A 72089-nucleotide genomic window follows, 5' to 3' on the forward strand; every position below is an offset into this window, starting at 1 on the left:
AGGCTGATGTTTATCGAAGCCTTTAAATTATTCGAGGGCTGAATTTATTGAAGCCCTTTAAATTATTCGAGGGTTGAATTTATCGAAGCCCTTTATATTTTGCTTTTGCCGAGGGTAGCCTGATTTAACCGGTTTTTCAATGTTTGAAAGCCTTTAATTTATGGCGGAAGTCAGACGTCTCCGAGCCGCATTATTTTGGTCGTAGCCTTTATATGACTGTAGTCTTTATATGACCGTAGTCTTTAATATGGTTGTAGCCTTCGGGTATGACACTTGGACTTGTTTCCGGATAACTTTTCGAACTTGTTCGAAAAGTTAGTCCCCGAGTATATTGGCCTTGGCTTTTGTTTTGAGGGGGTGCCTCCTTGAGGTCTTATGAGTCTTATTTTCGATGACTCAGATGTACTGACTGTCGATGACAATCCCCGAGTATTTGGGGGTGCTTTTATGCTTTGGCTCTTAAGCCGTATCCTGTAGGATTATAAGGGTAGCGCTCATATAATAGTAGACTTCTTTGAGACATAAAGTATTTTTGATATTAACAGAATGCTTCTTCAAATAATTGATACATGCGTACATGCTTTCCCGTCGAGGATCGACTATTCTATATGGACACGGTTCATCTGATCGTTTGGCCCATTACAAAGTTTTCCTATCGAGGCCCTCTTAGGCGTGAAGTATTTTTCTTGAAAAGTAACCTTCGAGGGTGATTGAAAAGAAACCTTAGATACTGTTGAGTTCTCGTTAGGTAGCACATAATTGTTGCCTCGTTAAAAACCTTACCGGTAAAACCCATTTGGGACAAAATCCGATCTAACAGAAAAAGAGTGCAACGCATGCTTTAAAACCTAAGGCCTTCGTGTAAACAGGGTGTCTTCGAGATCGCGTGCCTTTGATAACTTCGATCGAAAATCTGTAATAAGTTAGTTTTAAACTCAAATGGACAAAAAGGATAAGGTCATACCTTAGCAATAGTATTGTTTGAGTAATGATATGTTCCAATTGTTTGGCAGTTGTTCACCTCCCATTGTGCTATGTTTGTAAGATCCTTTACCGACAACTCTGAGGACTAGGTACGGTCCTTCCCAATTCGGGCTTAGTTTCCCTTCATTAGGGTCTCAAGTATTAAGGGTGACCTTTCGTAGAACTAAGTCACCGATTCCAAAGTGTCGAAGGTTGGTCCTTCTATTGTAGTATCTTTCGATCCTTTGCTTCTACGTGGCCATCCTAACAAGTGTTGCTTCTCACTTTTCATCTAATAACTCGAGACTAGCATTCATGGCCTCGTGATTTAATTCCTCTGATGCATGTTGAAACCTGGCACTTGGTTCTCCAACCTCGACGAGGATGAAGGCCTCAGAGCCATATACTAGAGAAAATGGGGTGGCCCCCGTGCTAGACTTCGATGTCGTCCGATACGCCCAAAGGACCTCGGGTAAAACTTCTCTCCATTTCCCTTTCGCATCGTCCAATCTTTTCTTCAAGTTTTGAATGACAGTTTTATTTGTTGACTAGGCCTGTCCGTTTCCAGTTGGATGGTATGGTGTCGATAAGATCTTCTTGATATTGTGTGCCTCGAGGAACTCCGTCACCTTGCTCCCGATGAATTGTTTTCCATTGTCACATACAATCTCGGCAGGTATACCGAACCGGCATATGATGTGGTCCCAAATAAAGTCAATAACTTCTTTTTCTCTGACCTTCTCGAAGGCCTGTGCTTCCACCCACTTAGAAAAATAATCAATCATAAACACAATAAATTTAGCTTTACCTGGGGCTGCTGGTAGAGGGCCGACTATATCTATTCCCCACTTCATGAAAGGCCATGGGGATAGGACCGAATGGAGTTGTTCTCCGGGCTGATGGATCATCGGTGCAAATCGTTGACACTTATCACATTTTTGACAAATTCCTTAGTATCTTTTTCCATAATATCCCAGTAGTAACCTGCTCTAATAATTTTGTCGACTAAAGATTCGGCACCGGAATGGTTCCCACAAGTGCCTTCGTGAATTTCTCTTAGAACATAATCGGTGTCCCCTGGCCCCAAGAATACCGCCAATGGTCCATCGAATGTTCTTCGGTATAATGTTCCATCTTCATCTAACGTAAACCTAGCAGCCTTGCCTCGTAGGGCCCTCGACTCTTTGTAGTCCGATGGGAGTTTTTCATTTTTCAAATAGTCGATATACTTATTTCTCCAGTCCCACATTAAACTCGTTGAATTTATCTCGGCATGACCCTCTTCAACCACGGACCTCAATAATTGGACGAAAGTATCCGGGATGATGTCATCTTCTTCGATCGAGGATCCCAGATTAGCAAGTGCATCGGCCTCACTATTTTGTTTTCGAGGTACATGATCCAGATTCCACTCCTTGAAGCGGTGTAAAGTTATCTATAGCTTGTCCAAGTACTGTTGCATTCTATCCTCTCGAACCTTGAAACTTTTGTTTACTTGGTTTACCACCAATAGGGAATCGCACTTGGCCTCGATAACATCTGCTCCCAAGCTTTTAGCTAGCTCGAGACCTGCAATCATGGCCTTATACTCAGCCTCATTGTTAGTTAATCTTGGAGTTTTGATAGATTGCCTAATGGTATCACCCGTGGGTGGCTTCAAGACAATGCCAAGCCCGGACCCTTTCAGATTCGAGGCACCATCTGTGGAAAGGGTTCGTACCCCCAATGTTGTACCCGAGCTTAGCAGGATTTCTTTCTATACTTCGGGTACGAGGGTCGGCGTATAATTGTCCACGAAGTCAGCTAGTATTTGAGGTTTGATGGCCGTTCGGGGTTGATATTCGATATCGTACCCACTAAGTTCGACGGCCCATTTGGCCAATCGAACGATAACTCGGGCTTATACAAAACATTTCGAAGGGGGTAGGTGGTTAATATACATATAAGATGACATTAAAAATATGGTCTCAACTTTCGAGATGCACTTATCAATGCAAGTGCTAATTTTTCTAATTGAGGGTACCTAGTCAGCATCTCCTAGAGTTCGGCTTACATAATAAACAGTAAATTGTGTACCTTGCTCTTCTCGGACCAGTACCCCACTTACCACTATCTCGGATACTACCAAGTATAGGTAAAGTTTTTCATCTACCTATGGGGTGTGAATCAAAGGCGGGCTCGACAGATATCATTTTGATTCTTCTAGGGCTTGCTGAGATTCCGGAGTCCATGCGAAATCCTTTTTCTTTTTAAGCAAGGAAAAGAACCGGACTCCGATCCGACGACCTCGAAATGAATTGACCCAAGGCAGCTATTCTCCCTGTTAGCCTTTGCACGGCCTTCACACTATCAACGATCGTGATGCCCTCGATAGCCTTGATCTTATCGGGATTGATTTTGATACCCCGATTTGACACCATGAAGCCGAGAAACATACCAGAGCCAATTCCGAAGGCACATTTCTCCGGGTTAAGCTTCATGTTATATTGCCTCAAAATTTTGAATGTTTCCTGCAAATGAACTATATGGTGGGACTTAACCAACATAGCATCCATATAAACTTCCATTGTTTTGCCTATTTGTTCTTCGAACATTTTGTTAACTAGGCGTTGGTATGTAGCTCCTGCATTTTTAGCCCGAAGGGCATTACATTGTAACAATAAGTTCCAAACTTAGTAATAAGCGAAGTCTTTTCCTGGCCCTTCGGGTTCATTTGAATCTGATTGTACCTGGAGTAGGCATCGAAAAAAGTTAGGATCTCTTGGCCAGCCGTGGCATCGATCATACGATCGATATTTGGCAAGGGGAAAGACTCTTTTGGACATCCCTTGTTTAAGTCCTTATAATCTACGCACATTCTAAGTTTGTTTCCTTTTTTTAGGAACTACAACTACGTTGGCTAGCCACTCGGGATACTTTACCTCTCGAATAGATCCTATTTTAAGAAATTTGGTTACCTCGTCCTTTATGAAAGCATGCTTTACCTCGGACTGAGGCCTCTTTTTTTGCTTCACCAGTTTGAACCTGGGATCAGTGCTTAGCCGATGTGTGGTGATTTCCAGTGGAATCCCTGTCATATCTAAATGGGACCAAGCAAAGCAATCTGTATTGTCAATAAGAAATTGAATGAGTTTTTTCTTGAGTTCGGGGGTCAATCTCGTTCCTAGGTATACATTTCTCTCGGGCATGTACTCAATCAAAATGACCTATTCCAGCTCCTCGATAGTTGATTTGGTTTCATCAGATTCTTCGAGAACGACGAAGGTTCAAGGAGTAAGGAAATCCTCATCTTCGTCTTCGATTACCTGTTGCTCCGACTCCATCGAGGCTGGAGGCGGTGATTGTTATTTGGCCGCCTGCTTATCTTTAGTGCTCGACTTCTCCGAGGTCAAAGGCTCTGGAATCAGCACCACTTCCTCGATTGCAAACATCTCCTTTGCATCGTGTTGCTCCCCGTAGATCGTTTTTACTCCTTTCTCTGTTGGGAACTTCATCATCTGGTGAAGAGTTGAAGGCACTGCCCTTATGTTGTGTATCCACGGTCTCCCGAGGAGTGCGTTATACCTCATATCACCTTTGATGACATGGAACTTCATATTTTGTATGGTCCCGGCTACGTTTACTAGCAAGATAATTTCTCCCTTTGTTGTTTTGCTTGCCATATTGAAGTCATTCAGGACATTTTAGGCCTTTAACTACACCTAAAAAGTGTGGCCTTAACTATCAAAAACTGTGGCCTAATAAAAGGCCACACTTTTCGACCTAAGGCAACGTTTTTTGAGGGGTAGCCTAAACAAGCGTAACCTTTATCCTAAGGCACACTTTTCAAGTGTCGCTTTAGAAGCCACACGTGAAAAACCTGGCCTAAAATGTAACAAGTGTCACGCTCGTAATACCCTCTATGGCAACACTTTTAAGTACTGCAACAACCTATTAAAAGCGTGACCATTGTTACTCTTTAGGCTACACTTCTCAAGTGTGGCTCCGAAAAGCAACACTTGTAAAGTATAGGTTTTGCTACCATATAGGCCACAAATTTTGCTAATCCCTATTGCCATACTATTGCGGTCAGTGAATTATATTTTGTACATATCCTATAATCAAATTTAAGTATGAAGATCTCAAGCACCCAATGAACTAGTAGATAATAAAAGAATAATTCAAATGCATAAACTTGCAATGAACTTCAAACAAGGAGTAAATCTCGTGTAATACATCAACGAATAAAGAAACTTGTATCAAGGGGTATGCTAGCAATTAATTAACTTTATAAAAAGCAAATATATCACTACAGTATCAGGAATAACAAAAATCATAATTGCCTAAAGTCTTGATGATTACATTCCATTGGGTTAAATTGTCGCTTGGCCACCATTTCCAACTGCTCACCAAGACTTTCCTGCACATTTAAAATAAAATTAGTAATTAGATAGAAATCACTAATATGCAAGTGCAAACTTAGAGCAATGTAACAGAGTTGCCCCTTGAAAATTTAAATACCAAGCACTATTCTAAGAACAGATGTCTGTTTTAAGTATAAGACTTGAGCCTAACCTAAACTAGTAGGGGTAGACTGTAATACTTCTCAATATTTATCAGTTTTCTCATTAGTAGTTTTTTTTGTGCATTGGCATCAGCACTTTCTTTTGTATTTTGCATTATCATCGACACTTTCTTTTGTACTTCTGTGAAAAATACATATCAGAAAATAGAAGAAAAAAAGAAGATACGTTCAAATTTCAATCGGTTGTGTCCATTACCAGAACACAAGTATACATTCACTCGATCATGTCCAATATAGAAAGACATATCCAAATTAACAGCTGATAGGACGATGCTATTACAGATAAAGAAAGATCCAAAAAAATAATGGGTTTGACGAGTACGACTTTATAATCCAAAATTGATGATAATCAGATTTAAGAGTAAATTACATATACATAAACTTTCATATCTTCAATGAGAACGTAAAAAAAAGATACAACTCGTGAACTATGTATCATGCAATATGTAATGGATAAAAGAATCAATCAATTACTCTATCATTAACATTTACAAGTTTCAACTTACTCTCTGTTTCTACCAACTCAACCTTATCAATTTTACACTAGTTCAACATTAAAATCTTGTTCAAAAGCACCTCCAAATAGAATAGTGTACTAAAATTCCATAACATATCTCGCAGTACCAAAAAGAATATTAGCTTCATCTTTAAATAAAAACAATGTTGGCATAGGCTAACACGTTTACATGACATCTCAATACCTAATCACATAGTTAAAATATATATTAAGAACTATGTCCCTGTCATTTAAGTACTTTAAAATCTTTCATATTGGTTTCGTATTTTGATGCACATGGAAATTATTCCTTTCTAACATGTAATTGTGAATCTCATGACACATATATGTTTGGGTTATCAATTGTGCCTTTGATGTTGTACGTTCATCAAATCTATATGGAGCAGACCTCTAGCCAATTTTAAGATTACTAATTCTCTGAAAACCTTGTCCTCCTACAAATAGCCACAAGACATTAACTCTATAACTGACAAAATAAACTAGAAAGGAAAATCTTATAAATAAATATTCGAAAGACAATCAAAACTACCACAAAGAAAACAGTAGAGATGAAAATGCTAGGACATCATGTAGCAAATCCAAGTGAAACTACTATGCAATCATGTAAAAGACATCTGGAAACAAATTTATATCGATAAGACAACAGCATACCCCTTCCGCTACAATTCTACTTCCTTTGTTTGACTGATTGTCAAGGTATAATCACTGAGTTTGCACTAATTAATTGAAATGTGTACTCAAAAATTCTAAAAGACAATAAAATATTATGTATAATGGTGCAATTGATTTCTTGTGATCTGCTAAGTAAAGGACCATAAAAATGATTAAGCATGTGCAAATACATAAACCTGCACCTGCACCTGTAGATTTGACTAAACGCTTTTGCATGCTAATTAAGATAGAACTTTATGGTGTGCCTTATATAAAATTCACCGTCAAAACTCTAGTATATCCTCTAAAAATGCTCTCTTCAATAACATCGAGGCAGGCTGTATATGTATAATGTGCATACCTGGAGAAGTCTTCAAAACATGTTATCTAGTAGTTTCTAGAATAGCAGATGACTCATGTATATGTTCAATTTATCTATCCTTTGAAGACTATTAGTACGATCTTTACGTCCTTTTGCAATATATAATGCCAGATACAAGAAATTACTAAGAGGTCTTAAGAAGATACGACATCATAGATAATAGCCAACTCCCTCCCTACAACAGAAGTATTGATCTTGGATGATTGTCACATGGTAATAACTAGTTTTTAGTACAAGTATAGGTGAAAAGGAAAAAATACAACACCCGATTCTTCTTGCATTTAGATAATCTTTTAACTACGAAAAAATGTCAATCAGTTCAAACATTAATAAATATTACCGTAAGAAGCTATGTAAGAATGGGCTATCTTTTTTGCCAACTTCAACAGAACAAAATCGGCTTTGACCCATTGAATTTGCTATGTAAGAATTGGGGATGAAGCAAGATCTTGGTCAAGCAACAACAATTTAAAGAAGCAAGACATTTTTACCTCCACAACTAAATAATTCCAACATTCAGTTCAGGTAGACCTAGTTCAGCTCTCCATGATGCAATTCGAGTACTGCACCACTAGAATAAACCAATGATATAAACATGTCAGCTTAAACACTAAAGGTTACAAAAATGTAAAACCATGAAGTTGAACAGTACAATTTACGAAAATAACAAACCATAGCCTATTCTAAGCACCCACCACTGGCAAATCCTTGAACAGTAGCACAAAAGGATTCTTTCTATCTAGAATAACCAACAATAGGACAAATAATTTATTGATAATTTATCTATGTCAGTAGTTAAACAACAAAGAACATCTCTAGATTCTAAAAAATATGACCAAAGACTTAGGGCCGAAAACAAATTACCAACCTACTTAAATAGTCCAACTCTTACAGTCACAAGCATGATATGGACAACAGAGTTCTGAATGATTCACAAAATCTGGAGAAAAATTATGAGCTTCGAACAACAAGCCTTAACTTTTGGCAAAGAAAAAGAAAAACTCACTAAGGTAGAGAACAAACAAAAAGAGGAAGAAAAGGAGTGAGCAAAATCAAAGTAGTAGAAGTGGGTATTGAAGTATTAGTGGTAATATTAGCAATTACAGAGCAAATTACATGGATGAGTGCTCTGCGAGTAAGTCTCTGGGTATTGGACGACAATGGAGATACTAACAAGGTGGGTGGGAAGAATCAAAACCCTAATTAAAGCCTTAATCAAAGTATTCAAATAATCAAAACCTAAACTAGAAACAACTGAAAATAAAGGGGCAGGAGGTTACCATTTCAAGAATTAATCAACCATTAATGTGGAAGCAGCGATAACAGCAGCAATAGAGGTGGTGGAAGATGCGGCAGTAAAAATGAAAATTTCTTCAGCACCAGCAAGTCGACGGAGGTGTGGGATAAAAAATGGGCAAATATTTCTTGTACTGTCATTTTTTCTTTTAGAAAATGGGAGAAAATATTTCATTTTTAAAAAAAATTCCCTCCCAAATATTTCATTAGGAACAATAATGGAGGGAAACTTCTAATAAAAAATTTTATTGGAAAAGTTTAGAGCACCCTTATAAAGGGTTGCTTTTATGATTAAGAAATGGAATGCTCTAAAAGCGTTGTAATATAGGTGAGTATGTGTTGCCAAATGTTATTTGAGTTGACAACGCTTAAAATGCGTTGTCTATATATTTAAAGAGAACTCTTAACAAGTGTGGTCTAAACTTCGTGATTAACAAAGGCCACCCCTTTATAAGCGTTCCCATAGATGTTTTTGACAACACTTTCCGAACGATGGCTAAAGTTAGTGTGGCCTTGTGCCAAATTTTTTGTAGTGCGGGATGCAGGTACGATCTGATCTTGTAGGCCGAGTTGTTCCACGACCCTCGATCTAATTATGTTTGTTGAGCTACCTGGATCCACTAAAACACGTTTAACTTGAATTTATTCAAAAGGATAGAGATTACCACGGCGTCGTTGTGAGGCTAAGATATCCCTTCTGCTTTCTCGACACAGAATGATAAGATGTCCTCGAGCACATAGCTCCGAGTCCATTTTTCTCTGGTGATTAATACTTTGGTGCTCTTGAACACAGGTCGTTGAGGGACATCGACTTCGCCAATGATCATGTGGATTACATGTTGTGGTTCTTCTTGTTCATTTTTCATTGCATCTCTCTCCCTGAAGTGATTCTTAGCCCGATCACTTAGGAATTCTCGAAGGTGTCCCTCGTTGAACAACCGAACCATTTCTTCCCTTAGCTGTTTGCAGTCTTCTGTTATATGACCATGTGTGCCATGATATTTGCACATCAAGTTCGGGTCTCTTTGAGAAGGATCGGTCTGTATTGGCCTGGTCCATTTGGTGTCTTTGATTCTCCCAATTGATGAGACAATCCCTGACGCATCTATGCTGAAGTTGTACTCTGATAATCGAGGAGCCTCTGTGGGGCTGGTATGTTTATCGAACCCACTCTTACTCATGAGTCCCCGAAAACTTTGACCTCAATTGTTTCTCCGATCGCTCCGATGAGTGTTATGGCTCGGGTCGTTGTTCCTTCGATCGACGTATGGCTGATACCGTTCTTTGTTGAGTCTTGATTCCTGGTTTGTTTCCCTCGAGGGCTTGGCTGCAAATCTATTAGGATGAACTAAACCCGAGGGGGCTCCTAACTAGTCGCCCTCGACCCTAATTTTTGATTGGTAATGATTATGCACATCCGACCATGTCACAACTAGATATTCGATCAAGTTCTACTTTAATTGTCAAGATGAAATCGAGCTCCTTTCATTCAAACCCTGCATGAAAGCTTGTACTGCCCAGTCATCCGAGATCGGTAGTAACTCCATTTGCTCCATCTGGAACCTAGATATGAATTCCTTAACATCTCATCATTCCTCTGTTTTATCTTGAAGACGTTCGATTTTTTTGTGGCCACCTTTATGTCCCCGGCGTGTGCTTTCACAAAGGCATCTGCTAACATAGCAAACAAATCAATAGAGTTAGGGGATAAGTTGTGGTACCAAATCATAGCGCCTTTTGACAGCGTTTCTCCAAACTTTTTCAACAAGACCGCTTCGATCTCATCGTCATTCAAATCATTCCCTTTGATTTCGCGAGTGTATGAAGTAATATGCTCGTTAGGGTCGGTTGTCCCATTATATTTAGGTACATCTGGCATGAAAAACTTCTTGGGAATGGGCATCAGAGCCGCACTCGGGGGAATGTTTTTTGTATGAACTTTTTGGCGTCTAAACCTTTCAAAACTGGGGGTGCCCCGATATTTGGTCAACATGATAGTTGTAAGTTTCCACCTTCATATCATTGGCTTCATTTTTCTTTTCCCTAGACTCGATCCTCTTGGTAAGCTCCTCGAGCATTCTCATAATCGTGGGGTCAGTCCCCGATCCACTTTCATTGGGCCTTTCTGGTGCTGGTTCAGTACGCCGAGTGTTTGCTGGTTCGGCTGTATTCGGAGTCTTATTCTGACTTTGAAGTTGAGCGATAGCGACTTGCTGAGCTTGTAGCATCTCAAATGTCACTTGGAGGTTGATTCACCCATCTCTCATTCCTTGCGTTCTTTGGCCATCCATTCAGGCTTCCCTGCATATATTTCCTTCGTGGTCCGCGCCTAGATTTTCATTCAAAGCAATGCGCGAACTAATATCAATAGGTTTCACATTTGGTACTTCCCCTGAGTTTATCGGTGGTACACTGAATCCTGCGTTGTTTTTTTCTCCAAGACCTTCGTTGCCATGAATGGGTGCGTTTTGTGAGCTAAACATGTTTCAGCCTGAAAATAAAAAAAATTTGACAAGAAAAAGTGTAAAAGCAGCGTAGGTAACGAAAATCAGTAAAGAAATAATCACTATTATCTTTAGCCCCACGGTGGGCGCCAAACTATTTACCTCGAAAATACGAGGAACAATTAAATTTGATTTGTGGTTTTAAAGATACGTGATTTAGTTTAATACCAATTAATAATCAAGAAATATGAAGTAGAAATGAAAGAGACAAGCGAATTAAACCAATGTTGCTCAACAGCGGTGGCCTCGAGCTTAGTGACCTCGAGGTGGGCTTAGAGCAATAAGAACAATTAAGTAAAAAAAAGTAAAGTAAGAGCAGTAAAGCTAAGGGCAATTCTGATGGACAGTATGCAAAAAGGTAGAGAGTATATTCTTTTCTAAATAATTAGATCATATTATATATTATTGGGGTCCCCTTTATATATTAGGGGAACCCTTAAATAAGGTATATTTCTATTTACAGTAAGGAATATTCTTGGTACAACTGTCTAACCGCCTAGTATGGAATCGTACAATCCTATTCCGGAATTTGCGCCATAACTTTGTGGATGTGGCAGGAATCTATCTTGTTCCGGTACAAATTCATAACAGTACTATTTCGGGGTCGAGCACATTTGGCCCCGGTATTCCTTGCACTCCTATCTCCGGGCATCGCACTTTGTCTTCGAGCTCAAGTCTAATCAGCCGGTCTCGAACTCGACCTCGGCCGGACTCGGGCCTAGGACGGATCCTCGAGCCTATAAATCAGAGGCATACGATTTTGACCTTATACACCCTTTTTACTAGGTTTACGCAGCGTGAATACGGATTAATCAACCTACAAACAGTTAACTGACCGAATAAAAAAAATATGTATAAGTGTGTTTGGTATAACAGGAAATGTTTTTCGTGAAAAATAATTTCCAAGAAAATATTTTCTTGAAAAAAAAGTAGTAATCTTATTCATTTTTCGATGTTTGGTACGCAAATTAAGGAAAATAACTTCTCAAGAGTATTTATTAATAATTTAGATACAATAAACATGAAGCCATAAACATTCGAACCAACAATCTTCCGAACCCACAAATTTATAAACTTCGGAACCGCTAAACTTTTGAAACCGCGAACTTTTGGACCCGTAAACTTTATAATTTCTAAACCCGCAAAACTTCCAAATACATAAACCTCCGAACTCATAATTTTGGAACTTGTAAAATTTCGAACCTGTAAACCGAAAGATGAAAAAACTAAAACTGAAAATATATAAAAAAAAAAAAAAGAAATCCGAAGGGGGGAGGGGGGCAGGGGGATTGTGTGTGCAGAAAAACGAAAAAACAGAAATTTAAAATTATAAAAAAAAAATTATAGGGTGCGGTGGGATGGGGGTGCAAAAAAACAAAAAAATAGAAATTGAAAATACAAAAAAAAAAGTAATAAAAACTTTTTAAGAGGGGTTAGGGTGGGTGGGTGGTGCAGAAAAACGAAAAAATAGAAATTTGAAATTGCAAGAAATATTTTTTTGCGGGAGGGGGTAGGGTGGAGAGGTAGTAGGGTGGGTGGTAACGGAAAAACTGAAATTTGAATTTTTTTTGTTGAGAATGTTGAGTTGGGTTGGTGAGGGACGGGTAGGGAATGTTGAGAAGAAGTTTTGGAAAATGTTTTCCTGAGGGTGGGGAATAGGGTGAGGAAAGTTGAGAAGAAGTTTTAGAAAATGTTTTCCCTTCTCTTGATAAGGAAAACATTGTCCTCCAATTGAAAGAAAAAGAGTTCATAATTTAAATATTTTTCAAAATATTTAAACCAACCAAATATGATAAAATTGGAAAACATTCCTTCGTACCAAACACACCCTATATGTAAGCTGAGTTACAAAAGGAAGATCATATGCTGATCCTTTGTGTTTGGTGTATGTAAATCCCAACATGTTTAGCAATTCATTCATGTATTAATGAGGCCGAGTTTTGTTCAGGACATGTATCAATCATATATATCATGATTTATCACAGCTCACAAAAATCATTAGCACTACATGATGATTGCCTATGCATGTTTGTCTGATGCATGTTCAAATTTCTATATACAATTCATTTTGTTGAAAGATACAATAACTGATGTTTGCTACCATGCATCAATGATGATGGCTGTGTTAATTAAATTTTCCCATTAATTAGACGAGGTTTATCTGCTAAAGTTGAAGCAAATTTACAAATTTCGTATCAAATTTTAATTTGAGTACTAAAAACTTTTGACCTGCTGTACTTCAGAAACATCATTACTAATAATAAGTAGCTTCTAGCTCTTCGTAACATAACCATTATATTCCTAGTTCTCCCCTTTGGGGTCCAAAACAATATAAATAATGTCAACTTACCAATAAGTTGGTCTCTAGGTCTGTTTTTTTTTTAATAGTGGTCTGGACTATGGAGGAAAGAGGGAATTGAAGGACTGGACTATGGACAAGTTTTTTCTCTTTTGAGAAGCTATTCATCAGCTGGTGTTTGCTTCATAATACTTGTTTTGATATTTTTTGTCGCAAAAATTGTTTTTTAACCAAACATCAAGAAAGTAAAACATTTTTCAGTACTTTGGTGTTTGGTCAAAAAATAATTGTTGAAAATATTTTGGTTGAAATTCTTCAATTTTTTTGAAGCAAAGGCCGCCTGGTCTCTAGTTTCTTCCATCTCCCCAACCCACAACCAAATTTAATTTATTCCATCGGGCTGAGTAGGGAGCGGATGAGACTAATTAAGGATCGAGCTAGCTAGTCAATTATTCAACTCTTCTATTAAATTAAATATTAAATAAAAGATCCACATGGTCGTAGTTATTTTTCAATGGTCGTAGCTCCAATTTCAACATTTTATAGAAAAAAACTGCTATGATTTTTGACATTCACGACTCTAACTATATTTTGTCTTTCTTCGAAACAATGAAATACTAATTATAAGGTGTCAAGATCATATGAGATACTTAACTCTCCAGAATTATAGGGACTTTACTTCTATGTTAGGTAGGTAAATTGCAGATGTATTACGTTTGACTTTGTAGGAATCTGCTCGTTATCTTCCCAACAGTGGAAATCTTTAAGTTTCTCCTTCCTCTAAAGACGAAATAAAAATAAGAAATACTAAGACGGGCAATTTTAAGCATACACTGATGATTCAATCTCATACAAATTGAACATTGATAAATGATAAAAGTGCATATTTTTAGCATATTTACATATTAATTATTGTGTGAGTCGCGGGAGTTTATGTGGTTTTTAAAGTGAAATATGCTCATTATGTGTTTCTGGAACGAGTTTGGATCATAAATGATCAAAATATGACAATTTGACACAAAAAGAAAAAGATGGAAAGAATTGGGAGCTCGTCTATTCTCGTGCGTGGCACGAAAACGGACGCGAAAAAGGAGAAAAGTGAAGGCACAAAACAGCAAAGCAAAGCAAAGGCACGGATCGCTTCACGAAATGGAAAATTTTCAAAAGCTGAATCCGCGTCAAAGGTTGCGCGCTGTCCGAAGGCAGACGCGGATTCCAGCTTCTCCCATCCGAAGTTGGATCGAAAAATTCCGGCCCTCATCACCTCTAAGTGATATAAATACATCCTAAAATACAAATTTGGGAGGAGGAGACACTACTTTAGGGTTACACAACACCTTTGGAGGTAAGAACACACTTGGAGCAAGGAGAAGGATTCAACTCCATGTTTTCTCCTCTTTCTTCCTCTATTTCCATTATTGGTTATGAATTCTAGTATTGTAGTTTTGCATACTATTATGAATAGCTAATTTGTTATCTAGGGTTTTGATGGAACCTTTTGGAGGATGAATTCTTGTTAAGTTTGAATATAATTTAGCTTTTTAATTTCTTTACTTGTTCAACTACGTGCTTATTTTTGTTGATTGAATGGCCATTAATTGACTGTGTCTATTTATTATGTATTGCTTGGGAAAGGATACATATTTAGGTAGTTTTTGAACAACGTCACTCCTAACGTATATGATGAATCAATACGGCAGGTTTAAAGGTGGGTTTAGGAATAACAACACCTTGACGTGGTCATAGTGGGCGGTGAGATTGTGCCAGCTAGCGTAGTTCAGGATAATATGTATAGTAAATTGTTGTAGTTGCTTGGGAGAGAATTACGACACCTGAAGTGCTCACGATCAATAGAGAATAATTAGGCAAAATTATAGGAGACGTGCCTCCTTAATTTTGTCTTTAACCCTTAGTATCTTTAGTTGTTAATTTACTATTTTAATTTGTTAGTTAATTAGTTAGACATAATAAGAATCTTAATATTTATAACATAGGAATTGTTCGAACTTGTCTTCTTGGTGATAGTGAACAGTTGTAGCTAAACCTTAATTTTCTGTGGGATTCGACTCCGAACTTTTAGATCGGATTATATTTACAGCGACCACTTAATCTTTTTAAGACTACAATTGGAAGTGATCAAATTTAAGCATACATTGATGATTCAATCTCATACAAATTGAACATATACCCATTTTCAATTGGATAAGTGATTCTCAACACCTTAATTAAATTAAAATCAGACTGAACTTCAATTTGATAGAGCTGCGCACACAAATCAGTTTACCATTTGGAGTCTGAAAAGAAAGGGTCTAATTAACTTAATTATTCGTCCACTTAAACTGCAATCTAGAACTTATTTTTATTTACGAATTAGAGCACAAAAGGTTGAATATAATCTCAATTAAGTGTAACAACATCACTCTATCACTTACAATACTTTATCATGTAGTTAAAAGTCGTTCAAAGATTATGCATTGATATGCACATGCACAAAAGTGCAAAATTACAGAATGTGCAACTAACTGCTTGAATAAAATGTCCATGCCACGTGATTCAATAGTACTCTCTCAGGTTGACAGCGTGTTGTAAATGGAAGCAGTCACTACATCAACGTAGTCTACTTAATAAAAAAATACTCCCTCCACTTCATATTAGATGAGGTAGTTTAACTCGGCACAGAGTTTAAGAAAAAAGAAAAAAAAAACTTTAAGACGTGTGGTCTTAAAAGCTTAAGGGGTAAAAGGTTTGTGGGTCCATGACATTTGTATAGCTATAAAAGCATCTCATTAAGGGTAAATTGATAAAATGAAAGAGTTTAAAGTTGAATTATTTCCAAACTTAAAATGCGTCATTTGTTTTGGAACAGACTAAAAATGAAATTACTGCATCTAATATGAATGGGAGGGAATATTAATTATACAAATACATAAGGATTCGTAAGACGCCACACTCTTGATATAGATCGGGAATGGTAGGACATAATTGGGTCTTGAGATTCTTCGTTTTGCTCTTTTCCGTTAAAGCAACTTTTCTTTTTCCTTTTTCTTTCTCTTTTTCACGTGGTGGAAACATTAACTTTAAGATGCCTCTTTCTTTAAAAGAAAAGGAAGTTATCATACAAATGGACAATTTATAACTCTATTTCAACTAATATAACCACCATATGTATAGTAAAGTAGACGATTGAGTAGGTACGATCTAATTAATACAGCACCTATCTTACCACAAATTTGGAGTGAGGTGAGTGGTTGAGATCCCTCCAACTTGATCTTTAAGAATAAAGAACGTATTTTGATAGAGAGCTCTTCACTATTCTACAAATTTGAATTAGTAGAATCCGTGAGTCTCGAATACCAGATAATTAAACCGAAAAAAGAAACACCTATCCTACGTCGTAAATTAAGGTTTGGTACCCAACCGATAATACTACTCTTGTCATTTCTTCCCGTCCCCGAATGGAGAAAAATAAAGAATCTTGTAACATCATATTCAGAAATTAAAATATTTATATTTATGTTTATTTTCTTTTGCTAGTCGATCCATCATTGGTCTTTGTTTCTTCTCACTGCAAAACTTATTGTTGATACTACAAGCATTAACTAAAAAATGAAGTTACAAAAATTAAGGAGGAACTAAAGTAGAAAGGGAAAACGGAAGGTATAGAGTATCATTCTTCCCTCCCCCTCAGTAGCTGAAATTAAATTATGCGCCACACCTATCACCACTTCTATCTCCTTTTGGTATTACCGTAGTTACAACGTAACTTCTCATTACTACTCTAGACTTTCCCTGGAAATTAGATTTGACTTAGTTCATGCTTCTTGTTTGGATTGTAAAAACATGTTACTAAAGTAAAACGAAAAATGTAAAATTAAAGGATCGATTTTTTATGCGAAAAAGAGTTTGTTTCTTTCCGAGACAAACTAAGAAGAAAAGAATACCAAATAAATTGGAATAGACGGACTACCAAATTGGTCTTAGTATCTTAATGATTATTGTAGATTTGTAATTAAATCATGAAAATTTATACTTTAAAATATGGATTACAGTCAAATCTTTCTACAACAATCTTGTTTGTTCCGAAATTTTTTGACTGCTATAGTGAAATTTTGTTATAGTAGACATATTTTATAATATTAATATAATATTTAATTCCGAGAATTAACTTGACTTTTATAATAAATGGCTAGAGAATTGTGCTGTAATAGTTTAACACGTTAAAAGGCTCAGAGAACAAGCGGGTTAGAATGATAAAGGAACATTATAATAAAATGTAGTAGTATACAATTAAACATAAATGTGGAATATTTGTAGATTGGTTTCCTTTTTCACTACCACTAGCAGTCATTATTACATTGCCAAACAAAAAACAGACAAAAATTAAACTAAAAGCACATCTAAAGCTGCAAAAGCAAGACTCCGAGGAAGAACAAGAAGGCAAAAATACCATTTTCACTCTTCAAAATTCTTGAAGATCCTCCAGTCTCATTTCCACTTTGGCTACTACTATTACTACTACTTGCAGAGGAACCAGCATTCTTATTCCCATCACCGGCAGAAGAAGTAGCAGCCAAATCCAGAATAGCTTTAGATGCCAAATTTTCAGTATCAAACTTATGTACCACCGGCTTTCCATCTTTCACCGCGGGTCCCACCTGCCATACTTGGTTCACCGTCGTCGTATTTTCCGGCAACTCCAACGTGGCAAAGATTTTCATGGTCCCATTAGAAGACTCTGCTTTCGAATCCAACACATTGTACAAAATCTTAGACTCTGTAATTGATTTGTAAGAAGTAAGGTTATAAGTTTTGACAACCATGGCTCCTTTGGGATCTTTGAATGCTATAAGGGATTGTGTGCCAACCATAGCTGGGGCAGTGGGGTTGAGACCCCAAGCAATCCAACCATCAGGGGAAGCTGGAGAAGCAATGAAGGCAACAGATAGGGTGGATTTAGTGGGGTCAAAGGTCCAGTGGAGGAAAGATTTGAGAGCAGGAAGATCAGTACAATTGGTGAATTTGGTGTTGCTGGAAAATGTTTGAGATGAGCAAGTTAGAGATGTGGAAGGTGAGATGAAGAGAAGAACAAGAAGGGAGGCAAGAAAGAGATGAAAATGAGAGGCCATATTTTGAGCAAATGTAGAAGAGTGTGTTGGAGGATATTTTGGGATAGGGGGGATTTTTATAGGGAAAAATTTAAAGGAATGTGGAGAAGTGGTGCCTTTGGGTTATTGCGGCGCGTTGATGCCACACATGATAGGGGGAGAAAGGAATAGGAAAGACACAACTGGATGTGCTAGGAACATGTAACATTAAAAATTGGTCAATAATTTCCCCGATTTCTTATACCTAAGCATCCAAATAATGAACAATGAACGCACACTGTCAAGCAAGCTCATGTGACTCTAAATTCCTCGTTAAGGAATGGAAAATATTTTAAGCAAATGCGCATTTCCATTTTCCTTGATTGAATAGGCTCCCTTTTGCATTCTTGAATCAATTTTTCGAAATTGGGCCAAAAAAAAAAAAATAAGGGGACAATATTCTGGGAGAAATTCAAAAATAGCCAGATTTACAACTGGTCGTTCAAAAATAGCACAGTTTCAAAAGTAATTGAAATTTAGTCACTTTTCATGTAAAGTTAAATCTGAGCGAAAACACCGTTCAAAACCCGAAAAATACGCCAGCATATTATACTGGAGTTCCAGGATAAGTATGCTGAAACTCCAGCATAATATGATGGAGTTCCAGCATAAGTACACTAGAACTCCAACATAATATACTGGAGTTCCAGCATAAGTACACTAGAACTCCAAGTATAATTGTCTAGTATAATGCTGGAGCTTGGAACACCAGTGCTCCAGTCTCCAGTATATTATACTGGAGTCAGCAAAGTATATCGGTCCAGCATAATATGCTGGAGTTCATACACAGGTGCACCGATCTCCAGTATATTATGCTGGATCGGTCTCTGTTGCAGTAAAATAGTGGCTATTTTTCATTAACTTCGTAAACACTGGCTATTTTTGAATGACCAGTCCGAAAACTGGCTATACCGTGCTATTTTTACCAATATTCTAGAACCAACACGTTATCAGGGCATTTGCATCTATACCCGCTTTTTGGGTCACGTTTTAACTTATACCCGCTTTGTAAAAAAAATTGCAAGCGTACCCACTTTTTTGTGTAACTTCAGCATACGGGCATGAAGTAGAAAAGGCAATTACGCAAATTTCAACATTCTAGAAGGCGGGCCTAAAGTAGCAAAAATTGTTGAACCAAATGTGCTGAAGTTTTTGTTTGTTAGCTGAAGTTTTGTTCTCTATTTACTGAGATTTTTGTTTGTAATTGCTGAACTTAATTAAGCATTCTAGTAGTTGAAGTTTTGTTCTCTATTTGCTGAAGTTTTTGTTTGTAATTGCTGAACTTCAGCATGTTTTAGCTGAAGTTTTTCACGTAAACTTAGTGTTGGCTGAAGTTTTTATTTGTAATTGCTGAACTTAAGCATTCTAGTAGCTGAAGTTTTGTTCTCTATTTGGTGAACTTCAACATGTTTTAGCTTAAGTTTTGTTCAATATTTGCTTAACTTCAGCAAGTTTTACGCTATCATGTAATTGATTTTTTTGTACAGATAATAAGTTTATCATAAGTAGAATTAGTAACTTAAAAAATTAGATAAATGATTTAGCACAACAGGTTAAAATGCATTGATAATGTACAAAGCTGAATCCAACAAGTTACTATCATCTTCTTCAAAACTTACTTTAGAAAATTATTTATAATTTATTTTTAAATAATCTGATAAACATACTTATGGCAATCATCCCCATGAATTGAAGTTTTATAGCAGCACCAACAGCATAAGAAGAAGAAGAAGAAGAAGAAGAAGAAGAAGAAGACGAAGGAGGAGAAAGGGGACTGAAGTCGTTTAAAAGTGGGGTACAAGTTAAAACATTTTAAAAGAAAATGGGTATAGGTTGAATGTGGGCACCCCGTGCAATTTCTGCCACATTATCATCTAATTGATTTTTCGTTCTAATTCTCAATCCGCAAATTATCAGTGTGAACACATGATTTTTGCCACGCTTAAATTACTCCTATAAATTCCTTAGAATTAGAATTTTTCTTTATTATCTGAATTTTTAGGAATTAATTGCTTGATTTTGTGTCTTGCTTGTATTTTTGTGCATTTTAGTTGTCATAATTCATAAAAAAGATACAAAAATAGTGTATTGGCATTTAGATTTCGATTATATATTTTAGCTTACTAGTTAATTAACATTACTAAAATAAGAGAAAAATAACAAAAAATAGTCTTTTTACAATTTCAAATTTTACATTTTACATTTTTTATTTAGTTTCCTCTTAAATTAGGAATTAGTAATTAGTATCATCTTAGATTTAATTTGGGTCTTTTTATTTTATATAATAAAATCAAAAAATTCAAAAAAAAGAAGAAGATAATAAGTAAAATACACAAATAAATAAAAGAAGGAAAAACAAAAGAAATTAAATAAAAAGAAAAAGAACTGGGTTGTTACATTTAGGTGAATCTGAGCCCAAAGAACCACCCACGCCCAAACCAACCCAGGCCCAAATTATCCCTACCCGGTCCAGTCCCCGCTTCCCCCTTCAACGAGGTCGTTCCATCACTTAAATCGTGTCCCTTGAATTTTAATCTAACAGATGAGAAGCGTCCTAGGTTTATTAGTTTAAAGATATCGGAACACCCCCCCACCCCTCAGTCATCGTCCCATAACCACCCCTAATTAGCTCTGTGTAACACCACCGCCCGCCGCCGACGGAAATCGCCCACGACGGCGGCCTACCTCCAAATGCCACCAAAAATACACCCTAGATTCCCTGTTCCTCCCTCTCTCCAAATCCATACCCCTTTTTCCTTGAATCACAGCCAAAACCTTCGAATCTTAGATTAAAGAAACTCCGGCGAAAACGTCACCTTGCCCAAACACCACCAAATTTACACCACAAGACTGCCTCCGTGTCCTCTATCGAACCCCCTTAGCCCCGTCCCTCGAATCCCGTCGAAAATGTTCGAATATCAGTTTAAGTTTTTCCGGCCAAAACCCTAGTCACACCAACTCGCCCCAAAATGATACCATATGTCCCTTGGGCCCTCCTCATCAAGAATTCAATGTCATTAACACTCAATTCCCACTAGAGACGGCCGAATTTGAAGTGTGAAAGTCAGCCGGACTTCGAGCCATGGTAGTGAGTTTTTGTTTTCTTTTTTCCTTTGTTTAATTCTTTTATTTTTGCTTCTGTGATCATATTCGTTAAATTCTAGTTTAAGAAGTTTCCGTTGATTTTGATCCTAATTTTATGTCTGATTGTTGTTTACTTAGACTGTAATTCGTCTTGCTTTTCTTTTAGTTTAGTTTGATTATTAGCATGACTTCATTAGAATATGATTTGTTACGATTAAAACTTGTTTTGATAATTGATTAATTTTGTTGGATAGGTTTGGATATTAGTCCAATTGGGTTCAAATCATTCTTTGATATGTGTTCTAATTCACATTGCTTCATTAGCTGATTACTTTGCCGTTGTCTGGATTGCTGAAGATTGTTAGTTAACTATGGTTAGTTGTTAGATAATCATAGTTAGGAGTTGGGTTGGGTTAGACTAATTTAGTAATTTCAAATGAGTTCAAGGGCATTTCGGATAACTAGTAAGATACAGAAATGCTGTAGATTAAACCTGAAGTTCCTAGAACCTTCTAGATAGGGGTAAAATTAGAATTTCAGAAAACTAAGTATACTTACTTGAAGCACAAGTCACTAAACAAAGGGTGAAAAGTCAAAAACTGAAAATAAAAGAGGGATTGAAATGAAAGAAAACAAAAATCTGAGTTGCACTTCATTTTTGCCTATAAAAGGCATCACAAATGCCTTGAATAGGGGGTGTTTTTTTTGAGCCATAAAATTCCCCCAAAAAAACCTTTCCTGAGATCTGAATCAAAGTTTGAATTTCAAATTTTAGAAGTTCAAAAATCTGCAGTCTTATAGTTTTTCACCTTCTTTTAGATCTGAATTGCTACTCAAAAATCCAAAAACAAACAGAAATATAGTAGAAAAATCAGAAAAAGAGCACTGTTCCATTGAAACTTTAGGATAATTTTGATCTCTAGTTGTTAAATCACATCTTCTAGTTCAATGTTTGGTTACTGGGTATTCAGAGGTCTATTGGTCCGATTTCGAGTGATTTTGAGTCTGAGTAAGCAGTTTTGGTTGAGTTTCGTTTGCTGAGAGTTTCAAAGGGGTTTTGCGTTCATTTTCGAGTTTATTTGGGTGATTTTGGTGTTGTTCTGGGTGGTTTATCAATCCTGTTTGAATTGAAACATTTCTGCAATCATTTCTGGGCTGTGATTCAATTTCCTGGGCTGTGCATTTGTTGCTGTTTGATTATCTCTTGGTTTGCTGTTGTATTGTTACTGCTGATCCCCTTATTCTGTTAAAAATTCCATTTCCAGGTACACATTCTAATCATGTGTGATGGAGCTGTGAAGTGAAGTAATAAAATGAAGTTTTCGTCCATGTGAATACCTGTAGTTTAATTAGTAATGCTTTAATTTTAGTTTGTTGGAACCGTGTTGAATTAGAACTAATAATGGACTGTTCCGGGCTTTTGATCTCTGGTTATTCAACATTAGTTTTTTAAAAAATAGTAGGTATTTCCTGATTCTACTAACCTCGTTCTGTTAAAAACTAAAAATCAAAATAGTTTGTTATTGCAGTAGTTAACAGGTATTGATGGCTGGATAATAGTTTATTCTAGTTGTTATAGTTGTTATCTAATCAGTTGTGAATAAAGTAAGTCCAGGTTATTGGCCTATTTATGTTAGTGAGGTAATTACGTACTCAATCTAATCATTTGCTTGTCACCTTTGCTATATAATTAGTTGTGAAAATTGCTTAGCATTTTCCCATTATTATTAATGAAGTAATCCAAATTGCTTAGTTAATCCTTTACCTTCACCGTCAGTAATATTTAGTAACTCATTTATAGGCAAACCCCTGATAATTTAACGAGTAATGCATTGCTCTTCCTTCTCTCCACTCAATGAATGCACGTTTAGAATGATTTGAAATGAATGCAGCATATTGAGTTCATTTGTTATTGGGCTTAAAAGGACAGGACAGCTGACGGCCCAGTATCTGACTCAAGGACTCGATCCCTCGACCTCTTTCACGAAATCTGACCAGCCTTATTCAACTTGGGGCTGGTCTCAGGCCCAATGTTAGATTTATGTGAAATATCTGTCCGATTTTCTAGGCTTCGTATGGTTTGGGTTGTTTTGGCCCAAGGTCAAAAAGGGCAATTGGTTTAGTAATATCTAAATAGTAGACTATGGTTTTATTTCGTAACAGTAAATTAATTAGGACCCTTTTTATTTTTTAGAGACAAATAAAAAGTAGAAAATCATAGTCACTTTTAGGTTTACCCCTTTAATAAAAATGAGACGAGCCTCGCCAAACAAAAAAAAAATGCAAATTTACGGGGCCCTCAATAAATATTTGCATTAAAATACTTAGAAAGCGAGATAGGCGTTTAGCAAATTTCACGGCCCTCCCCAAAATAATAACGCGTTAGACTCTTTAGGCGCGATTTTAATAAAATTACATTCTTAAACTCGGGTGTGCATTTCATGCAACCCAAATCCAAATCCCAAAACGTTGAATAAGAATGTGTCGAGGATCCGGGTGCATTTCATGTGACGTGATCCAAAAACACGTTTTTAAACGACGTTCATTTTCTCAAAATTTAATTCAAAGTGGTAAATAATTTAAAATTGCACTGTAGGATTGAACATGTATTAAAATCATATTTTAGCTATCTATAACAATTTAAGCGACCGTGATAGCCACGGGACCCGGGGGCGCCTAACACCTTCCTTCGGGTCAACAGAATTCCTTATTCAGAATTTCTGGTTCGCAGACTCCATTCGGTAAGTCGAAATTTTCCTCGATTTGGGATTTGAAATAAACCGGTGACTTGGGACACCAGAAAACAAACCATCCCAAGTGGCGACTTAAAAAAATGAATAAATAATCTCATTGCGAATAGTGTCACTTTAATTGGAAAAACTCTCTTGTACTACCTTCGGGTGTGTAAAAAGGAGGTGTGACAGCTCTGGCGACTCTGCTGGGGAAAACCCACGACCACGTGGTTCAGGGTTTAAGAATTCGAGCTTAGAATAATTGTTATGTTTGGCTTTATCTGATTTTTCTACATATTTCATGCTAAATGTGCTAAATGCTTTACCGCTTTGATATTATCTGAACTGTATATAAACTGTGCCGAAACCCTTCTCTTCTCACCATCGGGGGTGTGCTTACTGGTTGAGACTCCCTATTCTGTTAGTGTCACACCCTGAAATAAGAAAGAGGCCAGACAAGTTACAAAGCCGGACGATCTCGCGGGTCCCCGGTACGTTGCCCCCTCCTTGACTCGAGTTGTCCGCTCGGGTACACAGTCTATAACAAATACCTAGGCTTTGGACCTAGAATAACGTGACTTCATGCCGGATCCCTAGTAGGAACGCTTGTTTGCATCATGTTGCATTTGACTTAGGGGACTCAACACATGGGTTGCGTCCGTCTAGGACTAGCAACCTGAAATGAGAAAGACCATCCTGATGCATCCTATTTGTTTTCCGTGCATTTATTTGTTTCGGGCCTGCATGCTGACCGGTTTCTGAATATCGGGAAAATTGAGAAAAAAGAAAAAGAGAGAGAAATAACAGTGTAGAGAGTTTATTGCCTACTTTTAGAAAACCAACGCCGAATACTGTCGAAACTCTGCCGAAATTTTAAAAAAAATATATGTTTATAGTTTGTTTTACTCAAAAAAGCAAAAAAAAAAGGGAGAAAAGGAAAAAGGGTTTGGTTGTATTGATGAAAAAAAAAGAGTCTTGTTTTCAAAAATAATTTATTTTCCCGAACTACGCCGGTTTGATTCTCACAGGGCGTGGGATACGTAGGCAATCCTCATCGGGTCCAACCTCCCTTTTGCAAAAATAGCTTAAAAAAAATAATAAATAAATAAATAAATAAATGTCAGAATTTTAATTTTTGTCATAAATAAATCGAGTAATGCCGTTTTTTGTCAAAAATAGCCGAATGTTCCCGAAAGGGACGCCGGAAGGCTGACTTTGCATAAACGGCAACTTTTGGTCATTTTTTGGATTTTTGACCGGTTGACTCACACAATCTTAAAATCTTCGTTCCCGAAGTGCTGAAAGGCCGTGTTCGAAAAACTGGATCTTTCTTTTAATCTGTGAAAAATTAAAAATAGTCAATTTGTTGAGTCAAATAAATTTTATTTTTTGTTTAATCACCTTAATAAATGTGCAGGATGAGCACGATGCAAAATGAACATTTTTCAATAATGACTAAAATACCTTTCGAGTTGCGGCTATGGTGGGATGATTTAGGTGGTGAAGGGCATGATGAGGTCAAGAAATATCTGAAAGGTCTTACGGGTTTATTGGAAATCCAGCCTCGGGGGATATCATAAGAGCTTTGGTCACATGATGGGACCCGACACACAATGTCTTCCACTTCTCCGATTTTGAACTCACCCCGACTTTGGAGGAAATAGTCGGGTACATCGGAAATGCTGAAGTTCCGTTAAGGCAAAAATACTTGGTTGCTCCAAGAGCTGTCCCTGCGCATCAGTTTTTAGATTCATTAAAGATACCCAGAACGGTCTGTAACCCAGATTTGGCCGCAGGTTTTTGTAATCCGCGCTTCATATACGACAGATACGGTCATGTCGGAGGATTCAACAATCCGGGTAACAAGTTATGCATCAAAAGTAACTGTCAGAAATGGGATGAGCATAGACGAGTGGCTTTTATGATAACCTTTTTGGGCCTTTTGGTGTTCCCAAGAAAAGATGGGAACATTGATCTGAAAATAGTCGGGATCGTCAGTACCTTGCTCACTCAAGATGAAAGCACTCTTGTGCCCATGATAGTATCTGATATCTTCCGAGCTCTCACAGCCTACAAAGCCAGAGGGAACTTTTTCGAGGGGTGTAACTTGTTACTACAAATGTGGATGACTGAGCATCTATGCCACCGTTCCCAGCTCTTGAGTTATGGTTCCTCGAAGAAAACTTGCATAGAAGAGTTCTACACAAGAATCAAGGGGGTTAGTCTACCTGAGGGAGTTACGACGTGGACATCATTCTTTCGGACCCTCACCGCCAGCCAAATATAATGGACTCTAGGATGGTTGCCCGTTGATGAGGTCGTATATATGCCGGCAGCTAGGACCCACTTTCTATTGATGGGACTCAAGAGCATTCAGCCCTACGCGCCATATCGGATTTTGAGACAACTCGGGAGATGCCAAACAGTGCCACAGGAGGAAGATCTTAGTGCTCAAGTAATTGAGATTAGCCCTAACGGATAGTTTCCTGAAGCAAGAGTCTGCCAGATCTGGATTGAATGCCAATATTTAAAAGCAGATACTTGCGTGCAGGATCGGGCCAAAGGAGAAGTGGCGCTAGGATACCTTGCTTGGTACAGGAGAGAACTTGAGCACAAAAGGCCGGCTAAAAGACCCCATCTCCAGAATTTTGCTGAATCATCACAAGAACAATGAGGTTGGCTGGCAAAAGAAAAGAGCTACACGGCAGAAATAGGCCAGTTAAAACAAAATATTAGAGACCTTGAGTTTGAAAATAGCATGCATGCCGCAGCTGATGAGGGAGATAAAAAGAAGCTGGCCCAGGAAAATGAGATGCTCAGGGCCCAGATCCAACAAATGAGGATAGATTCTGATAAACAACAAAGGAGTCGGTCGGATGAACGGTTGATAAAAGGGTTGAAAACGGAAATCGTTGAGTACCGGGATGAGCTGAAGAAATCCGAGTGTACCATAGCAGAACTCCAGGCACAGTGGGCAAAAAGAACAAAAGAGCACACACAGTATCGACAGCAGGTGAGGAAGGATTATGAAAATACCATTGCTAATCTGAAAAGAAAAATGATCACTCTTGAGGACAAGGCAGCTAAGCAAGCCCAAGCTTTTGAAACCGAAAGTGGACACTGCTATGATTTACTGGCCCGAATGGAAGTAGAAATACAGCAGCTGCAGAGACAGTATCTTCAGGATTCTCAGGTCTTGGAGGCCCGTAATGATCAGATAAGGCATTTGCTCATAGAAAAAGGTCGAACCAGGGACAAGATTGAGACTATTGCCCATGCCATCATTAAGAGATGTCGACTGTGTGAAGACATGACCCGCACTGCCTTCTTTTCAGCCATAATGATTTATGTCAAGCGGACAATGTATGAACTGGAGCAACTTGAAATGGATCTCGCACCTAAGCCCGCGGCGAGGCCGAATGACGCCCCGCGGGCACCCATTTTTGAAGCTTTAATGTACTCATAGTTCAAGTCTGTATTTTCCGTTTTAGAGTCTGTTGTCTGTTTGTCGGCTTCCTTTTCGCATCAATAGTTTTGAGTTTGTATTTGGCTTTATTTTGAGTCTATTAGTTCCCTTTTCAAAAATGTTTAGTTTGTAAAAGAATATTTTAGTAATGAAAATTGAAAATTCCCAAAAAATTGTTTCTTTATCTTTCGCATTTAATTTTCACGAACTACGCTTAGTCTGATTCGTGCGGGGTCGCGATACGTAGGCAATCCTCATCAGATTCGACCGTAACCGTAAAGAGAAAAGCAAAAAAGAGGGAAGAAAATAAAGGAAAAACAAAAGAAACAAAAGAGTGGAAGAATAATCAAAGGAAAAACCATGGCAAAAGGAAAAGGGAAAGCAGAAAATGAGGAAAACAGAGGGAAAACAAAAGAAAAACAAAAGAAATCCGGGATGACGCGTGCAACCAAGCAAAACATGTAGAAGTCCATTTAACTGTGTAGGTGCATCACGCCCCAATGTGCGATTACCTATCTGTTATTTATCTCAAACTAACCGTTTGCCGCTGTCAAATCCAGTTAGGTTTATAGAAACAGGTGGTTGGTTTTGTGGTAAACTGGCTTCGCACCACTACTTTACCAGATCTAAAGGTAGTACAGAAATGTCATCAGAAATGACCCTGCCAACAATCCCTATTTCGGAAGATAGCCCACTCTCGGGCGTCCCGGCCTCAGAGTCCGCAGTGGCCGAAGAAAACAGAATCTTACGTCTGAGGGTAATGGAGATGTGGTACGCATGGACAAATGGAAAAGAACCCCCGAGTGTCATCCCTGGATTTCCCGAGTTGTTCCCAAGACCAACGGGTACCTTTAACATTCCCATCAGCCACCCGAACGTCCCGCTAGGACAACCTACTATATCCGCTCATTTCGTAGGAGCAACTTCTGAGGTCCGGCCCCATGCATTCATACCCGGGACAGCTCCAAACATCTTCACTGCTCCACCATCTTCTGCTACAACACAGCCCGCAGTCCCAAGGCCTATGTTTGATCCATCGGCCTTCACTTATTAAACTCCTACTTACCAGCCAGAACTTTCTCCATACTCCGCATATGCTTACCCTTAGCCACCACCATATGAGTTTACACCAGGGCAAGATAAAACCCCTAAAGCCCCAGAGCAAGATGAGATGGCCAGGAGAATGAGGAGCCTTGAACAGAGCTTAAAGAACATGCAAGGTTTGAGCGGGCCAAAGAGTGTCTCTTATACAGATTTGTGTATGTTTCCGCATGTACACTTGTCGTCAGGGTTCAAAACACCAAAATTTGAAAAGTATGACGGGCACGACGACCCCATTGCTCATTTGAAGAAGTATTGCAATTAGTTACGGGGGGGGGGCGGTGGCAAAGAAGAATGTGTTGATGGCATATTTCGGGGAAAGCTTAATCGGCATAGCTTCAGAGTGGTATATAGATCAGGACATATCTCGATGGCACATTTGGGACGATCTTGCCAGAGATTTTGTTCGACAATTCAGTACAACATAGACATTAGACCGGATAGGAATTCTTTGACAAATCTAAGAAAAAAGCCCTCAGAAAGCTTCAGAGAATATGCCATTAAGTGGCGTGAACAAGCATCAAGAGTGAAGCCTCAAATGGATGAGGTAGAGATGGTCACTATCTTCCTGCAAGCCCAAGAGCCCGATTACTTCCAGAATATGATGTCGTCCATGGGAAAGCCTTTCACAGAAGCAATTAAAATCGGGGAAATGGTAGAAAATGGTCTGAAAATGGGTAGAATCTTGAGCCAGTCGGCCATAAGAGCGACCTCCCAAGCCATCCAAGGCGGGTCTGGAGGAATGGCCAAAGGGAAAAAGAAAGAAGAAACGGTCATGGCAGCGTCAGAAGGAAGGAGATACCGGGATCATAGACCGGTGTTCTCCGAAAGAACCCCTCAACACCACTATCCTCACAATGATATGGCCTATGCTCCCTCACCTTATGCGGTCATGAATGCTCAACCTTTCGGCCGACCGCAACCACAAGCCAACCGAAATCCACCTCCATTCCAAAGAAACCAACCTCCTTACCAGAACCAATATAATCCCCGACCACCACAAAATAACTTTCGCCCCCGGGAACCACCCAGGAAACCCAACTTTACACCAATCGGTGAACCCTACTCCACCATGTTCCCTAATCTTGTCCATATGGATATGCTGCAGCCTATTCCCCAAAACAGGCAGAATCCAGAATCTCCAGCTTACCAACGAGGTGTCCACTGTGCTTATCATTCAGGAGCTGAGGGGCATAGTACTGATAACTGCTGGACCTTGAAGAAAGCTGTGGAAAATTTGATTGAACAAGTAAAAATAGTGTTGAGGGATGAAGAAGCCCCGAATGTGACAAATAATCCATTGCCCGCTCATAACAACGGGCCGGTAATCGGGATGATCTGTGAAGACAAAGAGTTTGATCCCGCCTTGAAAGCTATAATTGCTATTGCTGATGCAGAAAGAAAGCCTAAAGCAACCCTGAAGCAGGATAAATGGGAAAAAAAGACTACAACTGTCAAGATTGAACTTGAAAAGAAGGTTGAAACAAAGGCAGAGATGGCGCCTCCAAAAAATGAAGTTCTCTATATTCCGCGAGGTCACCAAGAAAAGCCGTTAGTAGTGGGTATTTCAAAGAAATTTGAAGTGAAAAAGGGAACACCAACGTATGTGCGAAAAGGAGACTATGTGGTCCGAGGGACGATTAAACGGCCTCGACTGAATGAGCCAGTAATTATCGGACGCGTGCCACAGAAGCCAATAACGGACCCGTCTGCGGTGCCATGGAATTATCAACAGACGTTGGTTACATACAAAGGTAAAGAAATCACGGGAGAACTTCCGGGAAATACTTTCGCTGGGAAAAATTCAGATGTACAAGAAGTGAACAATGCCATACAAAAGCGCTTTCCACCCAAGAAGCCTGTAAGTGCTGAGGAGGCAGAGGCTTTCTTCCAAAAAATGAAGATGCCTGATTATGAAGTGGTGGATCAGTTACGCAAGTACCCTGAACAAGTGTCTATGCTATCTTTGTTAAAGAGATCTGCCGAGTATCAGAAGACCCTAGTAAAAACTCTGAATGAGGCGTATGTGCCTGCTGAGACTTCAGTTGAACAGCTCGAAAGAATGGCAGAAAGGTTCTTTGCTGTTAGTCAAATTTCCTTTAGTAAGAACAATTTGCCTCTAGAGGGAGTGGCTCACAACAAAGCTTTACATCTGACTGTCAAGTGTGAAGGTTTTTATGTCAAGCGAGTAATGGTGGATGGGGGTTCGGGTGTTGACATTTGTCCACTCTCTACACTGCAGAGAATGGAGATCGGGACTGGAAAGATTCGTCCCAATAACATCTATGTAATATCCTTTGATGGCATTAAAAAGGATACCATCGGAGAGATAGATCTGGTATTAACCATAGGCCCGGTGGATTTCGAGGTGACCTTCCAAGTGTTGGACATGGATACATCTTACAACTTTCTTCTAGAAAGGACTTGGATCCATGCCGCAGGGGCTGTGCCCTCCACCCTTCACCAAATGGTAAAGTTCGAGTATGAAGATCAGGAAATTGTGGTCCACGGAGAAGACGAGCAGTCTATTTATCGGGACCCATCTATCCCATGTTTGGAGGCTAGGGAAGGAAGTGAACACATTGTTTATCAGGCTTTCGAAGTTGTAGTGGCGGATCAGTACGAAGAAGGGAGCCCTTGTCCCCAACCTTTCCTATCTAATGCTTCGATCATGGTGGCAAAAGAGATGGTTAAATATGGTTTCAAGCCAGGAAAAGGATTCGGAAAAGCTCTACAAGGAATATCGGAGCCAATAACCCTATCCACAACAGAAAAGTTTTTCGGGATAGGTTTCAACCCTACCCCAGAAGATGAAGATTGGGCAGATGAGAGGAAAAGGGAAGGATGGGTCTTGCCACAACCATTGCCACATCTATATCAGACCTTTGTCAATCCAAAATACAGCGAGAATGGAGATCATGAGGCCTTCACGACCGAAGAAATCGAAGATATATGTGGATCTATGAGGCAAATGCTTTATGAAACCAACATGGTTCAGCTAGGGGAAGGTACTAGCATCGCGGAGGTGCTATATATGGGACCAGATGCTAAACTCCAAAATTGGAAGGCTACGTCATTCCCGATCAGGCAGGAGTCCAGGTAGACTTGTCCTGCCACTTTTTCTACATCACGAGTTATCCCAGGGTGTAACTCTGATGTTTGTTCTTTAAGTTTCCTGTCTTTAAATTCCTGAATGTAAACCCTTTTATCTTCCCAATTCCAAGAAATGAAATCAATATTTCATCGTTTATTCTCTTTATTCTTTCTAATTTTTGCTATTTTTCTCTTTTATTTCTTCTTTTCAGTTATAATAATGCGGCTTTAAATAACATGACATGCTTGAGGACTTCACGTCCAGATCCAAACACGCTGTCTAATTGTGAAATCATGAACCAAGAACCGGAATATGATGAAGAAGAGGCTTTTAGGGAAATAAATCGAGAACTGGAACAATTTGAGAATAAACCTAAGCCGAACTTGAATGATACAGAACCGGTTAATTTGGGAACCTCTGAAGAAATTCGGGAAACAAAAATAAGCATTCACACTGATGAGAAAACGCAGGATGCAATAATTCAACTTCTGTTTGAGTTTAAAGATGTGTTTGCTTGGTCGTACGATAATATGCCAGGATTGAGTGTCGATCTAGTGGTGCATAAATTGCCAATTTACCCTGATTGTCCTTCGGTTCAGTAGAAACAAAGAAAGTTTAAGACTGATATCAGTGATAAGTTCAAAGAAGAAGTCACAAAACAGTTGAAAGCAGGGGTAATCCGGGTGGTCCAGTATTCTACGTGGCTGGCTAATGTAGTTCCCGTGCCAAAAAAAGATGGGAAAACCCGCGTGTGTGTGGATTACCGAGATTTGAATAGGGCAAGTCCTAAAGACAATTTCCCTTTTCCCAACATCCACATCCTTGTTGATAACTGCGCCAAACACGAGATACAGTCCTTTGTGGATTGTTACGCAGGATATCACCAGGTGTTGATGAATGAAGAAGATGCCGAGAAAACAGCTTTCACCACACCCTGGGGCACTTACTGTTATCGGGTCATGCCATTTAGGTTGAAGAATGCCGAGGCAACTTATACGAGAGCTATGATCGTCATTTTCCATGATATGATGCATCAAGAGATAGAGGTGAATGTGGACGATGTGATTATCAAGTCCAGAACTCAGGATGATCATGTTCGAGACATGAGAAAATTTTTCGAAAGGTTGTGCAAGTATGATTTGAAGCTGAATCCGGCTAAATGTGCCTTCGGAGTCCCATCAGGCAAACTTCTGGGCTTCATAGTCAGTAAGAGAGGTATCGAGTTAGATCCAACAAAGATAAAGGTTATCCGAGATCTACCTCCTCCGAGAACTAAGAAAGACGTGATGAGTTTATTGGGCAGGTTAAATTATATCAGTCGGTTCATTGCCCAACTAACTACCACATGTGAGCCCATATTCAAGCTATTGAAGAAAGACATAGCAATCAAATGGACATCTGAATGTCAAGAGGCTTTCGACAAAATCAAGGAATATCTGTCGAACCCTCCAGTTTTGGTCCCACCAGAGTCTGGGCGACCTCTTTTCTTGTATCTGACAGTGTTGGAGAATTCTTTTGGTTGTGTCCTCGGGCAACATGATATAACCGGTAAGAAAGAGCAAGCGATTTACTATCTGAGTAAGAAGTTCACTAGCTACGAGGCCAAATATACTTTGTTGGAGAGAACGTGTTGTGCCTTGACGTGGGTTGCTCAAAAGTTGAGACATTATCTTCAAGCTCATACTACTTATCTCATAACCAGGTTGGATCCTTTGAAGTACATATTCCAGAAACCGATGCCCACTGGGAGACTAGCAAAATGGCAAATCTTGCTCACGGAATTTGACATAGTCTACGTTACTCGCACGACAATAAAAGCCCAGGCGTTGGCAGATCATTTGGCTGAAAACCCGGTTGACGAAGAATACCAACCGTTGAGTACATACTTTCCAGATGAAGAGGTAAACACAATAGAAGTAGTCCCCGAGGACACTCATGCTTGGAAAATGTTCTTCGATGGGGCAGTGAACGCCAATGGTGTAGGGATTGGGGCAATCTTGATCTCGCCTACTGGTCAGCATTATCCGGCTACAGCTAGGCTCCGGTTCTTCTGTACGAACAATACTGCTGAATATGAAGCCTGCATCATGGGCATAAATATGGCGATTGACCAAGATGTTGAAGATTTATTGATCATGGGGGATGCAGATTTGATTATCCGGCAAGCCCAGGGAGAGTGGGAAACTCGAGATGTCAAACTTATTCCTTATCGGCAGCATGTGGAAGATCTCGGCAAACGATTCAAATCGATAGAATTTAGGTACATCCCTCGGTGCCACAATGAGCTAGCTGATGCACTTGCTACTTTAGCCTCGATGTTGCCTTATCTGGGAAATGCCCACATCGATCCCTTAGAAATCCAAATCAGGGAAAGACATGGTTATTGTAATGCAATTAAAGCAAGGCCAAACGTCTACCCATGGTACAATGATATTAAGAGGTTTTTGAAAACACAAGAGTACCCCGAACATGCTACTGGAGATCAAAAGAGGGTCATTAGGCGGCATGCGAGCGGTTTCTTTTTGAGTGGTGAGGCCTTGTTTAAAAGAACCCCGAATCTCAATTTATTAAGATGTGTTGACGCTGAGGAAGCTAGAAGAATCATGCAGGAAGTGCACGCAGGAGTGTGTGGACCTCATATGAACGGGTATGTCCTGGCAAAGAAAATACTTCAAGCCGGGTATTATTGGATAACTATGGAAAAAGATTGCTTCAACTTTGTCCGAAAATGTCATCAGTGTCAGGTGCACGAAGATCTGATTCATGTACCTCCAACAGAATTACATCCCATATCAGCGCCTTGGCCTTTCGTCGCCTGGGGTATGGATGTCATTGGTTCGATCGAGCTGAAAGCTTCAAATGGGCAAAGATTCATATTGGTTGCTATTGATTACTTCACAAAGTGGGTCGAAGCCATCACTCTCAAAACAGCCACTAAGAAAGCTGTAGTGGATTTTGTACACTCAAACCTTATTTGTCGTTTCGGCATTCCTGCAACTATTATCACAGACAATGCTGCGAACCTGAACAGTCGTTTAATGGAGGAAGTATGCGAACAATTCAAAATAACGCATAGAAACTCCACTCCTTATCGGCCCAAGGCCAATGGCGCTGTTGAAGCAGCGAATAAGAACATCAAGAAGATTTTGAGAAAGACAATCCAAAGCTCTAGACAGTGGCATGAACAGTTACCTTTTGCCTTACTGGGATATCGCACTACAGTGCGCACATCGGTAGGAGCAACCCCGTATTTGTTGGTTTATGGAACTGAGGCTGTGATACCGACAGAGGTAGAAATTCCTTCGCTCCGGACAATTGTTGAAGCAGAGATCGAAGATAGTGAATGGGTTAAAACTCGATTGGAACAATTGACTTTGATTGATGAGAAACGGATGGCCGCAGTTTGTCACGAGCAGTTGTACCAACAAAGAATGGCCCGCGCCTATATCAAGAAAGTACGGCCCAGGAAATTTGAAGTAGGGCAGTTGGTATTGAGGCGAATTCTTCCTCATCATCAGGAAGCAAAAGGAAAGTTTGCTCCTAACTGGAAAGGTCCATATATCATTAGAAAAATACTGCCCAGAGGAGCATTATACTTGGGTGACATTGAAGGAAACGATCCCGAAGCAGTTGTGAACACGGATGCAGTAAAAAGGTATTATGTCTAAGCTTGCTTCAGGTGACGTCCTTGCGCGATTAAGATGACGAAGGCTTTTGTTCCCGCTACCCAAACACTACTAACCATTGGCAAACCCATTTGAGCCGGTTATTTTTCTTTGATTACCCTCTTTGGAACCCGGAAGCGATATCGAAAAAGGAAAGAAGAAACAAAGTAAAAAAAAAGAGAGAAAAGAAAGATGCAAAAAAAAAATGTTTCTTGAACTACGTCTTGACTTGATTCCGAAAGGATACGTAGACAGCCTCTCCTTGGGGTTCAGTCATACCAAAACAAAAAAACAAATTTCCCCGAAATGGAAACTGGGGCAGATGTTTTAATAGATCAACCATGAACCCATACAAATGGTTCCAAAGTTGCAATTTTGTCCAAAATTCTTTTTCCCAAAATCCGGTACAAGTCCTTCTGATCAACTGCCAAAGGCATGGGAACTGAGAAACATCATTGAAAGCCGATGCATTCTAAATTGAGAGGAATAAAATGAGAGAGTCTTATCGGTGAAAACCTTCGGGCACCATAAGGCGACGGGAGCAGAGAAATTGAAAATGAGAGAGTTCGCTTAGTGAAAACTCGTAAAGAGCACTATCGGACGACGGTAAGAAGAGAAATGAGAGAGGTCAATTAGCGAAAACCCGCAAAGGGCGTTGTCGGCCGAAAAGAGGATATTTCATCACTAAAAGTCTTGGCAAGTTTCTCTGGTTTGGAGACACGGATCAATGGGTTCATGAGAAGCCGAAAGTTAGTACGGGTCGGGCATCCAGTCCAAGAAGCATGTCATGTCAGTTTGAAGCCAGCATGCACCCCAGATAAGTCCTTTTTTCCCCCGAAAGGGACGCTTCTATTTAAAATCCATTATCCTGATCTCTGTTTACTTCTCCTTGAATCCCTTTTGGCTTAACTTTGAATTCCGAAACTGTTACAAAGAAAGGTGGCAGGACCGGTTTCACAGGACTCTTCCTGGCAAGAGTCGAAGAAAATACCCAGCCTCAGTGGTGCATCAGTCCAATCCCGACTGACCATGGTGGTTGATTGCTTCCAAAGTAAAAGACATCGAAAAAGAAAGAAAATCAAAGGCAAAGGTCCTAAAAGCAGAATAAGGTAGAAAGGCTAGAGCCCACACGGGCAAGTCATCATGAAATCCAAAGGCTGAACCCGGTCAGTGTGAAAAGAGATTCACCCTCAAGACCAACAAGCAGAAAAATTCTCGACGGAAATGGGGACGCGATCAAGTGATGGGAATGATCAAGGCCACAAAACCAACAACCGTTTCGACTAACAAATTGTTCTTTGTTGAAAACAGGTCTTATTCAAAGCAACCTTGCAAGAAGCAGGTGCAACTCAAAAGGAAATGAAAGGCGCAAGTGCTAAAATAGCTTTGCAGCAGGTAAACGACCAAAAAGGAAGTTTCCTCAACACTCTTTCAGACATTCTGATAAATAAAAGGAAAACATATAAAGAGAAAAACCAAGAAAAGAAAGAAGAAAAGAAATAAAATGAAAATCCCAAAAGAAAACAAATCATGGTGGTATAGAATCCTTATTCTTTAAAATATCCCGGCCAAAAAACCGAGGATCTCCCGGCCAAAAAACCGCGGAGCTTTTTCTATCCATATCCCGACCAGAAAACTGAGAATCTCCCAGCCAATAAACCGCGGAGCCTTTTTCTATCCAAATCCCGGCCAAAAAACCGAGGATCTCCCGGCCAAAAAATCGCGGAGCTTTTTCTATCCAAATCCCGGCCAAAAACCGAGGATCTCCTTGGCAAAACCCAAGGAGCTTTTTCTGTCCACATCCCGGCCAAAAGTCGAGGATCTCCCGGCCAAAAATCGAGGAGCCTTTTCTTTCCAAATCCCTGCTAAAAGCCGAGGATCTCCCAGCCAAAACCGAGGATTCCTTTCCGCAAACTTACATAATCTTAATCTGAATGTTTAGACATATGTCACAACTAACTCACGAAATTTTCCTAGTGAAAAACTGGGGCAGAAAATTTCGTTTGTTTGTTTGTTTTGATGTCTTAAGCAGGTTGACCTCAAAATACAAAATGACTGATGGAATGAGTCTCGATCCAAAATAAAGAAAAGAAGAAGAAGAACAAAAAGAAATGAGCTCAAGTGCTGAAGCAAATAAAGGTGCGGGTTGCCCAAAATCTGATAGAAGTCGCAAGCTCCGCCAATCCAGTTTTTGACTCAATACTGCAGAAAGAAACAAGCGTCTACAACTTGCGAGCATCAAAATTCAGGTCGAAGTCTACAGCAAAATCAGCTAAGACTCAAGATCAAGTTTCAAGAGAGTTATAGATAGGAATCTTGTAATTCGTAATTGATAGGCATAGCTAGCTTAGCTTGGATTTTCCTTTTGGTGTAATAAGGAGGTCAGCAAGCAGTAGCAGTAGCAGTAGCAATAGTGGTGAAATCACAGCTCCCGGTAGTCCCAGCTACCAGACACTCCCGAACTACACTGACCTGATTCCTTTATAGCCAAGGATATGTAGGCAACTTTTGAAGCAAGGTTCGGTTAGACGGTTTTCAAAATGCTTCTCATGGAGTGCTAAGCGGGCAAAAATCTCATGGTTGCTCATTTATCTTTGCCCGAAAACCCTTCGTGTCTTCGAGCAAAGAGGGGCAGCTGTGAGCACATAATTTTTGCCACGCTTAAATTACTCCTATAAATTCCTTAGAATTAGAATTTTTCTTTATTATCTGAATTTTTAGGAATTAATTGCTTGATTTTGTGTCTTGTTTGTATTTTTGTGCATTTTAGTTGCCATAATTCATAAAAAAGATACAAAAATAGTGTATTGGCATTTAGATTTCGATTTTATATTTTAGCTTACTAGTTAATTAACTTTACTAAAATAAGAGAAAAATAACAAAAAATAGTCTTTTTACAATTTCAAATTTTACATTTTATATTTTTAAATTAGTTTCCTCTTAAATTAGGAATTAGTAATTAGTATCATCTTAGATTTAATTTGGGTCTTTTTATTTTATATAATAAAATCAAAAGATTCAAAAAAGAAGAAGATAATAAGTAAAAACAAATAAATAAAAGAAGGAAAAACAAAAGAAATTAAATAAAAAGAAACAGAACTGGGCTGTTACATTTAGGTGAATCTGAGCCCAAAGAACCACCCACGCCCAAACCAACCCAGGCCCAAATTATCCCTACCCGATCCAGTCCCCGCTTCCCCCTTCAACGAGGTCGTTCCATCACTTAAATCGCGGCCCTTGAATTTTAATCTAACAGATGAGAAGCATCCTAGGTTTATTAGTATAAAGATGTCGGAACACCCCCCACCCCTCAGTCATCGTCCCAAAACCACCCCTAATTAGCTCTGTGTAACACCACCGCCCGCCGCCGACGGAAATCGCCCACGGCGGCAGCCCACCTCCAAATGCCACCAAAAATACAACCTAGATTCCCTGTTCCTTCCTCTCTCCAAATCCATACCCCTTTTTCCTCGAATCACAGCCAAAACCTTCGAATCTTAGATCAAAGAAACTCCGGCCAAAACGTCACCTTGCCCAAACACCACCAAATTTACACCACAAGACTGCCTTCGTGTCCTCTATCGAACCCCCTTAACCCCGTCCCTCGAATCCCGCCGGAATTGTTCGAATATCAGTTTAAGTTTTTCCGGCCAAAACTCACACCAACTCGCCCCAAAATGATACCATATGTCCCTTGGGCCCTCCTCATCAAGAATTCAATGTCATTAACACTCAATTACCACTAGAGACGGCCGAATTTGAAGTGTGAAAGTCAGCCGGACTTCGAGCCATGGTAGTGAGTTTTTGTTTTCTTTTTTCCTTTGTTTAATTCTTTTATTTTTGCTTCTGTGATCATATTCGTTAAATTCTAGTTTAAGAAGTTTCCGTTGATTTTGATCCTAATTTTGTGTCTGATTGTTGTTTACTTAGACTGTAATTCGTCTTGCTTTTCTTTTAGTTTAGTTTGATTATTAGCATGACTTCATTAGAATATGATTTGTTACGATTAAAACTTGTTTTGATAATCGATTAATTCTGTTGGATAGGTTTGGATATTAGTCCAATTGGGTTCTAATCATTCTTTGATATGTGTTCTAATTCACATTGCTTCATTAGCTGATTACTTTGCCGTTGTCTGGATTGCTGAAGATTGTTAGTTAACTAGGGTTAGTTGTTAGATAATCATAGTTAGGAGTTGGGTTGGGTTAGACTAATTTAGTAATTTCAAATGAGTTCAAGGGCATTTCGGGTAACTAGTAAGATACAGAAATGCTGTAGATTAAACCTGAAGTTCCTAGAACCTTCTAGATAGGGGTAAAATTAGAATTTCAGAAAACTAAGTGTACTTACTTGAAGCACAAGTCAGTAAACAAAGGGTGAAAAGTTAAAAACTGAAAATAAAAGAGGGATTGAAATGAAAGAAAACAAAAATCTGAGTTGCACTTCATTTTTGCCTATAAAAGGCATCACAAATGCCTTGAATAGGGGGTGTTTTTTTTAGCCATAAAATTTCCCCAAAAAAACCTTTCCTGAGATCTGAATCAAAGTTTGAATTTCAAATTTTAGAAGTTCAAAAATCTGCAGTCTTATAGTTTTTCACCTTCTTTTAGATCTGAATTGCTACTCAAAAATCCAAAAACAAACAGAAATATAGTAGAAAAATCAGAAAAAGAGCACTGTTCCATTGAAACTTTAGGATAATTTTGATCTCTAGTTGTTAAATCACATCTTCTAGTTCAATGTTTGGTTACTGGGTTTTCAGAGGTCTATTGGTCCGATTTCGAGTGATTTTGAGCCTGAGTAAGCAGTTTTGGTTGAGTTTCATTTGCTGAGAGTTTCAAAGGGGTTTTGCGTTCATTTTTGAGTTTATTTGGGTGATTTTGGTGTTGTTCTGGGTGGTTTATCAATCCTGTTTGAATTGAAACATTTCTGCAATCATTTCTGGGCTGTGATTCAATTTCCTGGGCTGTGCATTTGTTGCTGTTTGATTATCTCTTGGTCTGTTGTTGTATTGCTGCTGCTGATCCCCTTATTCTGTTAAAAATTCCATTTCTAGGTACACATTCTAATCATGTGTGATGGAGCTGTGAAGTGAAGTAATAAAATGAAGTTTTCGTCCATGTGAATACCTGTAGTTTAATTAGTAATGTTTTAATTTTAGCTTGTTGGAACTGTGTTGAATTGGAACTAATACTGGATTGTTACGGGCTGTTTGTTCTCTGGTTATTCAACATTAGTTTTTTAAAAAATAGTAGGTATTTCCTGATTCTACTAGCCTCGTTCTGTTAAAAACTAAAAATCAAAACAGTTTGTTATTGCAGTAGTTAACAGGTATTGATGGCTGGATAATAGTTTATTCTAGTTGTTATAGTTGTTATCTAATCAGTTACGAATAAAGTAAGTCCAGGTTATTGGCATGTTTATGTTAGTGAGGTAATTACGTACTCAATCTAATCATTTTCTTGTCACCTTTGCTATATAATTAGTTGTGAAAATTGCTTAGCATTTTTCCATTATTATTAATGAAGTAATCCAAATTGCTTAGTTAATCCTTTACCTTCACCGTCAGTAGTATTTAGTAGCTCATTTATAGGCAACCCGCTGATAATTTAACGAGTAATGCATTGCTCTTCCTTCTCTCCACTCAATGAATGCACGTTTAGAATGATTTGAAATGAATGCAGCATATTGAGTTCATTTGTTATTGGGCTTAAAAGGACAGGGCAGCTGACGGCCCAGTATCTCACTCAGGGACTCGATCCCTCGACCTCTTTCACGAAATCTGACCAGCCTTATTCAACTTGGGGCTGGTCTCAGGCCCAATGTTGGATTTATGTGAAATATTTGTCCGATTTTCTAGCTTCGTATGGTTTGGGTTGTTTTGGCCCAAGTTCAAAAAGGGCAATTGGTTTAGTAATATCTAAATGGTAGACTATGATTTTATTTCGTAACAGTAAATTAATTAGGACCCTTTTTATTTTTAGAGACAAATAAAAAGTAGAAAATCATAGTCACTTTTAGGTTTACCCCTTTAATAAAAATGAGACGAGCCTCGCCAAACAAAAAAAAATGCAAATTTGCGGGGCCCTCAATAAATATTTGCATTAAAATACTTAGAAAGCAAGATAGGCCGTTTAGCAAATTTCACGGCTCTCCCCAAAATAATAACGCGTTAGACTCTTTAGGCGCGATTTTAATAAAATTACATTCTTAAACTCGGGTGTGCATTTCATGCAACCCAAATCCAAATCCCAAAACGTTGAATAAGAATGTGTCGAGGATCCGGGTGCATTTCATGTGACGTGATCCAAAAACTCGTTTTTAAACGACGTTCATTTTCTTAAAATTTAATTCAAAGCGGTAAATAATTTAAAATTGCACTGTAGGATTGAACATGTATTAAAATCATATTTTAGCCATCTATAACAATTTAAGCGACCGTGATAGAACCACGGGACCCGGGGGTGCCTAACACCTTCCCTCGGGTCAACAAAATTCCTTATTCAGAATTTCTGGTTCGCAGACTCCATTCGGTAAGTCGAAATTTTTCTCGATTTGGGATTTAAAATAAACCGGTGACTTGGGACCCCATAAAACAAACCATCCCAAGTGGCGACTTAAAAAAAATGAATAAATAATCCCATTACAAATAATGTCACTTTAATTGGAAAAACTCCCTTGTACTACCTTCGGGTGTGTAAAAAGGAAGTGTGACAATCAGTATTTCTCAAACATTACTGGATCAAATGGCACAGAAATTGTGGAGAAAGAGATAATTTTTTTTCAAATGAAATGAAAATTGAGTTCATGTAAAGGGGAATGATTTCCAATCAAAAGGGATGAAGGGTTAAGAATTCTTTAACTTTTAGACAAAATTAAGGAAAAGAAAATATGACATTTCTTGGCCACTATTTCAACCTTTAGAATTTAGACAAGAACCCTTTAAGTCCCTTCTTTTTCTCTTTTTCCCATTTCCCTTTTTAGGCTGACCAAAGTACTCTAATCCTAATTCTTCTACAATATACTAAGAATATAAAAACAACTGTATGAGGATTATACATTTGGAATCCCTCTATGTCTGACTACATAAAATAAGGTAAGGACTATAAACTTTTTCTATTAACTTAGCTAATCTACCTAGCATTTAATGTATTGTGACAGAAGTGGAAAAAAAAAAACTAAACATTCCACTCAGTAAGAAAGTCAAACGTGAATGCAACATTGAATGTGGACAGCGTAGTTGGAAAAAAGAAAGAAGAAGAAACAGTTAGTTAATGATAGAGTGATAAGTAAAACATTGACTATGAAGTCTAGTTCCAAATTTTGAAATGCGTCCGTGACAAAAGCACAACATGCCATTCAGAACAAGCAGAAAAAGGGGGTCAATGTAAACTTTTCAAAAAGAGCTGCACCATAAATGAAAGAATAAGAACCAGAAATATACTGAATACAAATTCAAACTCAGTGAAAATAGAGTACAATAAAAGAAAAAGACGGATATAGGTAAGGCTAGCAAGTGGGCCTATTAGGCCCTGGACCGGCTCAGGCCCGTGAGCTCATATGGGTAGTGGGCCTAAACAGTCCTACTTGTTTAAGCCCAGCACAAAGGAGACATACAAGCTCATGTGGGCCGGTTCACAGTAGGGGCCCGTTAGGGCCGGGACCGTTTGGGCCCGGGACCGGCTCCTAAGTGGGCCGGTTCAACCGTTCCTAACCGGTCCCAAACGGTCTCAACCTGTCCCCAACCGCTAATTTTAAAAAACAATCTCAATTAAATTTCTGACCGTTGCACCTTTAAAATGTGGCCTTATTGCTGCCAAAATAGTCATTTAACCCTTCCAACTTTATTTTAATCCCAAACTTTTTATAATTATACTTTTTCCCTATTTTCAGCTATAAATACCCCCTCATTCTTTCATTTTTCTTCACCAAATCATCAATCTCTCTCTAATTTTCTTCTAAAATTGGTTACTTTGTTGTTGCAACTTATGTGAAAAATTGCGAAGTTGGTGAATTGAAGTATTCAAGTCTTCAACGATAATTAATTTCAACAAGTTATTCGTCAATTCGGTAAACTCGTTCCAACTCTTTAGTTTTAATATTATAGTTTTGTTTATTTTATTTAATTACTTTGTATAATTATAATTAAGATGACCTATTACTTAAAAAAAATATTTAGTAAAAATAAGGGAAAATCCAAGAGTTGTGAATCTAGTGGCCATTCTATTCTTCCTCTAATTCCCCGGCCTCCCCTACCCAAACCCCATACCCGCCCTCCACCTGCTCCCATTCTTGATAGTGATAATACTTTATTACAATTTACGGAGAGTCAATATGTGCATAATGTTAGAGGTGGTGAAAACTTAGATCATGAATATATGAATTCTCTTTATGGTAATCCAACTATTGATGAAGAAGGTGAGCAGGAAATAGATTTAGATGAAACGCAACCGGATGATGATGCACTCACTAGTCATGTTGCTCAAGTTAACCTAACTAATCTAAATGATGCCCCGGTTGACCCCCTGTTACTACCCCTATTTTTTCTAGACAACCTTCTAAATGAGCCGAAACATCTCTTGTTTGGCCATTTTTTATTCAAATAAGAGAAAAAAATAAAGCTAAGTGTAAAACTTGTGGCAAAGAGTTAGCTTTTAACTATGTTGATCGGGGGGGACGGGAAGTTTGAAGAGACACATAATGATCACCCTCAAGATAAAGCTAAATTTTTTCAAATGAAAACTGCAGTCGGGGGGTTAAGTCCAACTAGTCAGCTTGACCCTAGTACCGGGTCAAATCAATTTCAACCGGAAATTAACACTATTACCAGTGACATTTTATATTATGACCTAAGAAAAGATAGGGAAGAATTGGCAAAAATGGTTACTATTATGTGCTTACCCTATAGTTTTTCGTCTAACCCCCACTTTGTGCATTATATTAAAAGAGTTTTTAATTTTACTTATAAAGGATGGCCTCGCACAACCGTAAAGAGCGATATTTATAAATATAAACATGAATATAAACAATATTTGCGCTATTTACTTACTCATATTAATTGTCATGTTTCTATTACTACTAATATTGGTAGAAGTGGTAATGATTGCGATTATCTTACTGTTACAAGTCATTGGATTGATGAGAAGTGGATAATGCAAAAGCGCATTATTGCTTATAGAATAATTAATTCATGTCACACAAGGCAGTTTATTTCTAGCACGGTTACAGATATTTGTAGATATTTTTGCATTAGTAATAAAATAATGTCAACTCAATGGATAATGCTACTAGTAACACCAATGATGTAGCCTTGCTTACCACTACACTAAATCCTGCATTTAGTAACATTTTTCATGTTAGATGTATTTGTCATATTTACCATTTAATTGTGAGTGATGGTATGAGAATTTTAAATGATGAAATTGAAAAGGTTAAAATGGCTCTTAATTGGATTTTTTTATTCAAACTGTAGAAATAGACTTAGAGAATATTTTAAAAGATGCGATGAATTTGGCCTAAGAAAAAGAAATCTTCCTAAACCTTATCCAACTAGATGGAATTACATGTATGAAAGTTTAGTTGTTGCATATGAATATAAAAATCTCATAAACTCAACGTTTAATGCTCATATAAGTGATGATGATGAGCACCTTACAAATGCGGATTAGGCTAATGTTAAAATGCTTGTAGATTTTTTAGAAAGATTTCATGTTGCTACAAATGAATTTTCTGGGCAATATTATCCTACTATTTCGAACTGTTTAGTTTATCTTGCAGATCTTGCAAATTTATTTGCTTATTTTTTAGAGAGTGGAAAAATTTATGAAGTAACTATTGATTCTATGAGAAAGAAATTTAAAAAAAAAATATTCCCTATTCCCCCTATTTATGGTATTGCTGCCATATTAAATCCTACTACGAAATTAGGCGGTACTCAATATTGGTATCGATCTATTTATAATGGTTTAACACTTGCACCTGAGGAGTTGTCTATACTTTCGGATGCACAAACCTCAATTAAAATAAATGCTCTAACTATTTATAGTGCTTATCAAATTGCACTAGATAATGTTGGAGCAGATATTCCAACTCCTTCTTCTTCTAGTTCTCAATCATCTAAAAGAACTGCAGGAGTAAGAGCACTTACTGCTTGAACCGAGTTCAGGAGTTCTCAAGGTTGTACCACTAGTGATTGTTCACAACTAAATGAGCTTGAAGTTTATTTGTCACAGGGACTTGAGGAAGTGAATCCCGATAGCTCATTTAATCTTTTGGAATGGTGGAAGGACAAAGAAAAATACTTTCCGATCCTTTCAAGGATGACCTGAGACATTTTAACCATTCAAGCTTCAACAGTGGCATCGGAGAGCGCTTTCAGTCAAGCAAGACTACAACTCGGTGATTATAGAGCGTCTATGAGGGAGAGTTTGGAAAAATCAGTATTTTTCAGAGATTGGATCCGTTCGAAACGAAGAAATTTTGGACTTGCTGAATCACAACCATAGGTAGACGAAGCTTATGAAGAAATGCTAGTTGAACTTGCGGAGGATGCAGCTTCGCCCGGAAGCGGTGATGAACAAGCTTCTTTTCCGCCACCACCAACGAAAATTCCTCCTAACCTTGATGGATTTATGAAATTTGTAAGAGATACCATGTAAAATTAATATGTAACTTGTATTTTAGCACATCTTGATTGGTTTATTTTTCTTCTCAATGGTGGTATTAGCACCTTGGTTGTGCTCATTCCATTGGGGGGGGGGGGGGGGAAACTAAGAAAGATTGAGCCATATTTTCTTAATGTTATAATAATAAAAATTATAACGCATTTCTTTGAATATCTTTTTACAATATTTTGTGTTTTAAATTTGAATTAAATTTTTTTAAGTCATAATTATATAATATAATTTACAAGTAAATGCCTTAGATAAAAATTTTAAACAAATAAATAGCCTCACAAATAAATAGGCCCACTTAGGCCCATACACACACACACACATATATATATATATATACTATATAATTTACAAGAAATTATCGTAGACAAATTTTTTTTAAAAATAGTCAAGGCCTACTTAGGCCCGTTTAGGACCGGGCCCGACCCACATAGCCCGAGACCATTAGTTCATGGTCCCGGTCCCTGTCTGGTTACACCCAAAAGCCCACGAAATCCGGGTCTGTTTAAGCCCGGCCCTCGAGGCCCGTTTAGGACCGGGCCCGGACTGTTTGCCACCCTTAGATATATGTGTTATTTATTAGTTAAAATTAAGATTTAAACACGTAATTTGTATGTTATGTTAGCCATGAGTCTTCAGTCTTGTTAGAAACCTATAAACTAATGAAAATTTTAGAGAATTTTTGGTAAAAATAGCATGATATAGCTAGTTTTCTGACCGGTCATTCAAAATAGCTAGCGTTTATCAAGTCAATGAAAAATAGCCACTATTTTGCTGCAACAGAGACTAGTCCATCATAATATACTAGAGTTCGGTGCACCTGTGTATGAACTCCAGCATATTATGCTGGACCGGTATACTTTACTGGCTCCAGTATAATATACTGGAGACTGGAATATCGGTGCTCCAAACTCCAGTATATTATGCTGGACCGGTATACTTGCTGGAACTCCAGTATATTATGTTGGAGTTCTAGTGTACTTATGCTGGAACTCCATCATATTATGCTGGTGTTCCAGCATACTTATCCTGGAACTCCAGTATAATATGTTGGAGTTCAAGTATACTTATGCTGGAACTCCACCATAATATACTGGCGTATTTTCTGGGTTTTGAATAGTGTTTTCGCTCAGATTTATCTTTACATAAAAAGTGGCTAAATTTCAATTACTTTTAAAAATGGGCTATTTTTGAACGATCAGTTATAAATCTTGCTATTTTTGAATTTCGCCCGAATTTTTGGTCAGGGGCGGAGCTAGTAAGACAAAAGGAATTTCAATTAAATTTATTTCGTCGATAATTATACTGTGCAAATAAAATAAAAAGAGATTTCTTTGTAATATATTGATTGTTGGTTCCAAAAAAGTGATAAAATGGATTCAAAAATTGCTTTAGGTGACAAGTAGTGGGTACATAAGTTGAGTTAGTTCAGGTTCTTTATTTACCAAACCAAACTAATTGTATTGGTTTTTTAAATTTATAAACCTAAATAAACCAACAAAAGTCTGTTTTTTTAATCTCATTTTTTTCTTTTCAATTTTCTTACTACTTTTTGATGAAATCTTCATAACACAAAACATTTTTTTTCTTCAGATATTTTTTTAGTCATAGTAAGATATAATAAATATAAGGTAATTTTCAAGAAAATAAAATACTAAAATTCCATTAATTTTTTTTTTGTTGCTAATAAGCCCAAATTAAAATAGACATAGCTTAAAAATACTAAGTCATGCAAAAATAAGTATCGCTATTAAGTGTTAATAACATGAAGAAACTGGTTCAAACCCCTAGGGGGTGGTACAAACTGAATGTGGATGCCCGTTTTCATAGCTATAACAAGAATTGTGGTTTAGGCGGTGTTTTCAGAAATGCAACAGGTAGCTGGGTAGTTGGTTTTGCAAAACTATCACATGCAAATGACTCAGTAGCAGCTGAATTAAAAGCTCTACGAGAAGGTCTAAGAACAGCAAAGGAATGAAATATCTTCCCACTTGAGATTGAGACAGACTGCTCAGAGGTTATCCAGGCAATACAAGTCGGTAATAAATTATTTAACAAAATTGTTAATGACTGCAGGTCCTTAATGTACCAGCAGAGGGTTACTCTCCAGCACACTTTCAGGCAGGGGGATAGGATTGCCCATCAACTAGCAAAAGGGGTCCTAGAAAGAGACAATCAAGCTCTTGGAGTGGAAGGAGAGAGTAAAGGAAAGAAGTGCAGTAAAAAAGTTTTTGTTGTACCACCATTTGATGTAAAAGATTTTGTGGAAAGTGATAGACTTGAATCCCCTTCCCATGAAAAACTTATATGTAATGAAGCTTGCAAACTGCTAGCAAGCTTAGGAAACCAATGCATCCTCCGAGATGCATGTTATGTCGACTATGTACTAGATGTTCCTTAGTTATTAATATATCTATTTCCTATTTGCTAAAAAAAAAACATGACGAAATTGTCACGACACCGGTTCGCCCTACGTGAACCCTCGTGATGGCACCTAGTCTCTACGACTAGGTAAGCCTAAATTGAGGAAGAAAACCAAAATTTTGCGGAAGTAAAACAATTTAAAAACAGAAATAAGGTAATAACAGTGTTTAAATGTGTCGCTCGGCATACACCATATATAAATCTCAAAACTAATATCCAAATCCAAAACCCGAAAACCCACGAATCACAAGCTAAGAAAAAGAAATACTACATAGCTCTAACTACGGAATTTGTCTTATAAGAACAGAAAGTACAGAAGGCCTAAATACTAAAAGGTAGGAATAGAAAGGGACTCCTCGGTCTGCGGATGCGACAGATGTACCTCGAAGTCTCTAAGTAGTCGCCTCCCTCAAGGATGGTAGGCCTGAGTAGCGGTACATGGATCTGCACATGAAAAACATGTGCAGAAGGGGCATGAGTACACCACAACGGCACTCAGTAAGTACCAAGCCTAACCTCGGTTGGATAGTGACGAGGAAGGTTAGGTCCTACTGAGATTAAATAAGATATAAGGGTTAACAGTGTGGAATAAAACAGTATAAATAAGGGCAAGAGCTAGAAATAATATAGGATTGAAAGAACAACAACAACTAGAACAGATACAGAATAAATCACGGAAGGGAAATACAGCTCAACACAGGGATAACAATCAAGAATCTTCTAGGATACCGTCCTGTAGTCCAACTATCAGTGCACGAGGATCTACCAGAATTTCGATCCGTAGTCCCAAAGGTAAACCCAGTACTAGGGGAATCTACCGGGTGCATTTTCGGAGTTCCATATAACTATGCAGGGGGATCTATCAGGAATCTAACCCGCAGTCCCAAAGTAAATGTACAGGGGGGTCTATCGGGAATCTAACCCGTAGTCCCAAAGTAAATGTGAAGGGAGATCTATCAGGAACTAACCCGCAGTCCTAAAGTAAACAGACAAGGGGGAGCTACCGAAATCCCACATTCGTAGTCCCAATGTAAATACATAGCAGCAACAAGAAAATATTCAGAGAAGGAAAATTTCATGTTAAGGCGACAAATAATTCTAGCCTAGCATGCTGCACAGAGTCAGGTAAACAGATTGAACAATTAAATCAATTAAATCACTTAGACATGCTTTCCTAAGCTATCAACGGGCTCAATAGTACAAGTAATAAAAGCAGGAGAAGGAACATACTAATAAGTACTTAAAGAAAATCGGATTTCCAATAATTTGCACAAGTATACACTCGTCACCTTACGTACAAGGAGTTTCAATTACCAAATATATCAATCCTAAGGGGAAGGTCCCTCACACAATGTTAGACAAGCCACTAACCTCGAACCGGCTCAAAATTAATCCGAAACCACGCTCTTGCCACGAGTACTCGACTCCAAATGGCCCAAATCTATTCAATTCAATTTCATAGTGTAAATAACACTTCAAGTAACTGATTCTACAATTTAATTCTAAGCTAATATGCGAAATTAGGTAAAATGACCAAAACACCCCTCCGGCCCACGTCTCGGAATCGGGTAAAATTTATATTTCCAGAAACCTCGCACTCTCACGAGTCTAACCATATAAGAATCTCTCAAATCGGATGTCAAAGACTCAATCAAAACTCAATAATTCGGCCTATGAAATTTATCCAATTTTTCCCAAATTTTCCACCAATATTAGAAATTTAAAGGCTAGATTTAAGTTAGGAATCATGGAAATTAATCTAAGTTGGGTAGAGATAACTTACCCAAGTTACCTAGGTGCAAAACTCTTCAAAAATCGCCCCTACCGAGCTCCCAAATTCGAAAAATGTGAAAATAGGCTTACACTCTCGAATTGGGGTTTTAATGAATCTGCCCAAGTATTGTTCATCACGATCGCGAGAAATGGTGTGCGATCGCGAAGAGGAAAAATTGAGTGTCCTTGAACTGGCCTACGCGAACGCGATAGGATGTATGCAAACGCGGAAGAGGAAAAGGGCAGGCTTGCGTGTTTGCGGACGAGACCATGCGAACGCGAAGGGAAAAAGACCACTGAGCCACCGACTCCTAATTCTACTATGCGAACGCGGAAGAGGGAATACGAACGCGAAGGAGGAAGGGGCAGACTTCCGCGATCGCGAGCCAAATCATGCGGTCGCGAAGAACAAATTAGACCCCCTCTGAAACTACACTACGCGAACGCGGAGGGAAGGCCGCGAACACTGTGAAGGAAACCAAATACCAGATTTTTCTGCAATTCCACAAGTACCAAAATGACCCGTTGAGTATTCGAAACACACCCGAGACCCCAAAACCTCAACCAAACCTGCCAACCAATCCTAAAACATCATTCAAACTTGTTCCAACCTTCGGAACGCTCAAAACAACATCAAAATACCTACTTTTCATCGGATTCAAGCTTAAAAATTCCAAAAACTTTAAAAATACACTTTCGATCAAAAAGTCTACCAAACCTCGTCCGAATGACCTGAAATTTTGCGCACACATCCCAAATGACATAACGGAACTACTGCAACTCTCAAAATTCCATTCCGACCCTCGGATCAAAATCTCACCATCGAACCGGAAACTTCCAAGAATTCAACTTTCGGCATTTCAAGCCTAAATTAGTTGCGGACCTCTAAAACACAATCCGAACACACCTCTAAGCCCAAAATCACCTAACGGAGCTAACGGAACCATCAGATTTCCATTCCGAGGCCGTCTTCACATTGTTCCAGCTACGGTCAACTTTCTAACACTTAAACTCTCATTTAGGGACTAAGTGTCCCAAAACTCTCCGAAACTCAAAACCGAACGTCCCGGCAAATCAAAATAGCAGAAATAAACTTGGGGAAAGCAGTTAATAGGGGATTGGGACGTTAATTCTTAAGATGACCGGCCGGGTCGTCACATCCTCCTACCCTTAAACATTCGTTCATCCTCGAACGAGCATAGAGACATACCTGAAGTAGTGAAAAGATGAGGGTAACGACTGCACATATCCTGCTCGGTCTCCCAGGTTGCCTCCTCGACCGGCTGACCCCGCCACTGAACCTTCACGGATGTAATGTTCTTTGACCTCAGCTTTCTAATCTGCGTGTCCAATATTGCCACTGCTCCTCAACATAAGATAGATCCTTGTCCAGCTGGAATGAACTGAAATCCAACATGTGCGATGGATCACCGTGATACCTCCGGAGCATCGAAACATGGAATACCGGATGAACTCCGGCTAAGCTGGGAGGTAAGTCAAGCTCATTAGCAACCTCTCCAACATGCCTCAATATCTCAAAAGGGCCAATAAATCTCAGACTCAAATTTCCTTTCTTCCCGAATCTCATAACGCTCTTCATAGGCGAAAGCTAAAGCAGAACCCGCTCTCCAACCATATAGGAAATATCACGAACCTTCTGGTCCTCGTAACTCTTCTATGTAGACTGGGTTGTACAGAGTCTATCCTGAATTACCTTAACCTTCTCCAAAGCATCCTGAACCAAATCTGTGCCCAATAGTCTAGCCTCACCCGGCTCAAACCAACCCACCGGGGATCTACACCGCCTCCCATATAAAGCCTCATACGGTGCGATCTAGATGCTAGACTAATAGTTGTTGTTATAAGCAAACTCCGCAAATGGCAAGAACTGATCCCATGACCCTCCAAACTCAATCACACATGCACAAAGCATATCCTCAAGAATCTGAATAGTGCGCTTGGACTGCCCGTCTGTCTGAGGGTGAAATGATGTACTCAACTCCACCCGAGTACCCAACTCATGCTGAATGGCCCTCCACAACCCTGATGCAAACTGAGTACCTCTATCTAAAATGATGGAAATCGGAATACCATGGAGACGAACAATCTCTCGGATATAAATCTCCGCCAAACGCTCCGAAGAATAAGTAGTACACACAGGAATGAAATGAGCGGACTTGGCCAGCCGATCCACAATCACCCAAATAGCATCAAACTTTCTCAAAGTCCGTGGGAGCCCAACTATAAAGTCCATGGTGATCCGCTCCCACTTCCATTCTAGAATCTCTATCTACTGAAGCAACCCACCCGGTCTCTGGTGTTCATACTTCACCTACTGACAGTTGAGGCACCAAGCTATAAATCCAACTATATCCTTCTTTATCTGCCTCCACAAGTAGTGTTGCCTCAAATCCTGATACATCTTCACGACACCCGAATGAATGGAATACCGCGAGCTATGGGACTCCTCTAGAATCAACTCCCAAAACCCATCAACATTGGGTACACAAATCCGACCCTGCATCCTCAATACCCCATCATCACCAATAGTCATATCTCTGGCATCACCGTGCTGAACTTTGTCCTTGAAGACAAACAAATGAGGGTCATCATACTGTCGCTCCCTGATACGATCAAATAACGACGACCAAGAAACCACGCAAGCTAGAACCCAACTGGGCTCCGAAAGATCCAATCTCACAAACTGGCTGGCTAAAGCCTGAATATCCATCACCATAGGCCTCTCTGATGCTGCTAAATAAGCCAAACTCCCCAAACTCTCTGCGCGGCGACTCAAAGCATTGGCCACCACATTGGCCTTGCCCGGGTGATAGAAAATAGTGATATCATAGTCCTTTAGCAACGATAACCATCTCCTCTGGCATAAATTTAGATCTTTTTGCTTGAACAAGTGCTGCAAGCTCCAATGGTCAGTATAAATTTCACAAGGTACACCGTATATGTAATGGCGCCAAATCTTTAAGGTGTGAACAATGGCCGCTAACTCAAGGTCGTGAACATAGTAGTTCTTCTCATGTATCTTCAATTGTCTGGACGCGTAGGCAATCACCCTACCATCATGCATCAACACCGCTCTGAGGCCAACCCTTGAGGCATCACAATAGACCGTATATGACCCCAAACCTGGAGGCAGTATCAAAATTGGGGTTGTGGTCCAAGTTGTCTTGAGCTTCTGAAAGCTCGCCTCACACTCCACCGTCCACTAGAACGGAGCACCCTTCTGAGTCAACCTGGTCATGGGGCTACAATCGATGAAAACCCCTCCACAAAATGACGGTAATAACCTGCCAAACCAAGGAAATTGCGGATCTCTGTATCTGAGGATGGTCTGGGCCAACTCTGCACGACCTTTATCTTCTTCGGATCCACTTGAATACCCTCACTCGATACCACGTGGCCTAAGAATGCCACTGAATCCAATCAAAACTCATATTTCGAGAACTTAGCGTATAACTTCTTCTCTCTCAAAGTCTGAAGCACAGTCCTCAGGTGCTGCTCATGATCTTCCCAATTCCGGGAATACACCAGAATATCATCAATAAAGACAATAACGAACGAGTCAAGATACGACCCGAACACATTGTGAATCAAATGCTTAAAGGTTGCTGGGGCATTGGTTAGCCTAAATGACGTAACAAGGAACTCGTAATGACCATACCGAGTCCTGAAAGCAGTCTTCGGGATATCTAGCTCCCGAATTTTCAACTAATGGTAACTTGAGCGCAAATCAATCTTAGAAAATACCCGTGCACCCTGAAGCTGGTCAAACAGATCATCAATACGAGGCAAAGGATAACGGTTCTTCACTGTAACCTTGTTCAACTGGCGATAATCAACACACATACGCATAGAACCATCCTTTTTCTTCACAAACAAGACAGGAGCACCCTAAGGTGATACACTGGGCTGAATAAAACCCTTATCAAGCAATTCCTGTAACTGGTCCTTCAACTCCTTCAACTCAGGAGGAGCCATACAATACGGAGGAATAGAAATGGGCTGAGTGCCCAGCAACAGATCAATGCCAAAATCAATATCTCTATCATACGACATTCCTGGAAGATCAGCTGGAAACACATGGGAAAAATCCCGTACTACTGGGACTGAATCAACTAAAGGGGTATCAATACTGACATCTCTCACATAAGCTAAATATGCGTTACACCCCTTCTCAACCATACGCTGCGCTTTAAGAAAAGAAATAACTCTACTAAGAGTGTGATATAATGTACCCCTCCAATCAACACGCAGTACACCTGGCATAGCCAGCGTCACGGTTTTGGTGTGACAAACAAGAATAGCATAATGGGGTGATAATTAGTCCATGCCCAAGATAATATCAAAATTTACCATGTTGAGCAACAATAAATCAGCTCTGATCTCAAAACCACTAAGAGCAACCAAACACGACCGATAAACGCGGTCCACAACAAGAGAATCTCCCACAGGAGTAGAAACATAAATAGGGGAATTCAAAGAATCCCGAGATACACCCAAAATGCAGAGCAAAATAAGAAGACACATAAGAATAAGTGGAGCCTGGATCGAATAGAACCGATGTATCTCTGTGACAAACCAGTATAATACCTGTGATGACAAAATCGGAGGCAACATCCTCAGTACGGGCAGGAAGGGCATAATATATGGCCTGGCCTTCCCCTCTAGCTGGTTGAGCATGTCGGGTAGCAACTGGTGCTGTGATTATAGCCTGAGAACTCTACGAAGCGCGCTGTGGCTGAGAAGTCTGTGGAGGTGCACTCCTCCCAAGTCTAGGGCAATACCTCACCACATGGCATATGTTACCACACTCAAAGCAGCCTCGCAGCTAGTGTGGTAGTGGGAACTGTGCGGTACGGGTACTCCAAGACCCTCTGAACACCTGAAACACTGTGTAAAATCTGAGATGCAAACTGAGCTGGCTGACCCACAAAACCTCTACCATGTCGTACTCTTCTTCAAAAATAAGGACAAGTGGGTCTCCCCAGTCTACGAGGTCTACTCACTCCCCTATACTCTCCCTCCTAACCTCGTCTGCCCTCTCTCTCCTGGACCCACCTGTCCTCTACTCGGCGAGGGGTTCTCACCACCTGCTGAACTGGGACCACAGCCTGTGTCGCTATGACACCTGGAACCTAACCAATGGGAACTCGTTGCTCTGGAGCGGGGGCAGCGGGAGTCTGGGTCCCTCCCTCGATCTGTGAAGTAGTTGGTACAACCTGAATTAACCCCGCCTGAACTAATGTACCAAACATGCTCAGGAACTGTGCTAATGTCTCCTAAAATATTGGAGTAGTAGTAGCAGTAGGTGTATCCGATGCCTGAGCTCTGACTGGAACTGCTGGTGACTCTTCGGTGGCAGCTCGGGCGGGTGCTCTAGCTGCACCACGTGCGCGTCCTCGGCCTCTACCCCGGCCCCGACCTGTGACAGCTCTCGCAGGGGGCGCGAGTGTCTGATCATCTCTGGTAGCATGTATCCTCACCTTCTCTGAGAGAATAGAAGACAAAAGTTTAAGATTGTGATGTCAAAAATCTCGCACGACAGGGAAATCAAATGAAGTAGAATTTTCCTAACGGTTACATAGCCTCTCGTAGATAAGTACAGACGTCTCCGTACCGATCACCGAGACTCTAATAAACCGGCTTGTGATCCATGACTCCTATGAACCTAGAGCTCTAATACCAACTTGTCATGACCCCAGTTCGCCCTCCGTGAACCCTCGTGACGGCACCTAGACTCTACGATTAGGTAAGCCTAAATTGCGGAAGAAAACCAAAATTTTGTAGAAGTAAAATAATTTAAAAGTAAAAATAAAATAATAACAGTATTTAAATGTGTCGCTCGACATACACCATATATAAATCTCAAAACCAATATCCAAATCTAAGATCCAGAAACCCACGAATCACAAGCTAAGGAAAAGAAATACTACATAGCTCTAACTTCGGAATTTGTCTAATAAGAATAGAAAGTACAGAAGGGCTAAATACTAAAAGGCAGGAATAGAAAGGGACTTCTCGGTCTGCGGACTCGGTAGATGTACCTCAAAGTCTCTAAGTAGTCGCCTCCCTCAAGGATGGTAAGCCTGAGTAGCGGTACATGGATCTGCACCTGAAAAACATGCGCATAAGGGGCATGAGTACACCACAGCGGTACAAAGTAAGTGCCAAGCCTAACCTCGGTTGGGTAGTGACGAGGAAGGTCAGGGCCTTACATAGATTAAAGAAGATATAAGGGTTAACAGTGTGGAATAAAACAATATAAATAAGTGCAACAACAAGAAATAACATAAGATTGAAAGAACAACAACAACTAGAATAGAGACAGAATAAATCACGGAAGGGAAATACAGCTCAACACAGGGATAACAATCGAGCATCTTCCGGGATACTATCCTGTAGTCCAACTATCAATGCACGGGGATCCACCGGAATCTCGATCCGTAGTCTCAAAGGTAAATACCCAGTACTAGGAAAATCTACCGGGTGCATTCCCGGAGTTCCATATAACTGTGTAGGGGGATCTATCAGGAATCTAACCCACAGTCCCAAAGTAAATGTGCAGGGGGATCTATCGGGAATCTAACCCGCAGTCCCAAAGTAAAAGTGTAGGGGGATCTATCGGGAATCTAACCCGTAGTCCCAAAGTAAATGTGCAGGAGGATCTATCGGGAACTAACCCGGAGTCCCAAAGTAAACAGATAAGGGAGAGCTACCGAAATCCCACATCCGTAGTCCCAATGTAAATACACAGCAGCAACAAGAAAATATTCAGAGAAGGAAAATTTCATGTTAAGGCAACAAATAATTCTAGCCTAACATGCTTCACAGAGTCAGGTAAACAGATTGAACAATTAAAGCAATTAAATCACTTAGACATGTTTTCCTAAGCTAACAACGGGCTCAATAGTACCAGTAATAAAAGCAGGAGAAGGAACATACTAATAAGTACTTAAAGAAAATCAGATTTCCAACAATTTGCACAAGTACACACTTGTCACCTCACATACAAGGTATTTCAATTACCAAATATATCAATCCTAAGGGAAAGGTCACCCACACAAGATTAGACAAACCACTTACCTCGAACCGGCTCAAAATTAATCCGAAACCATGCTCTTGCCACGAATACTCGACTCCAAATGTCTCAAATCTATTCAATTCAATTTCATAATGTAAATAACACTTCAAGTAACTGATTCTACAATTTAATTCTAAGCTAATATGCGAAATTAGGTAAAATGACCAAAACGCCCCTCGGGCCCACATCTCGGAATCGGGTAAAATTAATATTTCCAAAAATTTTGCACTCTCACGAGTCTAACCATATAAGAATCTCTCAAATCGGATGTCAAAGGCTCAATCAAAACTCAATAATTCGACTTATGATGTTTATCCAAATTTTCCACCAATATTCGAAATTTAAAGATTAGATTTAAGTTCGGAATCATGGAAATTGATCTAAGTTGGGTAGAGATCACTTACCCAAGTTACCCAGGTGCAAAACTCTTCAAAAATTGCCCCTCCCGAGCTCCCAAATTCAAAAATGTGAAAATAGGCTTAAACCCTCGAATTGGGGTTTTAATGAATCTGCCCAGGTATCGTTCATCGCGATCGCGAGAAATGGTGTGCGATCGCAAAGAGAAAAAATTGAGGCTCCTTGAACTGGCCTACACGAACACGACAGGATGTACGCGAATGCAGAAGAGGAAAAGGGTAGGCTTACGCGTTCGCGGACGAGACCATGCAAACGCGAAGGGAAAAAGACCACTGAGCCACCGGCTCCTAATTCTACTATGCGAACGCGGAAGGGGGAATGCAAACGCGAAGGAGGAAGGGGCAGACTTCTGCGATCGTGAGCCAAATCATGCGATCACGAAAAACAAATTAGACCCCTCTGAAAATACACTACGCGAACGTGGAGGGAAGACCGCGAACGCGATGAAGGAAACCAGATACCAAATTTTTCTACAATTCCACAAGTTCCAAAATGACCCGTTGAGCATCCGAAACACACCTGAGGCCTCCGGGACCTCAACCAAACCTGCCAACCCATCCTAAAATATCATTCAAACTTGTTCCAACCTTCGGAATGCTCATAACAACATCAAAATACCTACTTTTCATCGGATTCAAGCTTAAAAATTCCAAAAACTCTAAAAACACACTTTCGATCAAAAAGTCTACCAAACCTCGTCCGAAGGAACTGAAATTTTGCACACACATCCCAAATGACATAGCAGAACTACTGCCATTCTCGGAATTCCATTCCGTCCCTTAGATCAAAATCTCACTATCGAACCGGAAACTTCCAAGAATTCAACTTTCGGCATTTCAAGTCTAAATTAGCTACGGACCTCCAAAACACAATCCGAACACACCCCTAAGCCCAAAATCACCTAACGGAACTAACGGAACCATTTGATTTCCATTTTGAGGTCGTCTTTATACTGTTCCGGCTACGGTCAACTTTCCAACACTTAAACTCTCATTTAGGGACTAAGTGTCCCAAAACTCTCCGAAACTCAAAACCGAACATCCCGGCAAATCAAAATAGCAGAAATAAACTTGGAGAAAGCAGTTAATAGGGGATCGGGGCGTTAATTCTTAAGACGACCGGCCAGGTCGTCATAGAAACATTAAAGAAAAAATAAAACTAAGTTATATGTTTCACTGTCAAAACTAAAAAAAATATAACGCTATTGAGATTTCAAATGTTGAATGAATTTATTTTATTAGTAAATGGTATTGATTTATTTTTGGTTTGAGCTTTATTTTTAGTTACTAATATTTATGGACTATAAAATTTATTAGATCATTCAAAAACTCTAACCCCAAACTTAAAATAACATGTTAGAAAACACAAAAGTTTACAATGATTGTCCCTCTATGGATTGGCGTTTATTTTTTGTCCTACTTTTGACAAAGAGAAATTTTCAGAAACCACTATTGTTTAGTAGCTATTAACTTTCTATAGCTACCATATACATAATTACTTCCTATAGCTACTATTATGTTGTTACGGTAGTATATTCGTTATATTTGCGTTGCTGTATTCATGAATATAGCAGCAAAAAGCGCCTAAAAATTTGGGTAGTCTAGCTGTAAGCGCATGTATTCACGTGTATTCACGCCATGTATTCATGAATACAGCAGCAAAAAGCTCCGAAAATTAGAGCAATCCAGCTGTACTAGCATGTATTCACATGTATTCGCGTTATAAAAAGTGCCTAAAATCAGGGCAATCAAGCTGTACGCGCATGTATTCATATGTATTCGTGCCATGTATTCATGAATACATCAATAAAAAGCGCCTAAAATCAGGGCAATCCAGCTGTACGCGCATGTCATGTATTCGCGTTACTGTATTCATGAATACAACAGTAAAAAATGCCTAAAATCAGGGCAGTCCAGCTGTATGCGTATGTATTCACATGTATTCGTGCCATGTATTCATCAATATAGTAATGACAATCACATTACAAATTAAGAGAGAAGAAAACATAAATAGGGTATTTCATGCCTCAATGGTAGTATATACCATAAATACTTATTTTGCTATAAAATTTAAAAGGTAGCTATAGAATATAATATTTTAAAATGATTTTGATTAATAATAAATAAGGTGTATCTCCTATTGCAAATAGGAGGTAAAATTTCCTTTCACAAACGTACAAAATTGGACCTTTTAAATTTAATAAAAAACTTTAGGGCTATCCTCTCGCTCATTCTTCTCCAACTCTTAATCTTTTTCACCAAGACTACCGTAGCTCTTTAATTATGGAATCTTAAAATTTTTATTTGGTGGTTGAAAATCGAATTTAATGGTTAATTATGTTAAATACTTTTGTGTGTTGATTATTTATCCTTAAATTTTGAGGTTAAATACTGATCTAAAAATTTACTTTAACAAATCTCAAAATTTTATGGTTGGTCATTAGAAAGTGTTGAAGAAAGACATAGTGAGTCATGTTTATTTAGTGTTATTTGACTAAATTAGTGATTTATGATCGTTTGTGTTGGTGTTTGAAGGTTTTATTTCAAATTTGATATTATTTGGAGCAGATTTTGGGTTGTTTGATCGAAAATAAAATTGCAAACTCGAAGATCACTTTGTTGAACAATACATACAAATTATGTCAATTTTGTAAAATTTTATTGAATAATTTAACAAATAGACTGAATATATGCAGTTAATACAAAGTTACACCAACATATGGTAGAGTTTGTATACAATTGAACAAGTACAAAGTTATGCTAATAGAGTAGAGTTTGTGGTTATCCAACAAGATTTAGACAGAATATAATAAAAAGTTATGCCAACCAGTGGCGGATCTAAGATTTTCAATTCGTGGGTATTTAACTTTTTTTTTTTTTGACGTCACAAGTATAAAGTGCACAATTATTTGAACATGACAATAAAAGAAAGTTAATAAAAGAAGTCGTGTTAATATTATTTGACGCGTGTAACAAAAAATGCAACGACGAGAAATGTTTTAGATGAATTTTGCTACTCTAGAGGAACTGTTTCCTTTTTAGAAAGGGTCGAACTTTGGAGCTTCTTTCTTTCTTTATTTGCTATGTTATAGAGGATTATTAGGTAAAATAGAAAATAAAATATTTAAAAAGGGAAACGTAAAAGAAAATTCAAGGGAAAAATAGTCTGAAAAGGAAATAAATAAAGCAAAATACCTTAACAACAACAACAACAACAACAACCCAGTATAATCCCACTTAGTGGGATCTGGGGAGGGTAGTGTGTACGCAGATCTTACCCCTACCCTGGGGTACAGAAGCTGTTTCCAAATAGATCCCCGACATCCTTCCCTCCAAGAACTTCCCACCTTGCTCTTGGGGAGATTCGAACTCACAACCTCTTGGTTGGAAGTGGAGGTTACTTACCATCATAGCAAAATACCTTAAACCACCCTTAAACTTGGCTTAGCCTCCCCGAACTATGCCCGGTCTTAATGACCCCCTTCAACTTGGCCTTTTGAGAGACATTACCCCCTTAGATGCTGATGTGGCAAAAAGTGTGGGTGCACTCGCCTGCCACATGGATTTTTCTGTATATGTGGCATTTTTTTGAAAAATAAAGTATATTTTTACCGTTTTAAGAATATTATTTTTTTAGATAATTTTGTTCGAATACAATTTATAATAAAACTTGGATAGAACTACATTATTTAGGCTAAATATTTTTATTTGGCCAAAAATAATAAAGTTTTAGTTAATCTTTTTTTGTTTTGACATGAAAATAAAGATTTATACAATTGAAATAAATAGTCAAGACATCTAAAAAGTTATAAAAAATAAATAGTCATTGCATCAATACATTCTTTTTATTTCTTCTTTTGATGCAATGACTATTTATTTCAACTTTGTATTTTTACTTTTTAGGTAAAATCTGTAAAAATAAATAAATTTTAGAGCACTGTAATTTAGAGCTATATAAAAAATTATAGCCAAAATAATTAATTTCAAACTATGTATTTTTAATAACTTTTTAGATGCCTTGACTATTTATTTCAATTGTATAAATCTTTATTTTCAAGTCAAATTAAAAAAAAAAATTAATTAAAACTTTATTATTTTTGGCCAAATAAAAATATTTAGCCTAAATAATATAGTTCTATCCAAGTTTTATTATAAATATTTGAAAAAAAATTATCTAAAAAAGTAATATTCTTAAAATGTTTAAAATATACTTTATTTTTCAAAAAAATGCCACATATACAGTAAAATCCACGTGGCAGGCGAGTGCACCCACTCTTTTTGCCATATCAGCATCTAGGGGGTAATGTCTCTCAAAAAGCCAAGTTGGGGGGGGGGGGAGGGAATTAAGACCGGACATAGTTTGGGAAGGATACTAATAATCTGAGCCAAGTTTAGGAGTGGTTTAAGGTATTTTGCCAATAAATAAAGTAGTAGTATTGGATAAAAAAAGTAGCTACTAAATAAAATAAAATAAAAACCTAATTAGGGTAAAAGAAAGAAAGCAAAAATGAAAATGTTTATGGCTGAGGTTTGAACTCGCGCCATCCCACTTCATTAAAAGCTGGTACCTTCTCTAACCAAAACACCCATCAAATTCTTTGTTTACTGGGTGCTTTCTGATTTATTATCTCAAATGCCTCAAATTTTTTATAGAACTAAGCATACACTGTATTAAGGTTAATGGGTGCTGAAGCACCCAAATATAGTAATATAGATCCGCCCATGATGCCACCCGATAGAACTTGTGAATAATTAAACAAGTATAAAGTCATGTCAATGGGTAGAGTTTCTGAATTAACCAACGAGATAACTAGGTCTAACACAACACAAAGTTATGCGAATTGGTAGAACTTGTAAATAATTGAATAAACATAAAGTCATGCCAATCCCATAGATTAGTGAATAATTGAATAATATATATGTAATGTGAATAACAATATTAAGTCATATCAATGCGGTAGAATTTTATGAATAATTAACAAATACAATGCTATGATTAAAATCTGGCATCTAAGTTGCGACAAGACACCCAACGAGCCATTATCCACCAAGCAAACCCTCTAGTTAATATATGACTAAAAGCGTAGAATAAGAGAAGAAGGAAAGATACTGAAACGGTCTCATACATATAATAACAATGTGAAAATATAGAATATGTCTCAAACATAAAACTCAAAAGATAGATTACGTTATGGAGCATGAGATTTTTAATACAACTGATACGAGAAGCACTCGATAATAGAGTCATAACAAGAATTAAAAGAATAGAAGTTGAATCCATCTCCACGAACTAGTGGTGGCTCATCTCACTTGGCTAGACCTGACAACTGGCTCGAGACACGTCAATAGGCGGAGTTTCCTTTGTTGGATTTGCGTACACACAGTCACACACTAATATAGTGAGTCTTAAAGACCCTCCAAGATTATCAACTCGCTACAGCTTACCTCTAGGCAAGTCTATAGAAGTCGTTGGTAGTACGTACATGCATCATAAATAAAACAGTACAAGTGTGACGACCCGGCCGGTCGTGTTAAGAATTTACTCCCCGATCTTCCATTAACTTCTTTCCCCAATTTATTTCTGCTATTTTGATATGCCGGGATGTTTGATTTTGAGTTTCGGAGAGTTTTGGGACACTTAGTCCCTAAATGAGAGCTTAAGTGTTGGAAAGTGGTCGTAGTCTGAACAGTGTGAAGACGGCCTCGGAATGGAAATCTGATGGTTCCATTAGCTCCGTTGGGTGATTTTGGGCTTAGGGGCGTGTTCGGATTGTGTTTTGGAGGTCCGTAGCTAATTTAGGCTTGAAATGCGGAAAGTTGAATTTTTGAAGTTTCCGGATCGATAGTGAGATTTTGATCCGAGTGTCGGAATGGAATTCTGGAAGTTAGAGTAGCTCCGTAGTGTTTAATGTGAAGTGTGTGCAAAATTTTAGGTCATTCGGACGATGTTTGATAGACTTTTTGATCGAAAGCGTATTTTTAGAGTTTTTGAAATTCTTAGGCTTGAATCCGATGAAAAATAGGTGTTTTGATGTTGTTTTGAGCGTTACGAAGGTTGAAACAAATTTGAATGATGTTTTAGGATCGGTTGGCAGGTTTGGTTGAGGTCCCAGGGGCCTCGGGTGTGTTTCGGATGCTCAACAGGTCATTTTTGGACTTGGAGGATTGCAGAAAATGCAGCAGGTCTCCAGTTCTGGTTTCCTTCTTCGCGTTCGCGGGTGGGGTCTCGTGTTCGCAAAGAGGAGCTGGGGCTGGTGGAAGCTTAACACTTCGCGTTCGCGTAGAGGGACCCGCATTCGCGAAGCTGAGAGGTCGTATGCCTACGCGTTCGCGAAGAGGGTCCCGCGTTCGCGTAGGAGGGGGGGAGTTTGCTACCGTGTTCGCGACAAGGGGCATCACGTTCGCGATGAAGGACATCTGGGCCAAACGAAGTTGTGCTTTGCGAACGCGAGAGTCCTTCCGCGTTCGCGAAGAAGGATTTACCTGGGCAGATATAAAATTTCAAGGTCGAGGGTTTAGCCATTTTTTTGAAAACTAAAGCTTGGGAGCTCAGATTTGAGCGAGGTTTTGAGGGATTTTTAGAGATATCGATTGGGTAATGATTCGTAACTCCTTTTTGCTTGTAACCCATTAATCCAAACATGAATTCATCATTTAATTTCGGATTGGAGATGAAAATTTGGGAAAAGTTGGAAGAAAGTTTTTAGACCTAGAATTTGACTTTTGATTGGGAATTTGACCTTAGATTTGGATAATTTTGGTATGCTTGAACTTGGGAGAGTGTGAGGGTTATGAAAATATAAATTTTACCCAATTCCGAGACGTGGGCCCGAGGGGCATTTTGGTCATTTTACCTATTTTCGCGTATTAGCTTAGAATTTCTTTGTAGAAGCAGTTACTTGAAGTGTTATTTACATTATGCAATTGAATTGAATAGATTTGGCCATTTGGAGTCGAGTACTCGTGGCAAGAGCGTGATTTCAGGTTGATTTTGAGCCGGTTCGAGGTAAGTGGCTTGTCTAACCTTGTGTGGGGGACCTTCCCCTTAGGATTCAGTATATTGATATTTGAAATGCCTTGTACGTGAGGTGACGAGTGCGTAATTGAGCTAATTGTTGAAAATCCCGTTTTCTTTAAGTAATTTCAATTGTGTTCCTTTCCCTGTTTCATTTTATTTGCAATTTAAACCTGTTGTTAGCTTAGAAAAAGCATATCTAATTGACTTAACTGTTTATTCGCTTAAACTGCCTTAATTGAATTATGTGGAGCATGTTACATTAGAATTACTTGTTTATTTGATACGAAATCGAGCTTAATTGAGTATTCTTGTGTTGCTGCTATGTGTTTTACTTTGGGACTATGAGACGGGCATCCTTGGAGATCCCCTGTACGTATTTATGATTTGAACTGAGGTATGGGATATCGAGAGATTCCTGGCACGTATATTGAGGATATCAAGAGATTTTTGGGATACCAAGAGATCCTTAGCACATATTGAGGATACCTAGAGATCCTCGGGATACCAAGAGATCCCTAGCATATATTAAGGATACCGAGAGATCCTCGGGATACCAAGAGATCCATGGCATATATTGAGGGTACTAAGAGATCCTCGGGATACTGAGAGATCCCCGGTTATTTCCCTGTGATTGTTTTTGCCTCTGTTTCAGTTATTGAATTCTTTGTTTTTCCTGTATTAAATTCTTATCATTAGTTTTTAACTGTACTGCTTATCTTATACTGTCATGTCTTATATTCTTTATTTTATCTCAGTAGGGCCCTGACTTCCTCGTCACTACCCGACCAAGGTTAGGCTTGACACTTACTGAGTACCGTTGTGGTGTACTCATGCCCCTTCTGCGCATGTTTTCATGTGTAGATCCAGGTACTGCGACTCAGTCCTATCACCCTTGAGGCGAGGCGACTGCTCCAGCAACTTCGAGGTATATCTGCCGCGTCCGCAGACCGAGGAATCCCTTTCTATTCTCACTTTTAAGTATTAGCCCTTCTGTATTTCTGTTCTTGTTAGACATTCTGGAGTTAGAGTATTGTGTAGTGATCCTTAGCTTGTGATTCATGGGTTTCCGGGTTTTGGAAGTATGTATTAGTTTGAGAGTTAAATATTGTGTATGCCGAGCGGCACCTTTAAACACTGTTTTATCACTCTTCATTTTGTTTTAAATTTGTTTTTATTCCGCACTTTGGTTATCTTCCGCAATTTAGGCTTACCTAGTCGTAGAGGACTAGGTGCCGTCACGATGGTTCACGGAGGGCGAACCGGGGCCGTGACAACAAGTATAAAAGCAATATACTAGTAAAGCAACTAAACAGAGATCATGAATACAAGTCAAAAACTTAAACATGATATACTACATGCTGAAAGATTGCTAAAGTTGTTGTGGGGCAATGAGTCATTGTTCAAGCTCAACCTGCTCTATGGAGCATGAGTATAATAATCCAAACTCAATATGTTGCTAAATATGTGATGATGCATCTGAGAAGCTAAACGAGATCATAAGAAACATATAATCTACTAAAAATACTGTAAAAGCATAGATAAGTTTACTGCTATTATCAAGGTCTACGATAAAAACTTCAAACTAGTCAACCAAATTCATGCGCGCCCACACATATGAACAAGGAAGTTTAAGTGCAAACAAGCAATACACATATCATGTTTTTAAGGAAAAGCAAACAAGCTAAGAGTTAAAGTCTCACTTGCATCAAATATGGCAAAATTTTATATCAAACTTTCTCTTTGAATCCTCAAACTTTGCTCAAACGATCTATAATATCCTCAGTCTGCTCAAAATATGAAAAATGTGTCCAAATTAATCTAGGAAAGCTATTCTCACATTTTTAAGAAGCTTTCCCAAAGTCAACTTTTGGTCAACATAAATATTGGTCCGGTCAACTTGATAAAAAAAAGATTATTTTTCTACAGCTTTCAAAAGTGATCGAAGGCAAAATTTAAAGACGGTATAAAAATGCGACATTTGAACAAATTACCCTAAAAGATATATAAAAGTATAAAAAACTTTAAGAAATATTCATATATTACATTACAATAAATATTGTTATGTATAAAATACTTTTGAAAGTTGTATTGCTTTGCTTTAGAATTAACTTTTTTTTTTTAGTTAAAACCAATTCAAATCAATTAAAATCAGGGTTTCTTTTAATACCAAACTGTATCAAAACCAAACCACTAGGCGAGTTTTTTTGGGTTAATATCAAATCTCAACAATGTCGTTCTCGCATTTTTTGATTTCCCTTTATCTATTTTGGTTCCGCCACCGCTTCTAGTATTAGATAAACTAACTTTTATAATATGGAACTACAACGGAGTTAAATTGAGCCACAAGTAGTTATTTATATACCGATTATCACTTGCTCTGAATTGAGACATATTTGTTGATTTTGGAGAGAATTGACTGAAAATATTTTTGTGAGAAAATGTAATCTCTTTCTCTGTATTCACAATCATGCTGTATAAGTATTTATATACAAGTGAAAGCAGAAAGTAAGTGGTTAGATGAGCTGTCATCCACTGAGCCCAACCTCCTTCCAACTAACTATGTATATGCACAACTATTATAATTAAATAAGAACCTTCTAGATGGCACGTGTGACCAACCCATGTGAAGTAGACAAATGAAAAACTAGGGCTTCTGGGTTTATTTCTCATCGCCTCTTTCTCTTAACACATCTCTTTGCTTAGTGGAGGATTGTTCAGAAGTTGATGGAGATTCATCGTCAACACCCCCCTCAAGTTGGGGGGGGGGGAGGAAATCACCCCCAACTTGCCCAAAAGAAGATGTTGAGGAGAAGGAAAGGATTTGGTAAAAATGTCAGCGAGTTGGGTCTGAGATGGAAGAAAAGATAAGGAAATAAGACCGGACTGAAATTATTGGCGGACAAAATGACAGTCGAGTTCAACATGTTTGGTGCGTTCATGAAAGACGGGATTTTTGGCTATGTGGATAGCAGCTTGGCTATCAGAGAAAAGGGGAACAGGCAGGGTAGGAGAGATAGAAAGATCAGACAAGAGACGCACAAGCCAAGTCAGCTCGACAACGACCCGGCGCATGGAACGATACTCAGCTTCGGCGGAGGACAAAGAAATAAAAGGTTGTTCTTGGATTTCCAAGAATCGGACTGCCACTAAGGCTGATGAAATATCCGCTAACAGAGCGACGAGAGTTAGGGCAAAAGCCCCAATCGGAGTCACAAAAAGCAAGAAGATCAAAAGAAGAAGAAGTATTCAAGAAAATACCTAAACCTGGGTCGGATAAGAGGTAGCGAAGACAGTATTTAGCAGCGGAAAGATGAGGAACACGAGGGTCTTGCATAAATTGGCTAAGGTGCTGGACAGTGAAGGCAAGACCAGGGCGATTATGGGTCAAGAAATTGAGTTTGCCAAGAAGACGACGGTAAAGAGTGGGATCAGAAATAGGCTCACCAATACCAGAAAGAAGCTTACAGGAATGGTCAAGAGGAGAACGAGCAGGAGGCAGGCCAAGACAATCAAATTCAATAAGCAGCTCAAGTGTGAATTTACGTTGACTGAGAATCAAACCATGGGGCTCACGCAGAATTTCCATGCCAAGAAAGAAAGATAAGTCCCCCAAATCTTTAATTTTAAATTCAGCATCCAGAAAAAGTTTGAGATCTTTAAGCTCTGAATAATCGTTGCCAGTGAGTAAAATGTCGTCCACATAAACAAATTGCCAGTGAGATAGAATTTGTGTACAGATAACAAATTAAACTTGAATGTGGGTACAAATAAGACTCTATTTAGGATTAGGTCTAGAAAAAGGGCAACTCTCCCTGCATGAGTTACTTTTATCTTATAGGAATTTGGAATGTTAACAGTTAAAGGATATGAGAGTATTTGAATATCAAATAGAATTGATTTATCAAAAGTCATGTGTTCTGATGCTCCAGTATCAAGAATCTATGAATGAATGAAGGATTTATCAGGAAGAATAGATGGAAAAATTGGAGCAATACCAGCACAGTTTGCAGTCACATTAACTTCAGAAGTTGATGCTGCTTGTTGACCAATTCTTACTTGTTGTAGAATGTCCATCAGCTGAGAATATTGTTCTTGGCTTATTCCCACAGGGTTCTGAATTTGTAACCCATGTGTATTAAAGACACCTGAGTTCTGATTCCTTTGCACAGTTTGAAAAACAGAGTGTTGATCAATGGTTCCCTGTGTATCCTGTTGGGTTCCCCATTATGTTGTAGTTTTCATCTTCAGTTATAGCTGAATTTCCTTGTACTATATGTTGGTTCTGAAAGGTTCTAGGCTTAGTAGATTTGAAATTGGCAGGGTACCCAAGGAGCTTAAAACACTTTTCAACAGTATGTCCTGGTTTTTGGCAATAGTTGCAAAACATATTTCTCCTGTCATTACCCTTGATTGAGTTGAACTTATTACCATTTTTGAAAGTAGTATTAAAACTCATTTTTCTTTGCCCTTGGTAATTCATTTGCTTTTGTGCAGATACATTGAACGAGCTGGAATCAAAGGGTGAACATGTCATTGGCTGAATAGATCTCTGTGTGCCGACCCGCCAAACTCGTTACTGATTTTGCCGCCTATGGGGCAACAAACCGAGTCAAACCTGGTTGCCAAAAGCCAGGGAATCTTTGCACATGGAGGACATGGCCCCACGGCCCACTGGGACAATCATGGAAGCCACTATCTACCAACAAAGGCAAGTGCTGCACAGCTGGGCAAGGCCACAACCTGTCAGCACTATCATAGGAGTCAATCTGGGCTAGCAGGAATTAGTGCCCAGCAGTTGGACGGGGCCACAAACAGGAAATCTGCCAACATAATGATGGAGGTCACTTAGGGCAGTGCCTCACAGCTGGACGGGTCCACTGCCCCCCCAGTGGACAATTTTGTATATAAATAGGCATGCTTAGGCCTTGTTAGAAGGCATCTCATATACACTTTGTATTTTCCCTTTATTTATCAAGTAAATCAGAAAATTGGCCTTGGCCTCCCAATCTTTGTGTGCCTTTCATTTCATTGTCTTTCCAGCCTTTGTGTGTGTTTGCCTTAGCTTAAGCATGACTTTGTGCTTGCTATTTCGTTAGGACTGAGACTAGAAGCAGAAAACAGCTGTCTAGTTGTCCGCACGTAGCTTACTGGAGTTAAGCTCGTGACAAGTGGTATCAGAGCGAGGTTTACAGAATGGAGACAGATAAAGATAATGTTGATCTAGGCAACATTCGTGGGAGAGACGAGTCACCAACAAAGATGAATAAACCAAAGAAAAGAGGGACGAGCAAGGCGCGAGATCCTGCCATAGCCATAGCAAGTGAGGGTGTTTCTTATGAGCCACCCCCACAACAGGTTAGTCATGGCGAGGAAGGTGATGGTTATGCATCAAGCCGCTTAGACGAGCGGGTAGACCTCACTGAGGCTGGTTTAGCTGCTTTAAACCAGTGTCTTGAAGTTGTTGAAGGCAACTTCGCTTCACTTGAGTCTACTGCCTTGGAAGAGCTGGGAGACGTCAAGGAAGCCGTAGATCAAATGACCGAGGAGCACAAGGAAGAACTAACCAACCTTGAGCTCAAGCTGACCGAGGCTGTCTCAACATTGCATAGGGAGGTTGAGATTCTAAAGCAACAATTAGAGACAGTAAGGCTTGCCGGTGGCACTGGTCCTGTGATGATTCGTGAAACCAAAATCGATGCCCTAACCCCAAAGAGTTCAGAGACTAAAGAAGCGCTCAAGACGTTGAGAACTTCATTTGGAAAATGGAGGACTACTATGAGCACCTCAACATCGTTGATGAGGCTGCCAAAATCAGGGCCGCAACGATGTACCTAGCCGACACCGCCATGCTTTGGTGGCGGAGGAAGAAAACCGAGATGGAGAAAGGCACTTGCTCCATCCAAACTTGGGAGCAGTTCAAGTCCGAGCTAAAATGACAGTTTTACCCACAAAACATCATCAGTGAGGCTCGTCGGAAGTTGAGAGAGCTGAAACAGACAACTTCCATATGTGAGTATGTAAAGGAGTTCACCAAACTCATTTTACAGATCCCCATCATGTCAAGTGAGGACTTGTTGTTTATTTCATGGATGGCCTTCAAAACTGGGCCAAACAAGAGTTGCAGCGACGTCAAGTGAAGGACGTCGATGAAGCTATCGCCGTGGCTGAATCCTTGACGGATTTTAGGACAGAAGCCACCAAGTCAAGGGACACCAAGAGCAAACCCATCAGATCTAGAGGAGATCGTACCTATCGAGACAAAGGCAAGCAAATTGCTGGCCTCAATCGTGATTCCAAAGTAGAAGGCAACCGCCATTCTCATTGGCGCGACAGGTACCATGAAAAGAAGAAGGCGAATGGTCCACGCAATGGTTGTTATCTTTGCAAAGACCCTGGCCATCACTACAGAGATTGTCTTTCTTTGGGCAAGCTCAGTGCCTTAATCGCAGCAGAACGGAGGCAAGAAGGTGCGGCACAAACGGATATGCAAGCGGGCGAGGCTGCTGCCCAGGGGAGACAAAACGTGGCACATCTTGTCCACATGATGCTCGGTGCGTTGCTGACCAAGGAGCCTGCTTTGAAGCAGGTTGTGCGGGACAAACCTGACCTTGCCCAAATGGGTCAGACTTTATTGGGTACTGTGATGGGCAAGGAACATAGGTTAAAGCAAAAAGGATCACTGTTTGTGGATGCGAAACTTAATGGACAACCCATTCGCATCATGGTCGACACTGGGGCGACACACAACTTCCTGACTGAAGCAAAGGCTAGATCACTTGGTCTTACTTTTAGTCCCAGCAGCTCTTTGTTAAAAACAGTCAATGCCAATCTCACAAACGTAAATGGAGTTGCTCACAATGTGCAACTCAATTTAGGAGCTTGGCATGAGAGTGCGAGTTTCTTGGTCGCTCCCATGGACGTGTTTGATATCGTATTAGGCCTGGACTATTTGGATGAAGTCATGGCGTTCATATCCCCCAGCCTTAACCAAATCTATATTTGTGATCCAAGGGGTCCTTGTGTGGTACCAACCCTTCGTGTGCCACAAGCCGTAGGTCAATTATCAGCAATGCAGATTGTGAAGGGCTTCAAGAGAGGAGAATCCACGTTCTTAGCAGCCATAACTGAGATTGATGAGGTCAAGGTTGATGAGACCTTGCCCCCAAGTGTGCAGCGGGTTCTTGATGAAAACAGGTATGTTATGCCGGAAGAACTTCCCAAATG

At 39.1% G+C, this 72089-nt stretch overlaps 2 protein-coding genes and 1 long non-coding RNA gene across 3 annotated transcripts; 1 reads left to right on the plus strand and 2 right to left on the minus strand.

Moving 5' to 3' along the window:
• Positions 1-5101: 5101 nt before the first annotated feature.
• LOC104238898 (uncharacterized) lies at positions 5102-8499 on the minus strand. The gene is made up of 3 exons (XR_713983.2): positions 8358-8499; positions 7569-7648; positions 5102-5362 (listed from the first exon to the last, which is right to left on the minus strand). It is a non-coding gene; the product is annotated as an uncharacterized lncRNA (long non-coding RNA).
• Positions 8500-17418: 8919 nt separating this feature from the next.
• Positions 17419-18359, minus strand: LOC104238899 (cytochrome b561 and DOMON domain-containing protein At3g25290). The gene has a single exon (XM_009793405.2). The coding sequence runs from the start codon at positions 18300-18302 to the stop codon at positions 17574-17576; it is 729 nt and encodes a 242-aa protein (XP_009791707.1). The 5' UTR covers positions 18303-18359; the 3' UTR covers positions 17419-17573.
• Positions 18360-29073: 10714 nt separating this feature from the next.
• On the plus strand, positions 29074-32399 carry LOC104238902 (uncharacterized). Its single transcript, XM_070157189.1, has 2 exons — positions 29074-31802; positions 32009-32399. The coding sequence occupies exons 1-2, from the start codon at positions 29074-29076 to the stop codon at positions 32397-32399; spliced, it is 3120 nt and encodes a 1039-aa protein (XP_070013290.1).
• The last annotated feature ends 39690 nt before the right edge of the window (positions 32400-72089 follow it).

The sequence above is a fragment of the Nicotiana sylvestris genome, chromosome 9 (assembly GCF_000393655.2).
Source record: "Nicotiana sylvestris chromosome 9, ASM39365v2, whole genome shotgun sequence".
Taxonomy (NCBI): domain Eukaryota; kingdom Viridiplantae; phylum Streptophyta; class Magnoliopsida; order Solanales; family Solanaceae; genus Nicotiana; species Nicotiana sylvestris.

Excerpts from the sequence above, each read along its gene's own strand:
- LOC104238899 (XM_009793405.2), bottom strand. The coding sequence starts at position 18,302 with ATGGCCTCTCATTTTCATCTCTTTCTTGCCTCCCTTCTTGTTCTTCTC.
- LOC104238902 (XM_070157189.1), top strand. The coding sequence starts at position 29,074 with ATGGCACATTTGGGACGATCTTGCCAGAGATTTTGTTCGACAATTCAG. Across the intron at positions 31,803-32,008 it reads CCGATCAGGCAGGAGTCCAG|TTATAATAATGCGGCTTTAA; the intron begins GTAGACTTGTCC and ends TCTTCTTTTCAG.